We start from the raw sequence: 72,089 nt of genomic DNA, 5'->3' as shown, positions 1-72,089 counted from the left end.
GCACCTTCAGCCCCAATTAAGGCACTCGGAGTCTCAGGACAGGCAGAAGAATTAAGATTTATTGTACGGCGCACTGATCGCCGATGACACTGCTATCGTGGGCTGCATCAGGAATGGGCTGGAGGAGGAGTATAGGGACCTTATCAAGGACTTTGCTAAATGGTGCGACTCAAACCACCTACAACTGAACACCAGCAAAACCAAGGAGCTGTGGTGGATTTTAGGAGGCCCAGACCCCTCATGGACCCCGTGATCATCAGAGGTGACTGTGTGCAGATGGTGCAGACCTATAAATATCTGGGAGTGCAGCTGCATGATAAATTAGACTGGACTGCCAATACTGATGCGCTGTGCAAGAAAGGACAGAGCCGGCTATACTTCCTTAGAAGGCTGGCGTCCTTCAACATCTGCAATAAGATGCTGCAGATGTTCTATCCGACAGTTGTGGCGAGCGCCCTCTTCTACGCGATGGTGTGCTGGGGAGGCAGCATTAAGAAGAAAGACGCCTCATGCCTGGACAAACTGGTGAGGAAGGCAAGCTCTATTGTTGGCATGGAGCTGGACGGTTTGACATCTGTGGCAGAGTGAAGGGCGCTCAGCAGGCTCCTGTCAATTATGGAGAATCCACTGCATCCACTAAATAGTATCATCTCCAGACAGAATAGCAGCTTCAGCGACAGACTGCTGTCACTGTCCTGCTCCACTGACAGATTGAGAAGATCGTTCCTCCCCCAAACTATGCGACTCTTTAATTCCACTCAGGATAAACGTTAACATTTAACATTATACAAAGTTATTGTCTGTTTTTCACCTGCATTATTATTATTACCAATCTTTAATATTATTTATTGTATCAGTATGCTGCTGCTGGATAATGTGAATTTCCCATTGGGATTAATAAAGTATCTATCTGTCTATCTACAGACTCGCTACAGATGCAATGAGTGCCCAGCCATGGGCCTCTCTGACATTTATTACAATTCTTATCATACAAGTGTCACACACATGCGCATGGGAGGCAGCTAAAGGGCTTGAGTAAGGGCAGTTCTGAGTCATACCGGAATGTGGCAGAGGGCACGGACTCTTTTTCTCCCTTTCCTGCAGACCATTCACGGGAGAGTCCACCTGGCCCTCTTGATGTCACTTCCGGGTCCGAGCCTATGGAAGAAGACCTTGTTGGTTCCGGCCCCTGTGATGTCACGTCCGGGCTCGAGCCTATGGCTGAAGACCTTCATATGCCCGACCCCTTTGACCTCACTTCTTGTCTTCCCCTTTTAAAGCCTCCACCTTTCCCTATTCCCTCAGTTCTGTTTTGGACTCACAGCAGTGCTATCAACAATCTCAATTTGCAGCCAGGAAACCAAATATACAGGTGGCTGCCCCAAACCTTGCTATGGCTCTTTGTGGCTTTTGTGACAGTGGTGTAGCCGGCAGGATGTAAAGGTCCTGGAAGAGAAGGGGACAGGACCTGCAATGTACCCAGGTGGGAGCATACCGGGGCCGAGTTTTTAGGAGGGGAGGGTGTCCCGTGGTTCAGAGAGACTCAGTACGGGCTCTGCTCCCGGCACGCTTCACTAGGCAACCTAGGCATGCCAGGGAGTGTTTGGGAGGGGCTCACAGAGTTGGGCTGCTCCGGAGGGGGGAGGCAAAAGGGGCTTATTATGCTCTCTTGGAGGAGAGTCCCTGCCTCCCTGTGAAACCAGAGCCCCGATTTCCACCTAGGGGTGCCCCAGACTGGCAGGTGAGTAGAATAAGAAACTGGAGATTGGACCCAGAGCGGCTGACCCACAAATAAGCCTGGTCCTTTTAGGCAGTGGTAGGGCAGTGGTTACGGCCACATGAGAAAAAGCCCTACCAAATAATAGAGCAGGTAGTGAAAGTGCTTCCCCATGGCTTCACCCAGCCGGTCTGGGGTAAGCAGTTTAAGAACCTGGCAGAGCTTGTAGAGCTTCTGAAGACACAAAGGATGGCCTCACAATCTGAGGGAGCAGAACCTTCCCTTTGTTGAACTCAGCTGGAGTACGTCCCAAAACCTAGCTCCCCCCGTACAACCTGGAGCTTGTGCCAACGTCCCCGGACTCGTGGACACGCAAACCACTTGGAGGCGAGAGGGATGCAGTTAGAGGGGGAGGAGGAGTTGGTGTGCTCTGACTAACCCGTTGGCAGTCCCAAATACAGGAGTGGTGATCATAAACGAATACAAGACCACAGCCTTGTTCGATTCTGGCAGCAACATTACCATTGTTGCCCACCGGTTTGTGCTGCCGTGACAATGGTTAAGGATTAAGACCAGTATAGTCCACAGAGAAATCTGCTGGTACAGGTCCGTCAGTTACAGAGGATCGGTACGGAAACTAACCATGGCCGTCATCCCGAATCCACCACATCTGGTGATACTGGGGCGGGACTGGTCGGCCCGGACCCTCTCTCTCTTTTGCAGTTTCAATTTGGAGAAATGCCGGCTTCTTTTAAAAGGGAGCAGTGGAATGATGATTCCCTTAAGTTTGCCAAAAATGCAGTGGTCGTGGTCAAAGGCCAACACACTAACCAGTCGATGCCACAGGGTCCTCATTTTGTGTTGGAAAACAACCTTCTGTATCGCGTAGCTGAGCATGATGGGCAGGAGAGGAGGCTACTGCTAATCCCGCGGACCTTCTTGCGGCAGGTCTGTGAGTTAGCACACACCCACTTCCTAGGTGGCCATTTAGGCACCAAGAAAACCCGGGAGCGGATCAAGCTCTGCTTTCACTGACCGGGAATCAATGAGGAGGTTTGTCGCTTTTGCACTTCCTGCCTGGAGTGTCAATTGTGACAGATTCCTAGGGAGGACCGTGCTCCTCCTGTTCCTATTCCCCTTATTGATGTCCCCTTTCACAGAATTGGGGTCAATTTAGTTGGACCTCTACAGCCCTTCAGCCCGAGGACACAAGTGCATTTTAGTCCTCGTGGATTATGCCACCAAATACCTTGAAGCTGTTCCTTTGCGCTCAGCTAATTCTAAAGCCATCGGATGGGAATTTGTAGGGGTCTTTGCGCATGTTGGCATTCCAAAGGAGGTCCTGACGGACCAAGGGATGCCCTTTACCTCGGAGACGTTCAAGGAGACTGGCAAGTTACTTAAAATAAAGCATCTAAAGACCGCAGTATATCAGCCTCAAACCGACGGTTTGGTAGAGAGGTTCAATCAGATTCTGAAACAAATGCTTCGTAAGGTGGTCAAAAAGAATGGAAGAAACTGGGACCAGCTCTTCCCCCTCGTCCTTTTTGCCTATCGGGAAGTCCCACAAGCCTCCACGGGGTTCTCCCCTTTTGAATTATTGTATGGGCATCAACCTTGGGGCATATTAGATATCCTAAAAGAAGGATGGGAAGAAGAGGCTCTTCCCTCTACAAATATATTGGAGTAAATCACCCAATTACCCGATAGATTTGGTAAAATTTGGCCCCTCCTTAAAAGTCACATGGAAGAGGCCACAAGCAGCACAGGTCTAATATTATGACCGTGGCATGTCTCTCCGGGAGTTCCGCCCAGGAGATTGCGTCATGGTCCTAGTACCTACCTCCCACTCTAAGTTGCTTGCCCATTGGCAAAGTCCCTACGAAGTTAAGGAGAGGAAAGGACTCGTCAACTATTTGGTGAGTCAACCCAATTGTTGGCCGAGGGAGAGGGTTTATTATGTAAACCTGCTGAAACCGTGGAAGAACAGGGATCCCGATCCCTCCTCCGGTCAGCCCCACTCACTCTTTGCTCACACAGCTAGCCTTAAATTTGGTGTGTATTTAAGTCCCAGACAATGACAGGAGCTGGAAACAGTTATCCTGTCCATCCTGGAGGTTGTGAGTGAAAACCCCAGAAGGACCCATCTGATTGAGCATGACATTGTGACAGAGCCCAGGGTTATAGTCCGAGAAGGTCCGTATCATCTTCCCGAGGCAAAAAGAGCTGAAGTGGAGCTTGAGATCAAGCACATGCTGGAACTAGGAGTAATCAAGGAAGTCATAGTCCCTGGTCCAGTCCCATTGTATTGGTCGCTAAGCCTGACGGGAATTGGAGGTTTTGTATCAACTTCTGTCGACTTAATCAAGTCTCCCAATTTGATGCTTATCCAATGCCACCAGTGGATGACCTGCTTGAGAGGCTTGGACAGGCTCAATATTTGACCACGCTGGACATGACAAAGGAGTACTGGCAGATTCCTTTGACGGACTCTGAGAAGGTTAAGACCGCATTTAGTACCCCTACTGGGCACTGGCAGTATCATGTCCTTCCATTTGGGTTACACGGGGCTCTGGCAACCTTCCAGCATCTGGTGGACAAAGTGTTCAGGCCTCATAACTCATACAGTGCTGCCTACCTGGATGACGTGGTCATCTATTCCAGCACATGGATTGAACACCTACTGCAGGTAAAAGCGGTATTGCGGACACTTGGTGAGGCTGGGCTTCGGATTAATCCCAAGAAATGTTTCTTTGGATTGAGCGAAGCCAAGTATTTAGGCTACCTGGTGGGTCGGGGTACAGTGAAACCACACTGCTCCAAAGTAGATGCCATTTTGAAATGGCCCCGTCCGTGAACCAAGCGGCAGGTCCAAAGCCTTTCTCTAGTTAACAGGGTACTACCACTGGTTTGTGCCCCGGATCTCGGAAAAAGCAGCACCCCTGACTGATTTGACAAAGAAGAGGGCCTCAAACATTGTGGTATGGACTGAAAAGACAGCCACTGCATTTAGTGACTTGAAGCAGGTCCTTATGTCCACACCTATTTTGAAAGCACCTAACTTTTCTTTACCTTTCATCCTCCAGACAGACGCTTTGGACACAGGCCTAGGGGCTGTGCTGAGCCAAAGTGTCGATGGTGTGGAACACCTCATCATGTTCCTGAGCCGGAAACTGTTGGACCGGGAGACCAGGCATGTGGAGGTGGAGAGAGACGCTTTGGCGATTAAATGGGCAATTACCCAGCTGAGGTACTACCTGTTGGGCCGGGAATTCACCCTTGTCACGGACCATACACCTTTACAGTGGATGGCCTTGCACAAGGAGTCGAATCCGCGGGTCACCAGGTGGTTTCTTGACCTCCAGCCATACAAGTTTTCGCTCATTCATCGTCAGGGCACTCTTCACGCCAACGCTGATGCTCTTTCTTGTGTTCACGACCTCTTGGTTAAGGTCGCCTGACCCGATGGGTCTGGGCTGAGGGGGGGACCTTGTCACACACGTGCGCATGGAAGGCAGCTAAAAGGCTTGAGTAAGGGCAGTTCCGAATCAAACCAGGATGTGGCAGAGTGCACTGACTCTTTTTCTCCCTTTCCTGCAGACCATTCACGGAAGATTCCACCTGGCCCTCTAGACGTCACTTCCGGGTCCGAGCCTATAGAAGAAGACCTTGCTGGCTCAGGCTCCTATAATGTCACGTCCAGGCTCAAACCTATGGCTGAAGAACTTCATGAGCCCAACCCCTTTGACCTCACTTCCTGTCTCCCACTTTAAAAGCCTCCACCTTTTCTCTATTCCCTCAGTTCTGTTTTGTGCACAGCAGTGCTATCAATAATCTCGATTTGCAGCCAGGAAACCAAATACACGGATGGCTGCCCCAAACTTTGCTATGGCCTTCTGTTGTTCTTCGACTTTCAGCGTCTACAGTTTCTGGTGGCCCGTACGGGGACAGAGACGGCCAAGCGACTCCTTGAGCAGAATCATCCAGAGGACCGGTGAAAGGACCGATTCCAGCCGGATCAGGAGGACCAGCTCCGGAAAAAATTAGGACTGGCCTGCCTCTGGTGAGTTCTGAGTGGGAAGTCCTTGTCCTCCTCTGATTTTTCCTGAAAGTCGAGTGAACTGGGAACTTCCAGACGGGAGGAAAAATTCTTGGTGAGTAGACCGAGGGAGTCCGACCAGGGAAAACAAACCAGGCAGTGAGTGGACCGGAAGGTATAGATAACCTCTCAGAAATAAAACAGTGTAAAGATTATGAATGTTAACTCTTTTAGGGCGGATGTCGACTTTTGTCGACAGGAGGGGTTGAAGGCTAATGTCGACAAAAGTCGACATCCAGGGATAGGGGGCGACAATCAGCTGTTAATGGCGACAAATCTCACTGTCATGTCACAGGCATTCCCTCTGTGCTTGGAGGAATGCTAGACTCGTTGACTCGGCAAATAAACCTTGCGTGTGCGTGAGTTGCGAAATGTAAACAAAGGCAAGATGGCACCGACATGTGAAAAGGCAGCGAAGCGAGTGCAGAAAAGAAAACACGGCAGACGATGTTTTGCGCATTATCGCGGAGTCGGACTCTTGATTTTTCAGAATCGGATTTTGTTGGCAGTGATCAGGAGATTGAGCAAGAGAGTGAGACGCAGGCATCAGCTGATCAGACACCAGCCGATGCCACGCCAGCGGATCTGCTGCCAGTTGAGTGCCTTCGCGCAGCCGATGCATCTACGGCAAGGTTCGCATGGAATAAATACACAGACATTGATCCGTTGAGAGCCGATCTGGCTACCGGAGTTTACAAGACGGCATGGCTTGCTGTTGGACACGATAGATCACCAGCTGCTGTACTTCAGGCTGCTCTCTCCTGATGCTGCTTTTTCAGCTACTGTCAGACGAGACAAACAGGTAGGCAGAGAGTTTTTTTGAATCGCGGGCTGCGTTTGCATCGCATTCTCGTTTTTCAAAGTGGAAACCCACAACGAAAGACGAGATGAAGCGCGCTGTGGCATTACAAATAGAGATGGGGACAGAACTGGTGATATAACTTCAGGGAGCATTGGTCCAAACGTGTTTTGTCCCCTGGTGGCTTAGGTACGTGCTGCTGCAAAGTTTTATTCACTTCTGTAATAAACGGAAGCAAATCCCATGGGGTGAGCCAGGCTATAACGCCATACATAAAGGTCATAAAGTTTCAGAAGATGAAAAGAGGTGACAATAAGGTTTTCATGCAGGCAGAAAACTTGGTGGCAGTGGCATGGCACGATGGCAAATGGGTGACTTGTCTCTCTACAGTACACACTAACAATATATGTGAGAAAGTGCAGCAACAGACAATAGAAAAGTAGGCACCAAAACAACACATATTGTAAGGAGTGTAATGTGGCAATGACTGAAATTGGCTGCTTTGAGCGAGATCAGACTTTGCTGTGTAAAATGTATGTGACATGTATGTGAAATCATAGAGTATGCAGGCTCATACAACATGCAAGACAGTAACATTTGTCAAAAGTAAATATTTTTTGTTGATTTGATATGTTAAAACAATTGCTTTATGTTCTTTTTTAAAAAATGTTAGTTTTTGGAAAAATATTCAGCCCTGGAAGAAAAGAAACAAAAAAAAAAATTAGCCCTAAAAGAGTTAAGGACATGAGTTAGTACACTTCCTAGGAAACGGAGAAGTCTCCTCTTAGAAAGAAAAAGCAAAATAAAGGAAGGGAGTGAGAAGAATAGATAAATAAATGAACATTTCGTGATTGGGAAAAAGCACTATTATGGGAGGGCGAGACTCTTTGCTCTAACGGTCTGGTTATATACTGAACTCAACGGGTCTCTCAAGGAATCGATCACCTAAACAGCGGTAACCAGCGGCCTTCGGGTGAGACTGTTAGTCCGCTAATCAGGTTGATCGTCCCGGTGGACAGGAGGGTACCGGGAGTGAGGCGACAATTGGGGCTGGTTTAGCAAAAAGATTGCGGAAAACTCACTGGCCATGGGGAAAACTAATAGTAAACTGGATAAAACTCCTTTGAGAAACAAAAGCCCCTGTTGGAAGGATTATTTTCAGGTATCACAAAATCCAAGTAAGGGGGAGGGAGAAAATTGAATATTAAAGCCGATTGAAATTGGAAAACTCTTCTGCTTTGCAAAATATGAATCCACATACTCATCTGTGACTGAATAAAGACTAAATTGATTGAACTATTCCTGTCTTCCTCAGGTGTTACTTCCACAGTTTATTTTCACCCGAAGAGATCCCCTCCTGTCGGAGAACCCGAGTGAAGGTGCAAATTGCAGACAGGAATAAAATCGATGACCAGTGAGCACAACTGCTTTACTGTCTGGGAGAGGTACTGGGAACGTAACGATCCTCTTGGAATGAGACAGTAGTCTCCTAATTAGAAGAGAGAGGTGGAAGTTTAGTAAAAAGGGAAAGTACCTCCCGGTCGGAGATTCGCTAAGGAAAGAAATTGAAAAAACAGGGTGTAAATGAGGAGCCTTTCTTCGGAGGATTGTTTTCGGAAAACGTACCAAGGAAAAAAAGGCGGCTCTCCAAGACGTTACACAGAACAGAAAACAGGGTTACATTTAGAAAATAATGTAAACGGTGGAATAAACAGAATGGGGGCAGGTGGCCAGTAGAAGGCTCTGGTGATAGGAGTGAAATACAGGAAGTTAGGAAGATTGCATATAGAAATGCACGAGGGTGCTGTAGTCGAGAAAATGGAAATGTTTGATAGATGGGAATTGATAATTAAAGATAGAGCCCTGAAGTGCAGAAGTGCAATGAGGGAAGGCAAAGCCAAATGAAACTTATAGCAGAAAAAGAAAAGTTGTTCTTGATAATGCAAGAACCATCCGAAAAGTCCAGATAAAAGAAGGAAGAATAAGTAAATAAAAATAATATAAATAAAAAAGAGGAAGAACAGATTATACCTTGATTTAGTGATAGTATGTGTTTCCCCTCCCTTTGAGGACAGTAGTCCACCGCCACCCCTTGGGGCAGCTGGAGGAATTAATGAGGGAGAGGAAGAAGATGGTCCCGATGATTTCTAAAATGAACAGTTTCAGCCAGAGAGGGGTGAAGAAGAGGGAGAGGGTAGAGATCACCACTGACCTCAGTTATGATCGGTGCAAGCAAGTACTGTGGCACAAAGACATGGCTTGGGGGAAAGGGATGCCTCATAAGCCCCGATTCTGACCCCTCAGGGTCAAACATGAATATGAAAAGAGGAAATTTCAAGCACCATTAATACAAGTGCCCATTCCACAATATAACATACAATAGCCTGACTCAGATTAAAACTGTCCCACCTTGATGGTGCAAAGAAACTGGGACCTGCAAGAATTAAAAGAGATGGTGCAGGAATTGCTGAACCAGTTCATGACAGAGGAGAAACAGTTAGATGACATGTACAAGCACAAATAAATGCAAAATATGTCAGCCCAATGAATTTGTTTGGACAGACTTGATGGCCCGCCTGTGCCTTTGCATCTCAGTTATGAAAAAAAGGGAGTGAAGTTCACATCAGAACAACACACTGCCCTTGCACTGACCACCACCATTACATGCTCTTATGCTGCCTTGATTGCTTATGTTTTTCTCAAAACAGCAAAAATCTCTGCTGTCCTGGGTTCCTCTTGGATTACAGTATTCAAAATCTTTTTAGTGTATTGCATGATATTTGGACCACATTATGGGGAAGTCTACCTCTCTCTGACTTTGCTGTCAGAAAAAGAGACTATTTGCATAAGGAACTGTTATAACCCAGCAGAATTGGGTGCAGCAGTATCTTTCTCTTTTGTCACAACAACTGCTTTTCTTCTGGAGTGGTTCTATCCCACAGATCTCCATTGCTAAATCCACTCGCTTTCAGTGGCATAATGTGAGAAATGGGTATTAGCATGTCAGGAAGGGGAGGATTGGGAGTATGTGGGACCTGATATTTAGTCCACCCCAGATAGATCTGTTAAGAAAATTGCAGTAGGACGAGTTGTACCTGTAACCCAATCGCTCTGTCATTCATCTTCCACCTCTCCACCTACACCCATGCTGTTTACCCTTCAAATCTTTTAGTTAGATTCGCTCCACTCATCTCTCTGGGTACAAGGGAAATAATATTTTGTCTAAATAGCTCATGTTGAACCCTTGGTCATTTTCCCCAAAGTCAGCCTTCCGTTTACCTTGTGCACAGTATCTTTTTTTCGCTTGAGGCTGAGGCCGGTATTACCATTGTTCATGCTGACTTAGTTAAGCGGGGTGCTATTATTCCGATCCAATACTCTCATGTGAACTCTCCTATTCTACCAGTTAGAAAAGCAGATGGCTCATGACGGTTTATTCAGGACCTTCGCGGAGTCAATGCTGCTCTACACCCTAGGACTCCTAAAGTCCCGAATGTGTGGTTTTCTGTTACTGATCTCGCGAATGCTTTCTTTTCAATTCCTGCTCACCCAGACTTCAAGTTCTGGTTTGCATTCACTTTTAAAGTGAAGCGTTGGACCTGAACTGTGATGCCGCAGGGATAAACAGAGGCTCTGTGTATGAACATGCATGCGTGTGAGTGTGTGTGCGCGCGTGTCCGTGTGTGTATGGACAAAGATAAAAATTAAAAGGTTATTGGCCAAAGGGGGTAGTGTCCTGGTGCAATATGTAGCTGAGTTGCTTTTATGCTCTGAGGCTCAGGAATAATGCGAAGAAGACAAAAATGTTTTGTTGGTATTCCTAGCGGAAAACAAGGTGACCTGGGAAAAAGTTGCAACTAATTAAAGCAAAGTGAAATACCTGGGTGATGATTTGACTGCAGGGGAAGTGTATTAATACAGTATGTCGACGACTTATTGGTCTTGTAGCGATACAGAGGAAGCATGCGCGCAAGATACAGAATCATTGTTAAGATATCTTGCAGAAAATGGCCACAAAGTCTCTAAAACAAAGCTGCCGCTGATTCAAACCACTGTCAAGTACTTGGGGCATGACATCACTTGTGGTACCAGAGCTCTGTCAAAAGACCGCATAACCACTATCCAAAATCTTCCAAGGCCCGTCATGAAACAACAGGTTATGTCTATACTAGGCATTCTTGGTTACTGTCGACAATGGATCCTAAATTTTTTCTGAAAGAGCACAGCCCTTATAAAATCTAGCTCACACTGTCGAGCTTCCTCTTTCTGGCCGCATACAGTGGAATGAGCAGGCGGAGAAGGCTCTATGTGATTTAAAGTGCACAACTTTCTGCGCCTGCTTTAGGACTCCCTGACTATTCTCGTCCATTCAATCTCTTTGTGGACGAAAAGGGGGGATCTACAGTGCATCCAGAAAGTATTCACAGCGCATCACTTTTTCCACATTTTGTTATGTTACAGCCTTATTCCACAATGGATTAAATTCATTTTTTTTTCCTCAGAATTCTACACACAACACCCCATGATGACAACGTGAAAAAAGTCTACTTGAGGTTTTTGCAAATTTATTAAAAATAAAAAACTGAGAAATCCCATGTACATAAGTATTCACAGCCTTTGCTCAATACTTTGTGGATGCACCTTTGGCAGCAAATTACAGCCTCAAGTGTTGTTGCATATGATGCCACAAGCTTGGCACACCTATCCTTGGCCAGTTTCGCCCATTCCTCTTTGCAGCACCTCTCAAGCTCCATCAGGTTGGATGGGAAGCGTCGGTGCAAAGCCATTTTAAGATCTCTCCAGAGATGTTCAATCGGATTCAAGTCTGGGCTCTGGCTGGGCCACTCAAGGACATTCACAGAGTTGTCCTGAAGCCACTCCTTTGATATCTTGGCTGTGTGCTTAGGGCTGTTGTCCTGCTGAAAGATGAACCGTTGCCCCAGTCTGAGGTCAAGAGCACTCTGGAGCAGGTTTTCATCCAGGATGTCTCTGTACCTTGCTGCAGTCATCTTTCCCTTTATCTTGACTAGTCTCCCAGTTCCTGCCGCTGAAAAACATCTCCACAGCATGATGCTGCCACCACCACGCTTCACTGTAGGGATGGTGCCAGGTTTCCTCCAAACATGACGCCTGGCATTCACACCAAAGAGTTCAATCTTTGTCTCATCAGACCAGAGAATTTTCTTTCTCATGGTCTGAGAGTCCTTCAGGTGCCTTTTACTAAGGAGTGGCTTCTGTCTGGCCACTCTACCATACAGGTCTGATTGGTGGATTGCTGCAAGAGATGGTTGTCCTTCTGGAAGGTTCTCCTCTCTCCACAGAGGACCTCTGGAGCTCTTGACAGAGTGACCATCGGGTTCTTGGTCACCTCCTTGACTAAGGCCCTTCTCCCCCCGATCGCTCAGTTTAGATGGCGGCCAGCTCTAGGAAGAGTCCTGGTGGTTTCGAACTTCTTCCACTTACTGATGATGGAGGCCACTGTGCTCATTGGGACCATCAAAGCAGCAGAAATTTTTCTGTAACCTTCCCCAGATTTGTGCCTTGAGACAATTCTGTCTCGGAGGTCTACAGACAATTCCTTTGACTTCATGCTTGGTTTGTGCTCCGACATGAACTGTCAAGTGTGGGACCTTAAATAGACAGGTGTGTGCCTTTCCAAATCCTGTCCAGTCAACTGAATTTACCACAGGTGGACTCCAATTAAGCTGCAGAAACATCTCAAGGATGATCAGGGGAAACAGGATGCACCTGAGCTCAATTTCGAGCTTCATGACAAAGGCTGTGAATACTTATGTACATGTGCTTTCTCAATTTTTTTTACTTTTAATAAATTTGCAAAAACCTCAAGTAAACTTTTTTCACGTTGTTATTATGGGGTGTTGTGTGTAGAATTCTGAGGAAATAAATGAATTTAATCCATTTTGGAATAAGGCTGTAACATAACAAAATGTGGAAAAAGTGATGCGCTGTGAATACTTTCCAGATGCACTGTATGAATGCAATACTAACACAGCTCCATGGAGAAAACCATAGGCCAGTAGCTTATTTTTAAAAAAAAACTGGATCCAGTGGCTACGGGACTTCCGACTTGTCTTAGAGCAGTAGCAGCAACAACGGAGGCTGTGCTGGCAAGCACAGATATCATACTCATGAGTCCCCTGACAGTAAAAGTGCCTCATGCTGTTCACTCCATCTTAGTCCAGCCCAAAACCTCACACCTCACTACTGCAAGGGCAATACACTATGAAAATGTACTCTGTACTCTGTCAAATGTCACTATTGAAAGATGCTCGACCCTGAATCCTGCTACCCTACTTCCCACTGAGGGAGAGGGGGAACCACACAACTGCCATGACAAGATAACTAAGGTCCTGAAACCCAGGCCAGACCTCCAGGAAAATCCACTAGAAACAGGAAAAGTACTTTATGTGGACAGCTGTTCCTTGTGATTAGATGACGGGACACTCTCCACCAGTTATGCAGTGGTCAAAGGAGACCACTTACTTGGAGCAAATCGAATCTCTTCTAGTTTAAGCACACAAGCTGCTGAGCTAATAGCTCTCACCTGAGCTTGGCAATTGTCTGAAGGGAAAGTCATAACCATTTACATAGATTCCAGATACGCCTTCGGAGTCTGTCATGATCATGGGGCATTATGGAAATTAAGGGGATTCAAAGCCAGTCCTGGTAAGCCATCGAAACTGGCAATCGTTAAATGCCAAGCCAATACTAGAAAACAAGACTCAGTCAGCCAAGGAAATGAACTGGCTGGCCACTTTGCTAAACAGGCTGCCTATAATAATACACCAGTCTCTTTTTATTCCAACAGAAGGATGACAAGACCCTGATAATCAAATTATTTCTGTACAGAGCGCCGCCACTGACCGAGAAAGGATAAAGTGGTCCCGAGAAGCATCCCTCTCTGATGGGGTCTGGACGCATAAGTAAACTAACAAACCTTTCCTCCAAAGGCTTCTTTTCCAGGGATGGCAAAAATTGCACACGGCCTGGATCACGCAGGAAAAGATGCTATGACTCAGGATGTCGAGCGACACTGGGAAACCACAGGGTTCTCTACATATGCTGAACAATTCTGCCGACGATGCGCACTATGCCAAAGGTTTAATGTAGGTAAAGGTATGCAAGTAAGCCCCGCCATCACTCCTAACCCAATGGGTCCATTCGAACACCTCCAAATGGACTTCACTGAGTTAACACCATCTAAAGGCTACCGTTATTGCTTGGTAATTGTCGATGTGTTCTCCCGATGGGTGGAAGCTTTTCTCTCTAAACATGCAGATGCAAAAACTGTGTCCAAAGCTCTAATAAAAGAAATCATTCCAAGATGTGGAATACCACAGAAACTGCAGACCAATAACGGTACCCACTTTGTGAATTCTGTAATAAATGAGCTGACTACTTGGCTCCAGATAGATGTACATCATTACTGCAAATACCATCCCCAAAGTGGAGGTATTATAGAAAGGTGCAATGGCACCCTAAAATCAAAATTGGCAAAATCTGTGAGCAGACAAACTTAACCTGGCCAGATGCTCTACCCCTGGCCTTGATGGGGTTGAGAGGAAGGAAACATTGGAATCAACGTCGCTGGAGGGGACCATTCCAGGTGCTGCTATCTACACCCCACGCCGTTAAAGTCCAAGGACTTCCTGTCTGGATCCACGTTTCACACTGCAAAAGATGGCACCCATAATTTTTGCAATCTGGGAGTTGTTTCACTATGTAATCCTGATTGATGGTCTTCAAATTCCCATTCTGAATTATGAAGTAGGGAAAACATCCTCAGTACAGGTTGACTTTTGCTTGGTTATTCCCTGCGCACTGGACAGACAAGACAAATGGAGGTGGTCTGAAAAATACAGCTGTGTGACTCGACCCGGGTATAGTCTGCGATATAAGTGGTTGAAGGTTATTGTTACACAATTAAGAACAGATTCCTGTCATGCATGTGCCACTACTAAACCCAATCTCCTAGTTGTATTCCTTCCCAATAACCTTTTTTAATTGTGATATTTTTAAGGATACACATAACTTTCCTGGGTGCCCTTTCAAGTGTATCTTAATGTCAGGAAGTACATGCTAGAAATGCTCCTAACTGAAAAGTGAGGATTGTGTGTGTTGTGTTCAGCAACAGTTGCTGTACTTTTATTCCTAACAACACTGCCACTGATGGTTCCATTACCCATGCTTTAGCTGGCCTCCCCTCCCTATCTATCGAATTAGCAGGAAACTCAGGAATAGCTAACCCACTTGATGAAATTTTCCAAAAATGGTTCGTTTCTTGGGCCGGTTGGATTAAAACTGTTCTCATAACTGTCCTTATTTCTCTGGCAGTTTTCATGCTTTTTGGTTGCGGTCTTATCCCATGCATCTGAGCCCTCTTACAAAGGCTTATCAACGCTTCCATTACTAGGGCTTATCTCCTCAGTGCTGACCCTGACTCCCAGTACACACCTTTTCTCTCATCCCCCGACCCCTTTCCTGAACTCTTTCCCAACTATGATGATGCAGAAGTCTAATCGACAAAGTTCACATTTAATGTGCAAAGGGGGGAATTGAGAAAGAATATTTAGAATTAAGGTGCTTGTCTTTCCAAATAATAAAAGTATGATGCTAATAGAACTATAAGAAGAGTGACACTTATGTATTAAATAAGAATGTGCTAACTGAACAAATGTAATCTAATGCAGATACTAAAGCTATAAGAACATAATTTCTTTATAACTGATGTATTGTACTGAACTAACCTTTATGTAACCCTTGATATTTTATGAGCAATGTGCGTGCAAGAAAGAATGAGGAAATTAATATTGTCTGAATCTGCTTAGGTTGCACACATCCTGAGACAGTTAGCTGGCTACAGTTGATCTTGTGTGTATTGATACTGACAAGGGCTATTGCTTAAGACTGTGAATGTGGTAATCACTCTTTTAACTGTTAGAAACATTGTGCGCTCCTGCATGTTCCAATCCAGGGTGTGACCGCAAGCTATAACGATCTATGTATGAACTCGAAATGAACTGCCGCGTTTCTTTTTTTCTTCTTGTCAACGATCTTGAGTATTAAAGGAAGTCTCTGCTTCCTGCAAGCAGGCTAGCTGCCTGTGGCATCTTGAGCAAGCAGGTGCTGCAAGCCTCTTTGCCACCAAGAATAAAGAAATTTCTTTTTACTTTTAATTGGTGTCTGCCTTCTGTTGTTCTTCAACTTTCAGCGTCCACAGGCTCTTTGTGGCTTTTGTGACACAAGCCATTATTCATTCTCATCGGACTCCTATCATTCCACTACTCTAATCCTGCCTCTAATTCATTCTACCAATATTTCTTAGCTGAGGGGGTGTCAAACCCCTCTCTGTCCATCATATCTGTTTGACAAGGCCTATCCTTACTCCCTGCTAGCTCAGCAGTCACCACCAATATTTATAGTTGGAAAGTTTATATTCCCTCTCTAACAGAGGGGGTCCGTCCTTTCCAGCTCTCTTGCACGTCTGAGGTTTGGCTTATGAAATAGTCGTGGTTTCTAGCTCATACAGAATAATACAAATATGTAGGCATAAGCTTTTTTAACCCTAACATTTAGTCTTAATACCTAGGGAAATATAATCTTTCTCATGGGCTTAAAATACTTTTCTAATACATAGAGATTACCAACTTTAAGAATACATTTTTCTATATCATCTAATTTGGAAATCAAAATTACATTTCTGCACTGCAGTTTTGCACAAGCTGTCACAGGATGCACTTCAGTTGAGAGCTCATGTCCAGCTGTATAAGAACCAGCAGTACTTGGTCTTCTCTTTATCTTCACATGAACACTGGAATCTGTCAGGTTCTCTAATTTTCTTAAGAACACACAAGTGTACCGTGAGTGTCTGACCCATTGTGGTGACGCCACTGTTAATTTCCTTGTGGCGCTGAAGTTTACTCCTTTGTGATAAGCACTTGCCATATTCAGGAAAGCAATATGGTTTCTCTCAAGTATGAATTTTTCGATGGGTTGAAAGATTGCCAGCTTGTGAAAAGCACTTGCCACATTCAGAACAATGATAAGGCTTCTCTCCTGTATGAATTCTTTGGTGAATTTGAAGACTGGTCTTGAGCAAAAAGCACTTGCCACATTCAGAACAACGATACGGCTTCTCTCCTGTATGAATTCTTTGGTGAATTTGAAGACTGGTCTTGAGCAAAAAGCACTTACGACATTCAGAACAACAATAAGGCTTCTCTCCTGTGTGAATTCTTTGGTGGAGCTGAAGAGCCCCTTTTGTTGAAAATTTCTTGCCACATTCAGAACAGCAATAAGGCTTCTCTCCTGTGTGACTTCTTTGGTGGACCTGAAGAGCCGCTTTCTGTGAAAAGTTCTTTCCACATTTAGAACAGCAATAAGGTTTTACTCCTGTGTGAATGCTTTGGTGTGCATAAAGTGAACTCCTTTTTAAAAAACGTTTGCCACATTCAGAACAGCAATAAGGCTTTTCTCCTGTGTGAATTCTTTGGTGGCTCTGAAGATTCTTCTTAAGTGAAAACTGCTTGCCACATTCAGAACAGCAATAAGGTTTCTCTCCCGTATGAACTGTTTGGTGGTTCAGAAGATTGTGCTTTTCTGTAAAGTGATTGCCACATTCAGAACAGCAATAAGGCTTTTCTCCCGTGTGAATTTTTTGATGGATTTGAAGACGGCTCTTCTGCAAAAACTGCTTGCCACATTCAGAACAGCAGTAAGGCTTTTCTCCCGTGTGAATTCTTTGGTGTACCTGAAGACTGCTCTTCTGCAAAAACTGCTTACCGCATCCAGAACAGCAATAAGGCTTTTCTCCAGTGTGAATTCTTTGGTGGATCTGAAGATACCATCTCTGCAAAAACTTCTTGCCACATTCAGAACAGCAATAAGGTTTCTCTCCTGTATGAATTCTTTGGTGTCTATGAAGATTGTTCTTATACAAAAACTTCTTGCCACATTCAGAACAGCAATAAGGCTTCTCTTGTGTGTGAATTCTTTGGTGGTACTTTAGATGGGTCTTTTTCAAAAACTCCTTGCCACATTCAGAACAGCAATAAGGCTTCTCTTTGTGAATTCTTTGGTGGCTCTGAAGATGGATCTTTTTCAAAAACTTGTCGCCACATTTAGAACAGCAATATGGATACTCTCTTGTGTGAATTGTTTGGTGTTTCAGAAGATTGCGCTTTTCTGAAAATCGTTTGCCACATTCAGAACAGCAATAAGGCTTCTCTCCTGTGTGAATTGTTTGGTGTCTTAGAACACTGCTCTTTTGTGAAAACCGCTTGTCACATTCTAAACAGCAATAAGGCTTTTCTCCTGTATGCATTCTTTGATGGCTCTGAAGATGCCATTTTTGTGAAAACTGCTTGCCGCATTCAGAACAGCAATAAGGCTTCTCTTCCATATGAATTCTTCTGTGTATCTTAAGACATCCCTTGGATGAAAATTGTTTGCCACATTCAGAACAGCAATAAGGCTTTTCTCCCGTGTGAATTCTTTGGTGGATCTGAAGATCCCATTTGTGTGAAAACTGCTTGCCACATTCAGAACAGCAATAAGGTTTCTCTCCTGTGTGGATTCTTTGATGTCTATGAAGTAAACACCTTTTTAAAAACTGCTTGCCACATTCAGAACAGCAGTAATGCTTCTCTGCCATGTGAATGCTTTTGTGTATCTGAAGATTTGCCCTGGACTTGAACAGTTTGCCAGATTCAGAACAGCAATGAGGTTTGTCTCCTGTGTGAAGTTTAAAAGAAAAAAAATAAAGCTTTATTCTCAATCCACTTATCTATTATTCACATTAAGTCACAACATTAAATACTGGATGAAATAATCAACAGCGTTTTATAAGCATAAGCAACTGTAAAACTTGGTCTGCAAAAGGAAAGGAATCAACTTCGTAATGTTCCTTTCTGTATTACAATGACACAGTACCTGAGCACGATGGTTGGACATATGAAAATGAAATAAAGAGATCATATCTGTGAGAGACCCAGTTGGCAAAACTACTGGTCACATTTTGTAAACTAAAATGACATAACTGCATCAGAATTTCATCATTATACTATTAATATATTATTAACAATTATACCTTGTTCTTATTTTATTTGATTAATGGTGTGAAAAGTGATCATCTTCAGGTTCATCTATAAAGCAGAGCACCATGCCAAAGATGTGAAATGCACCTTTAATCATTTTCCCCACACATCAAAATGACTTACTTCAATCAGCAAAGTTAACAAACACTGGGAGAAAAAATATGGATATGAGATACACTGGATTAGCACTGTTATTTGTGTCTGCTCTGGATGGGGGTGGAAGTGGAAACAAGGATTGATCAGCTTTGTGACACACTCGTGACATTCATACTCTCTATCACAATGTTAATGGATGTGTAGTGTCACCATTTATTGCTGCTAAACATACTGATTAGCCACAATAGAGGAGGAGCCCATCTGGAGTTGAAGTCATTCTGAAAGAGGTCTGTACTACCTATTTGGGTCATTCACCTGAGTCCGCTCAGCACCAGGTGGTGATCACTTGACACCTTAGCGCCTCCTTTTATCCAATTGTCCAGAACCTTTGGCCTCAGAGTAGACTTCATTTGGATACAGAATAGACAATGCAACCACAGCCAATCACTGACTCTTGACCCAAGGTATGCTAGTACCAGGTATGCTCATGAGAAACCTTGTGATCAAATATAATGTTTGTTATTGATAATCCTTAACCAGAACAGAAGTCAAATAATTCACCACTTCAGCAGAAATCATGCAGATCACTCCTCCTATTCTTGTCCCTCCATGTTCCTTGATTTTTCCCCACAAGCCTGTTGAATTCTCCCATTAGGACTATACAGCCAGTAGACGGTACCCTTTTTCAGCACTGAATCCAATGCCTCTTAAAAAGCCACAGTTGTTTGGTTCATGCACACACACACACAAACAATGATGAAGGTTCTCCTCTATGGAACTTGAAATCTCATTAAGATGGCTTTCAAATCCTCTGGAAGAGGTTCAAACTGTAAGATACTCAGCCAAGGTCTTCTCCGTACCCACACCCCTACTTGAAGTATCTCGCATGAGGCAACTTTAGTGTAAAACAGATCACTTTAGATCAAGAGTTTTGTTTCAAGGGTCACTATTTCTTGCCAGGATCTCCTCCATAAGCTCCAGCTCATACCCCTTATTACAGAAGCAACATTCCATGGGTCAGAGGGCAGTTTTCACCACCAATGTCTAGTAGACATGGCTCCATTTTACTCTTGCTCATGCTCAACAGTCATTTTGCTCAACCCTCCTCCTTCACCTGGTGATCTCACAGAGTGGCTCAATGAGTTTTTGTCAGATTATGCTTGACGTTCTATGTGAGCCACTTGGCCACCATGCACTCATCACTGATCACAAGCCTGGTTGAAGGCATGAGGCCCAGTATTCCTGTTCTTAGTAAGGTTCTCTGTGATTGAGCAGAGAGGACCATGAGGGCCATTCATGGATTCTTCTGTGTTGACACCTCATTTCAGAAGTTTTCTATGGGTAACCCAGTTAAGACTAGGACTACAGCATTACTTCCATTTCTCTTTGACATAATTGTTTTCTTCAAATCTCAAGAGCTGTGATTTTCACTAGCCTATTAATTATAGAGATTTTCAGTACTGCATGCCCATCCGTAAAACTTTCCTCTCAACCCCCACCCTTCCAACTCTAGTTTTTGAAGAGTAAATGCACTGAATTGGTAAATCCAGCCCAATAATGACAAGGACAAAGGGCCTTATGGGTAAGTGCAACAAGGAGTGACCAAAAACATAAAAGCAAATTCTGATACCTGTATAATGCATTTGAACAGACTTTACAGGCTGAAAAATATCATTTAAACAACAAATATATCTCTCTATTCCAGTAATCCCTCCTCCATCGCGGGGGTTGCGTTGCAGAACCCCCCGCGAAAGGTGAAAATCCGTGAAGTAGAAACCATATGTTCATATGGTTATTTTTATATATTTTAAACCCTTATAAACTCTCCCACACTATTATAAAAATTTCACGCACAATTATACAGCATAAACCCTTTGTATTCTCTTAGATATTAGGTAAGATTCGTTGAAATTATGTAAGTAAACGCAGTTAACATACAGTAAAACCTAAATATTATTATAAAGATATCGAGCGTCTCTGATATCACATATGTTACAGCCATTACGACAGACAGGCCACCAGCAATAAATACGTACAATGCAAGAAAAACTGTATACAGTAAAATGTGTGTACAGTGACACTAAACTATGTGCATGTAATAAGTACAGTCCGTAGATAATTAATTATGGTTACTCACCAACAATGACACGACGACTTGTCCGATAACAACGAGTTTAATTTTACTGCACTACAAAGGATAGCGTTACAGCTCTTCTAAAGGAGCCTCTTCAGGCGACTGTGTAGCACCACCGTTGTTCTTCTTCCATCACTCTTCAATCCAAATCCCTAAAGCAGATTCCATCCAGACTACTGCCTTATCACGTCCACTTGCAACTCATTTTGCGCCCTGGTTAAAGGACACTGCGGCCGTAGATCTTATATGCTTTTCCTCCTTTTTAAATAAAAAGAATCGTGGACTCATTGATGCTGTGATGGTGTCCTGCAGCGGTGTAGCTGTTCCCTTCCTTCAACATATCCAAAACTTTTACCTTTTCTGCAATCATTTGCATCTTCTGTTGGCGCTTGGACACGGTCCCTGAAGCAGGAGCATGTTAATGCTAAATGAGTGAGATGAGACTTCCTGGTTAATGCAGCACTCCGTCGCTGAGCCAATCAGCAGCACACAGGAACTTAACTGCGTGCTCCGATTGGGTAGCTTCTCAGCCATCCGCCAATAGCATCTCTTGTATGAAATCAACTGGGCAAACCAACTGAGGAAGCAAGTACCAGAAGTAAAAAGACCCATTGTCCGCAGAAACCCGCGAAGCAGTGAAAAATCCGCGTTATATATTTAGATATGCTTACATATAAAATCCGCGATAAAGTGAAGCCGCGAAAGTTGAAGTGCGATATAGCGAGGGATTACTGTATATAAAAAAAATCCTGTGACGAGTCAAGACTTTTCTCAAGAGATTTTTTCAAGTCCCGCGAGACGAGACTTTGGCCTTGAGATTTTTTTCAAGTCACTCCCTCCTCTCAACCATATTCAAACATGCCCACGGCCCTCTCACCTCTCATTCATGTGAATGCTTTTGTCAGACACAGTTCCTGCGCTCTCAGCTGTTATAAAATGTTTACATTTTCCTCATTTAAAGTCATTTAGGAAAAGTCCTCAGTTTCATCCTTTAAAGAAGCTTTTCTGGACAGTATTTTTAGACATACAATCTATTTGTTTCCTTCGATGTACTCCTTTTATGGACAATAATTTTATACGTTCTAGATGACACGTCAACGACTATGCAATGAAGAAAGGGCAGTGTGTTGAAAAGAGGCCAAAAGGCGGTGGAGAGAAAAGAACTCGATAAAAAACAATAATAATCTAAGTGTAAATTCGGAAAATAAGGGAAAGTAATAATCAGCCTGTACCAAGTGGAATTGAAAACCTAGCAGATCCAAGCAAGGTTGGAAATAAAAGACAAGGAGTAAACATTGTAAAGAGGTTCAAAAACCTTGGCGCGATATACATGCAGAGCAAGGTTAGAGATAATGAAAGTAGTAAAATTCGAAAGTTGCAAAAAAATGATAGTAAAGATCGCTTTAGTGCTAACAAACGGAAATTATTACTCTGTGAAATAACGTAACAGCGAAAAGAGATCAAATGTATGGACATACAGTGGTGTGAAAAACTATTTGCCCCCTTCCTGATTTCTTATTCTTTTGCATGTTTGTCACACAAAATGTTTCTGATCATCAAACACATTTAACCATTAGTCAAATATAACACAAGTAAACACAAAATGCAGTTTTTAAATGATGGTGTTTATTATTTAGGGAGAAAAAAAAATCCAAACCTACATGGCCCTGTGTGAAAAAGTAATTGCCCCCTTGGGAAAAAATAACCTAACTGTGGTGTATCACACCTGAGTTCAATTTCCGTAGCCACCCCCAGGGCCTGATTACTGCCACACCTGTTTCAATCAAGAAATCACTTAAATAGGAGCTGCCTGACACAGAGAAGTAGACCAAAAAGCACCTCAAAAGCTAGACATCATGCCAAGATCCAAAGAAATTCAGGAACAAATGAGAACAGAAGTAATTGAGATCTATCAGTCTGGTAAAGGTTATAAAGCCATTTCTAAAGCTTTGGGACTCCAGCGAACCACAGTGAGAGCCATTATCCACAAATGGCAAAAACATGGAACAGTGGTGAACCTTCCCAGGAGTGGCCGGCCGACCAAAATTACCCCAAGAGCGCAGAGACGACTCATCCGAGAGGTCACAAAAGACCCAGGACAACGTCTAAAGAACTGCAGGCCTCACTTGCCTCAATTAAGGTCAGTGTTCACGACTCCACCATAAGAAAGAGACTGGGCAAAACCGGCCTGCATGGCAGATTTCCAAGATGCAAACCACTGTTAAGCAAAAAGAACATTAGGGCTCGTCTCAATTTTGCTAAGAAACATCTCAATGATTGCCAAGACTTTTGGGGAAATACCTTGTGGACTGATGAGTCAAAGTTGAACTTTTTGGAAGGCAAATGTCCCGTTACATCTGGCGTAAAAGGAACACAGCATTTCAGAAAAAGAACATCATACCAACAGTAAAATATGGTGGTGGTAGTGTGATGGTCTGGGGTTGTTTTGCTGCTTCAGGACCTGGAAGGCTTGCTGTGATAGATGGAACCATGAATTCTACTGTCTACCAAAAAATCCTGAAGGAGAATGTCCGGCCATCTGTTCGTCAACTCAAGCTGAAGCGATCTTGGGTGCTGCAACAGGACAATGACCCAAAACACACCAGCAAATCCACCTCTGAATGGCTGAAGAAAAACAAAATGAAGACTTTGGAGTGGCCTAGTCAAAGTCCTGACCTGAATCCAATTGAGATGCTATGGCATGACCTTAAAAAGGCGGTTCATGCTAGAAAACCCTCAAATAAAGCTGAATTACAACAATTTTGCAAAGATGAGTGGGCCAAAATTCCTCCAGAGCGCTGTAAAAGACTCATTGCAAGTTATCGCAAACGCTTGATTGCAGTTATTGCTGCTAAGGGTGGCCCAACCAGTTATTAGGTTCAGGGGGCAATTACTTTTTCACACAGGGCCATGTAGGTTTGGATTTTTTTTCTCCCTAAATAATAAAAACCACCATTTACAAACTGCATTTTGTGTTTACTTGTGTTATATTTGACTAATGGTTAAATGTGTTTGATGATCAGAAACATTTTGTGTGACAAACATGCAAAAGAATAAGAAATCAGGAAGGGGGCAAATAGTTTTTCACACCACTGTAAGTGATATGACAGAAGTATGTAGATATTGTTCGGCTTTAAAGTTAAAGTCGGAGACTTGTAGATCGTCTAATTCATGTTGCGATCAGGGAGAAGTAGTGTTTCTTCCCAATGAAGAAACTGAGAATTAAAAGATCTGTTATTTGGTGAAAGTGAAATCCACAAACACTACAGGCAAAATATCCAAATGTACAATAATCTGTTCGCATCATTCAATGCTCAAAATGTAGATTTACATGATTCAGGACCATATGCTATGAGAATCTGTGGCCCCGCAAGAATTAAAGTTGCAACAAGTTTAATTTCGAAGAAACCACAATTCAGTCAGGTTGATATTTATGATCACGGAGAAGTGATGCAACAAAGAATCGAAAGAAATTCTACAGCCAATAATGGATACAAATCCATACGTCCAAAAGTATCGCACTTTATACAAAATTTATCTGCAAAACATGGACAAAGAAGTTTTCTTGGATCTCTACAAGAATGGGAAAGATCACGCTCGCATTTATAATACACCAACATGTGACGAATTGTCAGCAATAATAGTTTTGAAAGAAGGAGATATCAAAGAGAAGTTTAAAAAGTATTTGTGTGTTAATTTCTAAACCAAACAGAACAAAAACATATAACTCAACGAATACCTCTAACACAACATGAAACAGGGCGGCACGGTGGCACAGTGGGCAGCGCTGCTGCCTCACAGTTGGGAGACCTGGGGACCTGGGTTTGCTTCCCGGGTCCTCCCTGCGTGGAGTTTGCATGTTCTCCCCGTGTCTGCATGGGTTTCCTCCGGGCGCTCCGGTTTCCTCCCACAGTCCAAAGACATGCAGGTTAGGTGGATTGGCGATTCTACATTGGCCCTAGTGTGTGCTTGGTGTGTTTGTGTGTGTCCTGCGGTGGGTTGGCACCCTGCCCGGGATTGGTTCCTGCCTTGTGCCCTGTGTTGGCTGGGATTGGCTCCAGCAGACCCTCGTGACCCTGTGTTCAGATTCAGCGGGATGGAAAATGGATGGATGGACAACATGAAACATAATTTTCTTTCAATTTATTACATTTTACTATTTTTAACTATGGTTAATTAATCGCTGTAATGTAAAATAGTTCTATTATGCATATGAAATGGTTCCCATGAAAATAACAATCTGTTTAAATTGTACATCTGCTTCCCCATACGCAAGCGGCAGAGACACGAAGTGGCTAGTGCGTAGCGCCCGCCAGGGGGTTGGCGAGCGAAGCCCCCTAGTTAACAGTAAGTTGTGCACATTAACAATAGTCATTATGAAGTCTGCCACCCCCACATACAAAGGACAGATTCAGTCAATTCATAAAGAACTGAGACCACTTCACTTTCTGCACACTTAATTGTGCTGTAGATTTTAACATTTGTAATTGTTTGTAATAAGAATATAAGTTTAAAGTCACTGTGCTCTGTATAATAATTATTGTATGAATCCACTCTCATGTACAGGCCAGGCCAAAGTTAGCACACAGGGTCTCTCAGCATTTAGAACTGCTAGGCAAGCATTTAAAGAGAGAAGGTACAACTACGAAAATGGGCATTGCACTATTTCTGTATGTTAGAGATGAAATGGAATCCTCTCCTGGCTTTGTTTGGAACCTAAGTAAGGGCCTGCACGTGGAGGAACCAGTATACAGTATAACACTTGGACAGCAGTCAAACACTTTGAAGCCGACGGACGGATGGGTGATATTGTCATCCGTCCTGAAAACCCTTCCAGCGCAGCGACGGAAAACGGCAGACTGTATACATCGAGATCCCACCTTGATAAAAGTATTGTCTTGCTATGGCTTCCTCCCTCTGTAATGCTGCGTAAATCATTAGTAAAGAGAGCTAAGTTATTTTCTCTTATGTGATTTTTACCACCGTATCACTATGGGAGAGGTATCGCCTTTTAATATCTGTATACTTTTCGGGTTACTTAAAACGCCACGATTACAAAACAACTTATTCCAACTAGGGAGGTATCGCTTCCTAAAAGGAAGCATTGTTGTCCATCAATCTATACTCAGTACCCCATATCCACGTACACACATATTATCAGAAAAGTTTGCAAATTTATCACAAGTCCTAAACTGAAATCTCTCATTGTTTCGCATGATAGCGTTGCCCTTCACCCCTGCAGGCAAACTTGATAAATGCCTTAGTTAATAGTTCTCATAATGTTTGACAAAAAATGGTAAAGAGTTTAGTAATCTGTAGAAGATCACCAGATCACTTACAGAAGTAAAATGTTTTGTCCTACGTTTACACCCCAGAACTTGAATTTTGGAGAGGAGTTGCGGTTATCCCTCCATCACTTAAAAGTCCTGAATGTTCTACCTTATTAAAGTGGGGAACCCCCTTGCACTTTCAAGGCAGAGAATGCTTTAATTAATGGCAGTTTTGTGTTTTTTACAGAATAAGTGAAGTGAATGGTCAAATTATTATTATTTTTTTTTTTTTTTAAATACAGCACATACAGAGCCACAATAAATGAACAGAAGTTTCTCATTCATCCTCTGGTTGTCATGAATATGGCACACGTTGTCTGTCCAACCATCCATTTTCTAAGCGAGATATCCAGTTCAGGGTCATCGGGAGTCGCTGCCTGTCATGGCTGCAATGGGTGTAACACTGGAGCCAACCTCGGACACTTCATCAATGCATTGCTCCAATATAAAATGTATTTGGTGTGATAGACGGCCAGCAGCTCATCCTTGCAGACACACCCAGGATGCTAGATGGCGTCTCCCCTGCAGCATAGAGGTGCCCCGGATTCCCGTAGGGCACCATGGGAGATGGAGTTCGGCTTCACAGCCCTGCTGGGTGCTGCTGTGTAACGCGGGGACTTTTATTTTCCCTATAGCCCGAAAGTACTCTCAAGTCACAGGGGGCGGAAGAACAGAAGCTCTTTCGGGCTGAAGAAAAATATAAGTCTTCATCTGACCCGGAAGTGCTATTGAATCACATGGACAGAAGGACAGGAGCACTTCTGGGTCAAGGACTATATAAAGGACTATGAGAGACCCAGTTAGCGGAGCCGGAGTTGGGAAGGAGTGTGACGGAGCTGCTGGATGGACAATTAGAGTATTGTGATATTTAGTAACAAAAAATGTGATATGTCTGATGAAATTAATGAAATATTAAAAACAATCCAACTCTATCCCAAACGATTCTGACTGTTACACCACACCTACGTTTTCCGACTTGTTAAAAAAAAAGTGCTTCTTTTACCACAAATTTAAGGAATAGGCAAACATCAAAAAGCAACATTTTCTGCAAATTATTATGTATTAAATGGTATTTTTCTACTTTTTCATAAACTTTTAAAATATTATGTTGCAACTTTATGTTGCAGACAACTTATTACATATGACTGGGGATGTGATTCAAATTTTTAGAAGTACAGTTGCTATTTATTAAGGTCTCTCTGAAGAGGAGTTGAATTCTGCTCATGTGTAAAAGGGGCACAGATTCACTAATGGATTCTTAAAATAGCAGAAGTGGTAAAAAGCACATACAAGAAGTGTAAATAATCCTGTGGATTTTTATTCTTTTCCACAATACAAACACAATTTGTAAATTCATATGTCTTTCAAAACAAAGGCACAATGGTACAATTATAATGCAAGAACAGAAAATTGCTAAACCTTACAATAACGTAGATGAAACACATTAAACACACAGTAAACCACATCCATTTCAAACAAAAAGCTCAAGACCACCCATTATGGTTCATAACCCCCCAAACAATCAGCCCCACGGCCCTAAGGCTTACACACATTTCTATTTTTTTTTTTTAACTTACCTGTTCTGGATTTACCCGAAGTTGATGGCTGATCTTCTGGAGTTCTAACAGATGACACCTCCTCAGTCCTCTTTGCGTCAGACTCTAATGATTCAGACTTCACATTGATAGAAGACTCTGGTGATGGACAGTGTCTGCTTTGAGAAGAGACAAACTCAGTCACTGCTCCATCTTGTTCATCTTCCTTCACACTCTCAATCCTTTTAAATGTGTGTACCTCAATGCTGACAGACGTCTCTTCAGCCTCTTCTTTAATGCCCACAGACCCCAGTTCACATTCCTCGTCTTTAATGCCCAGACTCGCCTGTTTAGGTTGGACACACTCCCATTCACAGTCCTCCTCCTTAACATGTGGGGTCCTTTTGTCCAGAATATTCATGTTGGCCTCATGTTCCTCCTCTTTCAAATCCATCTAGTCCCAACAGTAAATGGCAGCTTTCTCTCTCTCTCTCCCTGTGGAAAAAAAACGGATTTGAGTCCCACAAAACTGCAAGCTTCAGATCTAAAGACATTTACATTGAATTTTACAACATTATCTCAGTTAAGGTTTAAATCAGGTAAGACAGTAAACAGCATGTTGACAGTAAGTCACTACTGTTTAAATAAAATTAACAGGGTGGGCTGAGAGTTCATTAAACTGGAAGAAGATGACCATCTCCCACACTTATGGATCAGCAGCATTCACTACTTGGATTAAACATATGTTGATGTTCAGGTTCTAGAACTGCATTATCAGTTATGAGCAGGAATGTTTACGCAAGTAGAACCTCAGGACTTTTAAAAAAAACCTGACACATCAAAAAGGGGAAAATGAAATGAGAACCTAAACTTGCAGGAAAGTACAGCCTGCGTCGTGAAGAAAACTTCTCCAGCAAAAATACACAGAGTTTCTAGATAGGCAGTCAGAATAAGCTTTATTGAACAGCATATTAAATCATAGCAGAGCACATAAAACTTGTCTCAGTTCAATGAAGTGAGCCCAGTAGTCCGGACATGGTTCATATTTATTTCAGTTCTATTCACTAAACATCCCCACTTTGTACATTTTTCTTGTCATCCACTTTACATGTTATCTTCATGATAATGACCTTGTCCTATACCCTCTTCAATAACAATTGCTTAGTAATCATAAATCCTTTCCAAGCAGTCATTTCAACTCGAAGGTCGTACAGGCCGCCTGGCCCAAAGACAGCCATCACCTAATTATCTTTCACTTTCCTAATCTTGAACTAATAAAAACTGGCACCCTTTTAATTAATCAATCCTCATCATTAAGTTGGGATCAGGATGACCCTGCATATGAGAAACTGAACTGCTCAATTGATAATTACTTGTTGCACCAGCATGTGTTGAAGCAGGCTGACGTGGGCATCCTCAGCCCTAAAGAAGGCACTCTGAGTCTCAGGACAGGCAGCAGAATCAGGCTTTATTGTACGGCGCACATACAGACTCACTTAAGATGGAAAGAGCGAGCAGCTATGGGCAGCTCTTACATTTATTACAGTTCTTATCACACAAGGCATTATTTGCCCTCATCTGACTCCTAATATTCCCCTGCTCTATTTCTGGCCCTAATTAATTCCTCCAGTATTTCTCAGCTGAGGGGGTGTCAAACTCTCCTCTGTCCGACAAGGTCTTTCTGTACTCCCTACTAGCTCAGCACTTGCTACCATTATTTATAGCCAAAGAGTTCACATTCTCTGTATACGCAAGGGCCCATCCTTTTCCAGCTCTCCTGCTCGTCTAACCTTTGGCTTATAAACTATTGGTGGTTTCTAGCTCATACAGAATAATAAAAAATATGTCAGCGTAAGTCTTTTTAATCCTAACTCTTACATCTTAACGCTTAGTGAAATATAGTATTTACTTTTCTCATGTGTTTATAATACTTTTCTAAAACGTAGAGATTACCAATTTGAAGAATACATTTTTCTATACATCCTATAAGGCTAAAATCATAGGCAGCTGTGCAGGGTGCAGCTTCACTGATAAGGGCTGAGCTGTGGTCGGCGTGGAACAGACAAGCGCAGTGCTTCCTGGCTGCTTGAAGACAAGAAAAATGCAAGACTTTAATAGTTAACTCTTCCATAGTTAGGCTAGCTGGTATTATACATTTTGCAAAATGGCAGCACATTAGGACGCAGAGGCTACTCCGCATCCCAAATATGCTGCATTTTTTTAAAAAAAAAATTTGTAGTCAAATCTGTTACGACAACATGTGTGTGAGAGGCGTGCAAAGACTTGCGTACAACTGCTGCAATCTTTTGAAAAATCAACAAAAGATTTAAGGATAATAACTTCACCGACACATGCTGTAACAGAGGAGCTCCACCTGTTCCGCAAGCCCATCCCCAAATCGCCTGTAGCGCTCATCCCAGCGAAGAGACGCCGAAAGCGGTGCGAGCGAACCTAGAAGCGCGGTAAGCGGAGAGGCGTCCGGGCTAAGCTAAAGGCTAATTCTACCAGATCGGTGGTCCCATCCATCATACTGGCGAATGTTCGCTCGCTGGAAAACAAACTCAGCCACATCCGATTACAGAAAGCTGCACATTGTGACAGGAGGGACTGCTGTGTGTTCATTTTCACGGAAAACTGGTTGAATAACAACATTTCCGATGCGGCCATTCAGCTATCCGTGCAGACAGAGACACCAGAAAACCTGGAAAAACATGCGGCGGCGGTCTGTGTATTTATATCAACACAGAATGGTGTAGAAACACAAATATGATCACCACATACCATTCAACACTGGTGGAATTCGTAGCAGTGAAGTGCAGACCTTATTAATTGCCGCTGGAGTTCAGCGTCATTGTTATTGTGGAGGTGTACATTCCCCCCGATGCTTAGGCTAAGGAGCTGCTGTTTGAGTTGTACGAAGCCATCAGCAAACTGCAATCTTGGTACCCCAAGGGCTTTCTCATCTTCGCCAGGGACTTCAGTCAAGCAAATTTAAAGACTGTGCTGCCCACATTCCACCAACATGTCCAGTTCCCAACGAGAGGAGTGAATATATTGGCCTTGGTCTACACAAACACCAGATCTGCATACACAGCAACCCCCCCTAAAAAACCTCAGACTCTCTGAACACACTACGCTAATTCCCACTCCAGCATACAACCCACTGCTGAAGAGAGTAAAACTGACAAAGCAGATCAAAACATGGCCAGAGGGAGCTACTGAAGCCCTGCAGGAGTGTTTCTAGTGCACAGACTGGAACATCTTCAGAGAAGCTGGCCAGCACATTGACATTAATGAGTATGCCGCGACTGTGACGGGATACATCTACACATGCATTGAAGATGTCATTATTATCAAAACTGTCACAACGGGTGCCAACCAGAAGCAATGGTTTACACCAGAAGTTCATGAACTGCTGAAAACATGGGATTGCTGCTTTCAGAGCAAATAACAATGTGGCGCTCAGAGCAGCAAGAACCAACCTGTCCTGGGGCATCAAGTTGGCAAAGCGCAAATATGCAAAGAAAATCAACAATCACTTCACCTGTTCGAGAGATGCATGGCTCATGCAACAGGGTATCCCAGCCATTACTAACTACAGGACCCCGACGTGTGTGTGCGATATTAACACATCTCTTCCGGATGCGCTCAACTCCTTCTATGCCAGGTTTGAGACCCAGAACACAAAGCCAACACAGACCACCCCCACTCCAGACAATGAGGTGCTATCCCTGTCTGCTGCCAATGTGAGAAAGACTCTCACCAGTGTCAACCCACGCAAAGCTGCTGGACCTGATAACATACCCGGACGTGTGCTCAGAGACTGTGCTGACCAGCTGACCGATGTTCTTGTAGACATCTTCAACACCTCCCTGAGTCAAGCTGTCGTCCCTCAGTGCTTCAAGGCCACCACCAGCAGACCTGTTCCAAAGAAGGCCAACAGCTTCAGATCTCAATAATTACCGCCCATTAACAATTACACCAGTCATCATGAAGTGCTTTGAGGGGATAGTCCTGAGCCACATTAAGAACCAGCTCAGTACCGCACAAACCAATCAACAGACAATACAATCGGACCTGCACACCATCTGGCCCTGTCACACATAGAACACCCATGTGTGAATGCCATTCATTCAACACCATCATCCCTCAGCAGCTGATTGGCAAGCTGGACCTGCTTGGACTGAACACCTCCACCTGCAACTGGATCCTGGTCTTCCTCACCCCAGACAGTCCAGATCGGCAACATCAGCTCCAACAGCATCACGCTGAGCACAGGTGCCCCCCAAGGATGTGTGCTGAGTCTGTTGCTCTTCACGCTGCTGACACATGACTGCACCTACAGCTCTAGCACAAATCATATTACCAAGTTTGCGGATGACACCACAGTTGTAGGGCTCATCAAAGATAACGATACAGAGAGGAGGTGCAACGGCTGGGAGCCTCATACAAGGACAATAGTCTGTCTCTTAATGTTGCCAACACAAAATAGCTGATTGTTGACTTCAGAAAGACCAAGGTTGGCCACTCTCCACTCAGCATCGACGGCGTCACAGTGGAGAGAGTGAAGAGCACCAAATTCCATGGTGTTCACCTCACAGGGTTTCCTCTCCTGGACTGGCAACACCGGTTCCCTGACCAAAAGAGCCCAGCAGCACCTTCCCTTTCTGTGTCGACTGAAGAAAGTGCACCTCCCCAAACCCATCCTCACCACCTTCTACAGAGGCACCAGCTGTGTTATAGTCTGGTATGGAAACTGTCACACCTCCGACCGCAGAGCCCTTCAGAGGATTGTGTGGATTGCTGAGCACATCATAGGCAGCCCTCTACCAAGCATCCAAGACATTTACAACTCCCGCTCCCTACAGAAGGCCACTAGCATTGTGGCCGAACCCCACACCCCTCCCACGAACTGTTTACCCCCCATTCCATCTGGAAGAAGAAGACTCTGCAGCAACACAAGCAGACCTGCTAGACTGTGCAATGGCTTCTTCCCCCAAGCTGTTCGGCTCCTGAACACCATGCTGCCCCCTTCCGCACTGGACTGTCTTCTCCACTAATTACTCTCCCCCATTTAATCCCCCTGGCTGTTTCTTATAAAACTTACGATGTTTATGCCTACAATGTTATGTTTACAAGCCAATATATCTGTCCATATGTACATACTTTACTCTCTCAACACAATGCATACTTGCACAATTGTTCATATTTGCACATTGTAATTGAACTAAAGAACTGCACATATAATACAGGTTTATATTACTTACCTGCTGTTTATTTGTTTTTTCTGCATGGATTCTTATAGTTCTAAGTCTACAGTCTGCATTTGTTACAGCCTCTCTGATGTGCCTCCCTCCCCAAAGTCCTTTTTGCTAGATACTAGGGGGGATTGCCCCCTGCTCACTTCGCTCGCCAACCCCCAATCATGCTCTACGCGCCAGCCACTTCACGTATGGGAAAGCGAATGTACAATTTAAACAGATTGTTATTTTCATGGGAATTGTTACATTTGGATAATCAAACCAACTATTTTACATTACAGCGAGTAATTAATCATATTAAAAATAGTAAAATGTAATAAATTGAAAGAAATTTATGTTTCACTAGCCATGTGCGCCCAACTATGTTGCACGTGTTAAAGTTGTCTGTGAAGGGCTCCCTGTTTAAACGTGGCTGCCAGTAGTGAACTGGGCCCTTCGTCGCACAGCATTATGATTTTTTATAAGGGAAACAAAATTACAAAACAAAACCCTTGGACATTGATTCGATAGGAACGGCCTACTCGGAATCACTGTCCGAATAGTAATTATGTGGTGGTGGAGGAGCATTTCTGCTTCACTCCGTTCACAGTCCGTCTCGTTTTCACGATGCTGTCGTTTCCTCTCACGATCTCTTCTCAACCTTTCTCCAATGTCGCAGGTTGCTTTGTGCCAATCCAAAGAGTAAGGAAGAACCAATGCTTCTTTCTTGAACTCCAAACGCCGACTAATGGAAAATCACAGAAGTGTGTCCGACTTATATACTCTGACTGCCGACTCCAAGAAGTGGGTGAACATTCGATTTGGACGAAGTGCTGCCAATGACGGTCGATAGAAACACAAAAAACCACAGTCTCGACAACGTAGCAGGTGTCGACGCCAGATATAAAACACAAAGAGTGGTATCGACAGTGTTTGTAAACAAAAGTAACAACTAAGGCAGAGTGTCAGGGGAACATGAATTCGCAGACAAACAAAGATCAAGATCCAAATGAAGATTATATATAAAGATGTTGCTTTAGAGGTATTCGTTAAGTTGTACGTTTTTGTTCTGTTTGGCTTTGAAATTAACACACAAATACTTTTTAAACTTACTCTTTTAATGTAAAACTTCAGTAAAAAAAATTTTTAATTAACTTTTCGTCAATATCGCATTGAATTTTGATTCTGTATTTGGCCTTACATTGTGACAACGCAACGTATAACTGCCCGTGAGTGAATATCGTTTCTTTTTTCTAATAAATAAACTGACTTTTTCGAATGTTTGTCTCTGTGATTTGTTAATTGTCTTTGCAAAAACTATTCTAATGGGAAACTGTCAACGTTTTAATACGAATGGCATATCAACATCTCCTTTGGTGTCTAATGTTAAATCCTGAAGATGTACTACATTACCTTTCTTTTCGCCTGTTAAAATTTTACATGTCAGAATTGTTCGACCAATTTTGAATACAACTAATCTTGTCCTATTGTATAGCCCATCACTCAGACATAAATTATGCAATAACATTACGATACATCCTTCTTTCAACAGTAATTCGGCTGTTGGAAGACCGGACTTTGTTAACAGTTGTCGATATTCTACAGGATATTGCAAGTTGATGTCTTCATCTTCCACACAATCACCACCAACTGTTTCAGCATAGTCTATGGATACACATTTAACCAATTTGCTGTGTAACCGATCGACAGTTTTCACGTTAATTCGTTTGACTTCATGGTTTCTCGGTGCTAGGATTGCCCGTGTACTCATTTCTTCTGTTGATAACCCTTCAAGATGAAATTCTTCATTAAGATTTGGACATAATAAGTCTTCTTTTATTGGGAACTTAAATTGAAGAAAACGTAAAAATTTATAAGAGCCGAGGGCGCAGGAACTGTCTGGCAAAAGCATTCAAAACAAATGAGAGGTGAGTGGACTGGGGGTGTGGGCCGTTAAACGGAAATGGCTGAGAGGAGGGCAGGATTGAAAAAAATCTTCCAAAAAGTCTCGTCTCCGCCCAGGATTTTTGTATTATATAATGGACAGATGTATTTGTATATTTGGTATATATGTGCAGCTTCAGTGATATGAAAAACTTTGGAACCCCTCTTAATTAATTGGATTTCTGTTTCTCATTGGTAGAGCTTTCAAAGTAGCAACTTCCTTTTAATAAATGACATGCCTTATGGAAACAGTAGTATTTCAGCAGTGACATTAAGTTTATTGGATTAACAGAAAATATGCATCATAACAAAATTAGACAGGTACATACTTTTGGGCACCCCAACAGAGATATGACATCAATACTTAGTTGAGCCTCCTTTTCAAATATAACAGCCTCTAGACGCTGTCCTCCTATAGCCTTTGAGTGTCTGGATTCTGGATGGAGGTATGGTTGACCATTCTTCCATACAAAATCTCTCCAGTCAGTTAAATTTGATGGCTGCTGAGCACGGACAGCCTGCTTCAAATCATCCCATAGATTTTCGATGATATTCAAGTCAGGGGACTGTGATGGCCATTCCAGAACATTGTACTTCTCTCTCTGCATGAATGCTTTTGTAGATTTCGAACTGTGTTTTGGGTCATTGTCTTGCTGGAATATCCAACCCCTGCGTAACTTCAACTTTGTGACTGATGCTTGAACATTATCTTGAAGAATTTGTTGATATTGGGTTGAATTCATCCGACCCTCGACTTTAACAAGGGCCCCAGTCCCTGAACTAGCCACACAGCCCCACAGCATGATGGAACCTCCACCAAATATGACAATAGATAGCAGGTGTTTTCTTGGAATGTGGTGTTCTTCTTCCGCCATGCAAAGCGCTTTGTGTTATGACCAAATAACTCCATTTTTGTCTCATCAGTTCAAAGCACTTTGTTCCACAACGAATCTGGCTTGTCTAAATGAGCATTCACATACAACAAGCGACTCCGTTTGTGGCGTGAGTGCAGAAAGGGCTTCTTTCTCATCACCCTGCCATACAGATGTTCTTTGTGCAAATTGCTCTGAATTGTAGAACAATGTACAGATACACCATCTGCAGCAAGATGTTCTTGCAGGTCTTTGGAGGTGATCTGTGGGTTGTGTGTAACCATTCTCACAATCCTGCTCATATGCGCTCCTGGATATTTCTTGGCCTGCCAGACCTGCTGGGTTTAACAGCAACTGTGCCTGTGGCCTTCCATTTCCTGATTCCATTCCTTACAGTTGAAACTGACAGTTTAAACATCTGAGATAGCTTTTTGTAGCCTTCCCCTAAACCAGGAGACTCAACAATCTTTGTTTTCAGATCTTTTGAGAGTTGCTTTGAGGATCCCATGCTGTCACTCTTCAGAGGAGAGTCAAAGGGAAGGAAGCACAACTTGCAATTGACCACCTTAAATACCTTTCATCATGATTGTCTATGAAGTTCAAGGCTTAATGAGCTCATCCAACCAATTTGGTGTTGCCAGTAATCAGCATTGAGCAGTGACAGGCATTCAAATCAGCAAAATGACAAAGGGACCCACATTTGTGCACAGCCAGTTGTTCACATTTGATTTAATTTCATACAACTAAATACTGCTTCACTAAAAATCTTTGTTCAGAAAACACCGCAGTACTTGGATGTTCCTAGGAAATGAAAGACATACCACTGTTATCGTTATTGTTGAAAGTAAATTATTATGCAGGCTGAGAGGGGTTCCCAAACTTTTTCATATGACTGTATATGTATAGATATTATATTATTTATTGCCTCCTCCCATTCATCTTTTTGTGATCTGTCTGAAGTGCTGTTGTCTCGTTGTGTTGTACATTGAACCTTTAGTCCTGGAGGATGTTATTTCATTTGTGTACTTTAATATAAATGGTTGAGATGACAATAATGCTCCACTTGACATGACTGGCTATAAATTGATGAATTATTATATTGATTCATGAAGTAGTGATGACATATACAGTGGTGTGAAAAACTATTTGCCCCCTTCCTGATTTCTTATTCTTTTGCATGTTTGTCACACAAAATGTTTCTGATCATCAAACACATTTAACCATTAGTCAAATATAACACAAGTAAACACAAAATGCAGTTTGTAAATGGTGGTTTTTATTATTTAGGGAGAAAAAAAAATCCAAACCTACATGGCCCTGTGTGAAAAAGTAATTGCCCCCTGAACCTAATAACTGGTTGGGGCCACCCTTAGCAGCAATAACTGCAATCAAGCATTTGTGATAACTTGCAATGAGTCTTTTACAGCGCTCTGGAGGAATTTTGGCCCACTCATCTTTGCAAAATTGTTGTAATTCAGCTTTATTTGAGGGTTTTCTAGCATGAACCGCCTTTTTAAGGTCATGCCATAGCATCTCATTGGATTCAGGTCAGGACTTTGACTAGGCCACTCCAAAGTCTTCATTTTGTTTTTCTTCAGCCATTCAGAGGTGGATTTGCTGGTGTGTTTTGGGTCATTGTCCTGTTGCAGCACCCAAGATCGCTTCAGCTTGAGTTGACGAACAGATGGCCGGACATTCTCCTTCAGGATTTTTTGGTAGACAGTAGAATTCATGGTTCCATCTATCACAGCAAGCCTTCCAGGTCCTGAAGCAGCAAAACAACCCCAGACCATCACACTACCACCACCATATTTTACTGTTGGTATGATGTTCTTTTTCTGAAATGCTGTGTTCCTTTTACGCCAGATGTAACGGGACATTTTGCCTTCCAAAAAGTTCAACTTTTGTCTCATCAGTCCACAAGGTATTTTCCCCAAAAGTCTTGGCAATCATTGAGATGTTTCTTAGCAAAATTGAGACGAGCCCTAATGTTCTTTTTGCTTAACAGTGGTTTGCATCTTGGAAATCTGCCATGCAGGCCGTTTTTGCCCAGTCTCTTTCTTATGGTGGAGTCGTGAACACTGACCTTAATTGAGGCAAGTGAGGCCTGCAGTTCTTTAGACGTTGTCCTGGGGTCTTTTGTGACCTCTCGGATGAGTCGTCTCTGCGCTCTTGGGGTAATTTTGGTCGGGCCGGCCACTCCTGGGAAGGTTCACCACTGTTCCATGTTTTTGCCATTTGTGGATAATGGCTCTCACTGTGGTTCGCTGGAGTCCCAAAGCTTTAGAAATGGCTTTATAACCTTTACCAGACTGATAGATCTCAATTACTTCTGTTCTCATTTGTTCCTGAATTTCTTTGGATCTTGGCATGATGTCTAGCTTTTGAGGTGCTTTTGGTCTACTTCTCTGTGTCAGGCAGCTCCTATTTAAGTGATTTCTTGATTGAAACAGGTGTGGCAGTAATCAGGCCTGGGGGTGGCTACGGAAATTGAACTCAGGTGTGATACACCACAGTTAGGTTATTTTTTTAACAAGGGGGCAATTCCTTTTTCACACAGGGCCATGTAGGTTTGGATTTTTTTTCTCCCTAAATAATAAAAACCATCATTTAAAAACTGCATTTTGTGTTTACTTGTGTTATATTTGACTAATGGTTAAATGTGTTTGATGATCAGAAACATTTTGTGTGACAAACATGCAAAAGAATAAGAAATCAGGAAGGGGGCAGATAGTTTTTCACACCACTGTAGACTCCAATTGTATCTAAAACATATAAACGTGCTAACTTGAAAGCCTGGAAAAGCAGGCAGCTATGCTACTGTGTGCAGCCTCACACTCTCACCCTGTTTGTCAGCACCGAGGCCAAGTCCCTAGGAATGAAATCAGGAGGCCTTGAGCATCTGTTGAAGAGAGGAGAAGCACACACCTTTAATAATCAACTCTTAAACTCTTCTGTAGCTCAAAGCCAGCTAGTACAGTTGCCTTCATTTATAATCTAAGGCAGGGGTTTTGAACTCTGATCCTGGAGGGCCGCAGTTGGCTACAGGTTTTCATTCTAACCATCTTCTAAATTAGTGTGCAATTTTGGCTGCTAATTCACTTCTTTTGCCTTAGTTTTAATTAACTTGACTCAGGCATCTTAGTTGTTTGTTTTTCCATAATTAGCAGCCAAACAATAATAAGACATGAAACAAGCCATCACATGACCAGCTCACCTGCGCCCATCACACAATATCTGAATATAAAGAAAGGTGGTGGTCTCAGTAAGGTTGATCTCCGAAGTCACCAAAACATTGCGATGGTGTTTTTAGGAAAAACAAAAAATCAAGTTTTGGAAGTGTCTGCTGTAGCTGAATGAGAGCAGCAACAAGCTGCAGAATTTAATAACGGGTTTAATTAACAGCAAGATTTGGCTTCTCATTAAGAAACTGGTAGGAGTTTGAAGCTCCAGTTTAGCTGGTCATCTGTCAGCTCATTTCATTTCTTATTTCTGTTTGGCTAACATTTAACGATGAAAAGGATCAATTCAGAGGACTGAATCCTTAAAAACAGGGCTATTACACTGAAGGGAAAAAGAAGTTTATTAGCAGTGTAACCTGGTCACTGATTAGGAAAAGGGTTAGAATGAAAACCTGCAGTCACTGCGGCCCACCAGGCCTGGAGTTTGACATCCATGATCTAAAGAACTGAAAAGTCTTGACATATAAATTTAAATGACATTAAATGTATATGCACTAAATGTGGAAGCTTGCTTGGTTTTCTTAAGTCAGGACTGTGTGAACTTGTTTAGTCTTTTCTGTCAGCTAAAGGCCACAGCAGCTGTGTTCTCAAAACAAGGTTTGTTTTTCTGTCAGAGAGCACAATGTCCTTGATTCACTGAGGCTTGAAACAGAACAATTGAAAAGACAGACAGGCACTGCAAAAGACACAGGCCTCATGCCAAAATCATTTGTGGCCTTTAAAGCTGCTTCAAGCATAGGCTTAAGAACTAATAGCTCTAAAACTTATAAGGCGGCACATTGATCTTTAATCTAAATTCTCAATACCTGCACCAGGAGAAGAGAAGCGGGTGAAATAAGAGGTGTTCAATCTTACACAGGTGGAAGGCGTACTTGTTTTATTATTCTGGACCTGCTCAATGGACAGCGGCACAGTACCATTTATATCATGGTACTCAGAATAAAAAGGCAGTTGGCATCTGTGGACTTACTCGGAAAACTCAAATCGTGTGTGGCTTACAAGATCATCATAGTGTCAAGTCAGGGAGCACACAATCTTTCTACTTGACAGATGCAGCAATGTTTTAATAAAGGTGCCCGGAATATTAGTACACCTCATAGTTTTAGGCATCAGTTTTCAAACCAACAGTCCCATTCTGTATAATGGAGTCTAATTATGGGATGTGGTGTGTTGTCTGACACTGATGAAGTTTTTTAAAGTGGAGACTTATAAACATTACAATAAAATAAAAACCTGAATTTTTAGTTATGTTACATTTGCTTTAATGAGAAGGTCTTAGCATAAAAATAAAGTCAGGAATCTCAGGTTTCTGGGTGAATTTGAACAGAATCAGATGTAGAACAACTCAGAGGCCCCAGAGAAGCATTTTGAAAATCTGTTCTGAGGGGTGACCCACAATGCCTGGTTGGGCTCATCATGTTAAAGCTACATGTAGCAGCGACCACATAGGACTCCGCTTCCTCCTCACCACCATCGTCCAGTGCAGAACAAACATAAACAGACGCCACTGGGATATGAGAAGAAAACCAGAGTACCTGTAAAGGGCAGGAACCAACTATGAGAACCTGCATAGACCATAAACAGGCCGGGGTTCAAATTCAGTCTGCTGGAATTATGAGACGGTAACACTAACCACAAATCTCTATTCACTTCATCGGATTGGCTGGCCCAGCACTGTTTCAGCCGTGGAATGGGCAAATGGGGGAGGCAGCTTGAAGGATGAGGTCTCCAGGACTCTACACAAATCCAAATCTTATTATGGGATATATCATCTACTGTTAAATTCTGCTCTGTACTTCTAAAATTTATATATCTGTTCTGTGTACTGCATTGTATGTATTGACCCCCTTCTTTTTGACACCACTGCACGCCCAACCTACCTGGAAAGGGGGTCTCTCTTTGAACTGCCTTTCCTCAGGTTTCTTCCATTTTTTCCCTACTAGGTTTTTTTGGGAGTTTTTTCTTGTCTTCTTAGAGAGTCAAGGCTGGGGGGCTGTCAAGAGGCAGGGCCTGTTAAAGCCCATTGTGGCACTTCCTGTGTGATTTTGGGCTATACAAAAATAAACTGTATTGTATTGTACTTCTCTTATACTCATTCACAGGCATTACTGGTTTGGGCTTTAGCAACATACATACATTATATATATATATATATATATATATATATATATAAAAAACACATTCAAATAATCATCCATCCAGGCAATACATATAAACGCATATGTAGTGTTATGTTTCAGAATGTTAGGCCATGTTTTAAAATGCTCACGTCCCGATGTTGGTGGCCAGTTATTATCATTTCACTTATTTTTACAGTCACGTTAACAGAGAAATAAAACAGCAGCTTGGCAACAGCATAATGTTCTCCAGCTATACACGTATATTCGTTCTCAGCTCGTACTCGATCCGACTTTTCTCCACCATCATGGTCTCCTATTTCTTCAGATTGTTTTTCTCTTTTACCAACTACTGTAGAAGTAAAAAGCCCGACTCCGAACTGATAAAGAAGAAAAGGAAGCAATCATTAAAGCACTGTGGTGGTGTGGAATCATCGCCTCATTGAATTTGGCGATCCGAGAAGGACACGAATGAAGAAAAAAAGGGAAAAGAACGAATAGAATGAGGCGGCGATTTAAAGTAGAAATGGGACTCGATAATGTGAACTGAACGGCAAAGACAGGAGGACTACAGGGGGATTCACTCAAGCAAAGGCAGATGATGGCCTCAATGACACGAACACGCTGTTCGCCTCTCATTTACGTCGCGTGCACTAACTCTGAGTGGAGCAAAGGAAAACTCACGCATGCATAATAATAATAATAATAATAATAATAATATGCGTCCTCAACCCCGGAGAACTTATCCTCTACCTCTCGTTTCGAATCCCGCTTCACTTGCAAAGAAATCGAAAGCAGCCTCTCATCTCGTGCACGGCAGAACAGGCGGTAGTGTGGCTCTTGTCACTGTCTGTCGCCCTGGATGACGTCACGCATGTGTTAAACAGATTGGGCAGCGCCCGTAAAGTGTGCGATGACGTAGTCTTTCAATACACACGCAACTGGGTCCAGGTAGTCACACACACACCGCACGCACTTAATGATTAGATTACAACTTGCCTGAAGAAGGGGCCTGAGTTGCCTCGGAAGCTTGCATATTGTAATCTTTTTAGTGAGCCAATAAAAGGTGTCATTCTGCTTGACTTCTCACTAAATTCACAATGGCTAAAATGGCACAACACCCTAGTACTACTTTTTCCAGTCACGTAATGGATTATATTTTGATCTATTGTTGCAGTTTTCCACTATGGACAAATTGTGTTTGTTTAAAAATATCTTTAGATTTCAATTATTATTAATAAAATTGGCTTTTGTCTTAAGACATCAGGTTTACAAAAACCCAACGTAGCCAAGTAAGTTTTATAGAAATAAAAGGTCCTTTTTCAGCAAAAGAAAAGAATGTAACACTGTTCTGCATGGCATTGTGCCGACTGTCCCCCTTAGTGTTAACTGTGACTGTCCACTTGTTCAGATTCTTTAATTCGTTCTCAGTTGTGCAATCAGGTCAGAGGCTGAAGGAATCAAGAGTATAAAGTCACCGGTCCAAATCCTCATTTATTCCAATGGCTATTAATCTTATAAAGAAGTTCAACTTTACATCCACAGACTTAAGTTAAGTGAGTGAGCCGTTATCACTTGAATCAATCAGTCAAATCTAAATGTTAATTTCATTTTTATGTGTGATATGTTTGATCTGTTTATTTTACAGTAAGTGCTTGCTGTTATAGTTCATTTTCATAATATGTTTGTTCTTAGTGATGTGTTTTTAATGTTATTTCAAGATGTCTCTGTAAAACCCGCTGAGAAACCAAACTTACCTATTAAGACAATAAAAGTGAACTTAATTTAACAGCTGTAAAATAAAATATTCTCTAGTAACTGAGCAGTGATACAGAGAGTCGGTTCATTTTTATAAATTTAAAAATCGGGAGTGGTCTCCCCTCGACTTCTCGTATAGTCGGATATGAGGATGGATATTTAAGGAGCAAACCCCAAGAGAATGATTATATGATGTACATTAAAGAACCACCAACAATAAAGCAAATCAAATTAATAATATATTGAACAATTATTATAAAAGTAAAAGTTAAAAAAAAAATCCGAAAAAACGGTAAAGTACCACTTCCGGTTACAGGAAATAGACGAAAAGTTGATAGAAATCTACGTTTTGTACCTAATACTTGTACACACAATTTGGTTGAACTAAGTGAAAGCAAACTCAAGTTATCGTGTTTACACACACACAGACACAATTCCAAAAATAGCATTTTCGGACTCCGGGAGGTCTAAAAGTTTCATTCATCAAAATCTTTTTTTTCAATATTTTATTAAAATCAAAAAAACATTCCATACATGCAAGTCACGTTTAACAAAACTGGTTTAAAACAAATTGACCCCCACCCCCATGAGAAAGAGTGCTAGGTCAGCAGAGTAGCACTTTAATAATAGTAAAAATATGCAAATACATAAAAATAGAGTGCCTTAAAAGCTTATTCTAAAATGTTATTGATTAGATCCTGCCAGGTTTTGAAAAAGTACTGCACAGATCCTCTAAGTGAGAATTTGATTTTTTCCAATTTCAAATAATATTAAACATCAGTTACCCACTGACTTAGAGAAGGAGAGTTAGGATTCTTCCAGTTTGGTAAAATAAGTCTGTGTGCCAATAGTGAGGTAAAGGCAATCACAGTTTGTTTGTCCTTCTCCACTTTAAGCCTCTCTGTGAGCCCACCAAACACAGCTGTTAGTGGATTAGGACACCAAGGATGTCTGAAAGGCACTTAAAGATTTTGGTCCAGAATGATGTTAATGTAGACCTGGGTTTGCATCCCGGGTTCTCCCCGTGTGGAGTTTGCATGTTCTCTCCGTGTCTGCGTGGGTTTCCCCCCGGGTGCTCCGGTTTTCTCCCATAGTCCAAAGACATGCCACTTAGGTGTATTGGCAATCCTAAATTGTCCATAGTGTGTGCGTCCTGCGATGGGCTGGTGACCTGCCTTGAGTTTGTTTCCTGCCTTGTGCCCTGTGTTGGGTAGGATTGGCTCCAGCAGACCCCCCGTGACCCTGTAGTTAGGATATAGCAGGTTGGATAATGGATGGATGGATGGATGATATTAATTTGGTACAGGTCCAAAATATGTGGCCCAGTGAGGTTGGAACTTGATTGCAGTGTCCGCAGGTTGGATCTTGCCCTGGAAACATTTTGGACAGTTTTAAGCGAGACAGATTTGCTCGATTTATAATTTTGAGTTGAATAATTGTGTGCTTAGCACATATGGAGCTCGAGTGAATTCTGTGCATTGTTACCTTCCACTCCTTTCCTGAGATGTTGAGTGAGAAATTCTTTTCCTATTGTCCTCTTGGATCTTTAAAAGGAAGGGACTTTAAAAAGTTTTTATATAGTACAGAAATTAAATTTGGAATGTAATTGTTCATAGGATGCAAAGACGTTGTCTATGTGCAGATCTCTAAGTGATTTAATCCGAATGTTTTCCAGACATTAAAAACTGCATATGTTTGTGAGGGTTGAAAAAGGTGGTTCTCATGCAGGGGTGCCACAGATAAAAGCTTCTCTGTCTTAAAATGCTTCCTACATTGGTTCCATATTCTGAGTGAGTGAAGCACAATTGGGTTGTTAGTATATTAGCGATGACTTGTACTTATTGGGGGTACAAAGCAGGAAATATAAAGATGAACTGCAGGATTTTATTTCTATTGGAGACCAAGCCTGTGTATGTTTATCTATGTGTGTTCAGGTTTTTATAGCTTGTATGTTTGCTGCCCAGTAATAAAATTAAAAGTTGGGTAGATCCATGCCACCTTCTGCCTCAGGTCTTTGTAGAGAAGCTCTTTGGATGTGTGGATGTTTTGAATTCCAAATAAATGTCATTATGATTTAATCTAACTTCTTAAAAAATGATTTACAGTTGTGTATTGGATTGTTTTTAAATATTAAAGAGAAGCGTAAGGAAGCAAATTCATCTTAACAATGTTAATTCTTCCAGCTAAAGTGAGATGAAGGGTTGACCATCTATGCAAGTCTTGCTTTAGTTTTTCTATGCAGACAGCAAAATTTTGTTGATAAAGAGCTTTATGTTTACTTGTGACATTTACCCCATGGTATTTAAACTGATCTGTGATAATAAAATGGAAGGTGTCCAATCTAATATTGTGTGCTTGAGAATTCACTGGAAAGAGGTAAAAGTGGTAGAAATGCAGTTATATTACTAAACGTTTCTGAAATTGCTCACAAAGATGAAACCTCACAAACATCAGGATTTAGCAAAGAGGAAACTAATGTTAGCTTGACCAGGTGTGAGGGGGAGGCTAATGTTATAGTAATAAGGAGCAGGAGAAAAACAAAAACACAGAGGCAAGAGGCCCTGTCCCATCTGATGATTTGCGGCAGAAACCTTTTGTGTAGACTCTGCATTATGGGTAAACTCTTAAAAACCCTGGTTCTTTAATAGCAGTTGATGGTTCCTTGGCTTGACCAAACACCATTTTATTCTGGGAATGGTTCATTGCATAGGAAGTTGGTTCTTTGTGCTTTGAAAAGCTTTACAAAAAAATGCACTCTTTCATGTTTGATAGGCTAACTAGCAGGAAACGAACAGATTAAGTAAACCTGCTTGTTACTGTATGCAGCGAGAGTCCATTTAATAATCATGAGCCACTGGTATTTCACAAATCTGTGATTATCAATTGATGGTCATTTACTTTATGGAGCTGTCATCTGGATGAGTCTTTTGAAGAGAAAAAAAATATATAGCAGAACAAAACAGCACATCCTACATGACTTTGAAAGGAAACTGAAGCACGCTGAGTAAACCACCAGAAAAACATGCAAATGCAAGGCAAAGAACACCTGGGACCCCATTGCTGCGAGGCAGCAGCGCAACCTCAACGCCACTGTGCCCCCACATGTTTAATACCTGCTTTAATCCATTTCATTATGAAAATGATATCAAGTATTTATCTTAGCATTCTAAATGTTCAGGGAGCAGGGATATCATGAAGTGAATGGATTCTGTGTGGCGATCGCTGCCTGCAGCTCCTCTCAGTGCAGGAGGAAACTGAGTTTGAGAAGCACGTAGCGATTAACAACTCAGTTGAGCAACATTTAACACAAAGCATTTAATGTGCTACATTAGTTATGACGGGGATTTGAGAAAATCTAGTGAATTAAACATTCATTTTAAAATTGAAGTTTACAACATGGCAAAGTTAAACTAGAGAGAGTAAAAACAAGGGTTTAAAGAGGAATTGTCGACTCTAATCTCGATATAAATGTCAAGAATAAAGTGGAAATGCCAAGATCAAAGTGGAAATGTCGAGAATAAAAACTTTTTACTTGACATACGCTTTTTTTTCCTTCTTCATTGAGTCCATATTTTTTTTCTCTGTGGCCCTAATACAGTTTCCATAAAGAAGCCATTTTGCCTTTGTGTGTTTTTTTTATTTATTGTTCTGCAGTCTGTTCATATTTATAGGCTACCCTGCTTATATACAGATTGCTAAAATATATTGTTTGCATTTCACTTTGGTGTTTTTTGTTTTTTTTTTTGGTTAAATTGAGTTTCAAGATTTTTTTCCAAAGGAGAAAGGTGATAATTTGAAATGTAATAAAAGAGAGGTTTTCCTGTGTTTTGCCCCACTTTCTAAATATTATGTATGCTGGAAACAACAACAAAACTGCGGTTCACAAATCATTAACAATTAAAGCTTGATTGCAGATTCCAATAGCAACTCACGTCTATGGACCTTCATTTGGAATTCTGAAGAATGCATACATGTCAGTGGTGTCTGCGACACCTTGTTACAGTAGATTTCATTTGATTTGTCTCCGTGTGTGTGTGTGTGTAAGAGCTGCTGATGCCCAGGGTCACCTGTGAATCTTAATCAGGCGTTATGCCGAATCCCACCTCTCCCCTTAAATTGTCTGACTTGGAGTAGCAGTCATGATATTTCAATGGCACAATCTACAGGTCAATAGGTGACCACAGATTAAAAATTTAAAGTGATTCTGATCTTCTGGACTGAAGGGTTGTGGGGCTTTTAGCGGTTATTTTGACAGAGGTGGTATCAGCATCCTAAAATTCAGTTCCGCTACAGTTGAGTAATAATACCTAACGCCAAATGCGGAAGCACGCACACTATAAATAACAGTGATCTTATGATCGGTGTAGGCTCTCTTAATAGGACAGAATCAATCAATATCTCTTGTATATTTATCCTAACAAAGATAAAACAATAAGTTTATTGTAATTTTTTTTTGGCTGGATGACACGCGTAGGACTAGGTCTTGGGGGGATGGTGTGAATTCCCTCCACCCCATATTTTTGTCAATGCTTTGAAATACAACCGAGTCTCGATAACGTGAAGTGAACCGGAGGAAAATACACCAGTGAACAACGGCGGCCACATGGAGATTCACTCGAGCAAAGCACGCAGGTGGGCTGACTAACGTGAACGCGCTGCCCAACTCCGATTCCGGTCGCGTGCAGTAACCGAGTGAAGCGAACAAAATCTAACGTGTTCACAAAATGCAGCCCCCAAAACCCCGAGTACTTACCCTCTCTCTGTCGCTCGGTGATGCGATTCTAAACTCGTTCGACTCCTGCTTGAGAGGGGTCTAGCTGCAGACGACACTCTTGTCTAGCTTCGTACTACTTCCTTCTTCTTAGAACAGCATTGCGGCAGAGGGAAGATTGCCTGCCGTCGCTTTTTATGACGTCACGAAACACGTCATCATATAACTTGCTAGAAGTAGTTGAATCGGAGATTAATAAAAGGTAAAGTACCACTTCCAGTTAATGGAAATAGACCCAAATGTTGATAGAAAGCTACGTTTTGTACCCAATACATGTACGCAAAATTTGGTTGACTTAAGTAAAAGCGCACTCAAGTCATCGTGTTTACATTCACGCGCACGCACACACACACACAGACATAATTCCAAAAATGGTATTTTCGGACACAGGGAGGTCTAAAACGTCCAGATTCAACAAAATCTACACATTTACTCTTCGGACGATTACAATGCTTTCCCTACACGTGGTATACGAGAAAGCAAAGAGGAAATACAATACATTTTTTATTGAAGAAATAAATGCCATGTTTAAAAATAATAAAGTGAAAGATGTGGGGACAATGTTTCTCAAAATTACACACACACACATTTATATATATATATATACTGTATACACATACATACATACACACACACAACGGTGAGAGTCAAATGAGTAGAAAAATCAGTAATCATAAAAATGTATAAAAGGTAACTGCATTTAACTAGAACACAAATACAATGAAAATGGCCATCAATGGGAAGGTGTTAAAAACTATTACGGAAAGGAAACAAAAACATATTTGCAGGTTTTGTATCTTAATATTTAACAAAAAAATGTTGGTCAAGGTTTTGAACACAGTAAAAGTGAATCATTAAATATATCAAAAAAAGGGGATAAAACCTCAAAAAGTTATCATCAAGCAATATTCGATAAAAACTTGTTATATATAAAATGACATTTTTCCTGATTTGTCCCTTAAAAGTTGTTCAGAAATAATATTTTTATATCACCTTTGCTTAGAAGTGTAGCTCAAATTGCGTGACAAAAATATACAGTTACAAAGAAAATTGAAGGTATTATAAAAGTAAATAAGAAGCAAATGGATGGGTCCTTGTCCTTTGTAATAAATACACTGTCTGGTCAAATGACCAGGGACAAAGAGAAACTTGCAACCGTCAAGGATGCTGGAGATAATAAACCTCTGGGGGTCCCAACAAAGCCTGCACAGCCCCCTCTGCACATCCCAGCTTACATAATTGTGGCCGTCTCAGTCCAATCGCAATTCCAATTCAGGACATCTTGTGAATTTTTCTTCTTTCTGGCATCACAGGCAGTTGGAGTTGAGTTAACAGATTGCCCACAGGGGGCACCATTGCAATAAACTGGAAAAAGAAAACAGAGAAAAACTGCAGAAGTTAGTGCCCAGTGCAGATCTGACAAATTGTACACAGTACCATTTTTAATCTACTATAACCAATGTAAGGAATTAAGAAAAAGCCCAATTAGAAAAGTGGGCTTGTTGAAGTTTTGATGATTGACATTTGTAGCCTGGCACTTCTCTGTTGGCAAAGCATTCCAGATTTGTTGCATGAGTACAGAAAGCTGACGTTTTTTATGGTTGATGTTGGAATAAAAAGCAAAGCAATGTTTGAGAAAAGAAATGTTGGGAGCAGACACTCCAAAATACAGGCAGGGTCTAAAATACTCAAACTCTTATTTAATAGAACTTTGAATTCAATTCAATGTGAGACAGGCAGACAGTGTAATGAAACTGAGATAGTTTTCAAAAAAAAAAAACAAAATAGGCCAATACCTCGTGATCACTTGGAAAAGGCACAGCAGATCAGAGCAGAGGTTGAGAATGGAGGATTCTAGAAGTGCCGGGCAGGAGGACCAGCCACTACTTCAACATGGCACACATCTCTCCTTCCTTCTTCTTTAACTGCTGCCCCATAACACGGTCAGACTCTTCCACATCACTGTAACTGTTAAAAACATAAGTCAAAAAAATAAATCATATGTTCGCTCATTGAGTTCAAACATTAATAAATTGTACCATTATTTCTTATTCCACCTCCTTTCTTGGTACACCTGTAGATCAATTATTACCAAAGTAAACCATCACAATAGATAAAAGGTTTGCTTAAAGTAAAGTCTAACTAATAAAATTATTTTTTAAATTACTATGTTTTTTTTTTTTTGGGGGGGGGGGGGTTTGAAGGAACCCCAACTTAGTTATCATTATATGTAGCATCATTTTTTTTCTTTTACATTACGCATACAGTAGATATTGAGTTACAATCTTTGTATATCTGAACTTCAAATGTGAATGCTCAGGTGTTGTTACTTACATGAAAACATCTTCGTTTTTCTCTCTTGCCTTAGTTTTAAGTTAAAATTAAGTCTCGGCTCTTTCAGAATCCAACAACAAAGCACAGTAACTTAAGAAAATAAATGTTATTTTGCAAAACAGAACAATATCCCTGTTTAGTGACTGCTGGGACTGATGCTCCTCCATCTCTGTGTTTGTGAGGATTCACACTCTGAGGCTTTCCTGTTTAGAATTAAAAAGCCATGTTAGTTACTGGACAGAGTGAGCAGACATACAGTACAGTATTCAAGGCAGCAAAATATTACAGATCAAGTAATAAATATGGGGAGGCTTTGCAGAAATTGTGCACAAATTACTTCTGAAACTGAAAGCCTCAGTAGTCTTACCTGTAGAAATAGCAAATCTAACATGAACTGCACATCATCCTGAATTGGGAATCTTAAAAGCCGAAGAAAAGAACATCCAGTTGTGTCTCAGAATTCGGGTACACTGGCATCTGTTCAGGCTGATTACCACCGGGTAGGGTCAAGGAAAAAAAAATACAATAAAGGGGCATGTTTTTCTAACTGCACCAATAAGAAGTAAGTTATTTCTAAGGAGCAAGCCTTCTCCATTATATTCAGTTAAATGTATGTGTGTGTACTCCTGCTAAACCAACAGCTTAAACGATAAGCTAATGACAAGTGACAACAGCCTGTCACTATGCCACATCAGATGCACACCACATGTCTCTGATGGTTTTGGATATAAATTTTAAAATTGCCTGGTCTGTGCCATAGAGGTTTTTTCTACCAAACAATGTTAAAGAAGTCCATTTCAAAATTCTGAATAAATAATACCCAACTAATAAATTAATTCATACGTATGACATTAATATGTCCCTAAAATGTAGTTTTTGTACAAATGAAGACAAATCCCCTCTCACATTTCTTTTACTTCTGCTCCTGTTCTAAAATGTTTTAAAAAGATTTACTGTATTTCTGTCACTGTCTTGAATGACAAAACAATATCTCACTGTTTAATTATTGTTCTTTTTGAAGACTAAGGACTAAGACTAAATTTTGAAGACTAAATGTTGCAAAATGTAGTAACTGTGGTTTCCTTGCTTGGTAAATTTCCTATACATAAGTGTAAAGTTCAGAATATTAGTCTCTCTATTACATCTTTCTGTATGGGCATTAATTTGCTAGAAATAGCTTTAAAAAACAGAAAATAAGTAAAGCAATTAAAACGTGTAAGATTCTGATCTGCTTCATTAACAATTTGTAATGCTATTATCTGCATCTCGCTTTTTTGTAATAACTTAGCTGTTGCTACTCTTGTATGTAATTTAGCCTTCATCATTATATGTTTGTTAACTTTATTATAGATAAACTCTTGTATTGATGTAACCTGATATCATCATAATAAAAAATACTGATGACTTTGGAGAGCACATTTTATACCTGTCGAGTGTCAGACGTGCTCTCCTAATTCTACTCCTAATTCCACTTATCGATTACATTGTTTTGCTTAATTACTAGCATGCCGTTCACTCTTTAAGATAAAAAAAATTTGGACAAATGTTTAAAAAAAACATACCAGCAAATGCTAATTGGGTGTTACGAAAAGAATGACATCCATCCATTAATCCGTTAACCCTAATGCGTAATATACTGTGACTTTTACCTTTAAACCACGAGATTACGAAGGTCGTATTGCAGCTGAAAATGAAAATCCTTATTGCCTTTATCATCAATACGATGCACTTACAAAAATCTGCACGTATCCATTATAAAATTCGCAGACATACGTCGCATTACATTTCGCTCCCTCTTCATTCGACTAGTGTTAAATTTTCCAGGTGACAAATATTCTTTCAAGACGTTATAAAATTCAAAAGTTTCCATCTTTCCCAGTAAGAAGTCCACGTATAGATGGAGATAAACAAAAATGACGCGCAAGTACAATTCAAATCTGACGAGTGACGCGTGTGGTAAAACATTAGACATGCGCAGTACAAATCTGGCAGCGTCGTGAAAGTAATGACGCAAAAGGAAGAAAAAAAAACGCGGATCGGGCACGGTTGTAATAGTAAAGTTCGGGCAGTCACGGCACCACAGATCGGGTAGTGACAAGCTGTAGTGTCTGCGACAGTGTCTTCACTCTCCGTCGCCCTGGATGACGTCACGCGGCTTTTTTGTCTCATTTAATGACGTTACGTGTCACATACATTAGTACGAGTCTACTGTTGACAAGTCAGTCATGAGTGTGGAGTGTTGAAAGACTCGCATCATCAAAAGACAGCGGGTAAGTGCTCGGGGTTTGAGGACGCCAGAGTTACTGCATGCAGCTTGATTCAGAGCCGTGCAACGCGTTTATGTAAATTAATCCAACCTCAGAAACTTGTTCGTGTGAATCTCTCTTTAACCCTTCGCGTGTCTTTGTCGTGCACTGCTCACGGTGACTCCATCTCACTTCAAGTGCCCAGGCACACCGACGAAAGTTCATTCCGTTCTGTTTATTCCTTTACTTGTGTCTTTCTCGGATTGGCGAATTCGATTTAGGCGACAGTTCCACGCACTCAAACGCAGCTTTGATTTTTGCCTTTCTTCATTCAGTCGCGGTCTTCTTTTTAGCAAAAGAGATTACATCTTGCCTGAAGAAGGGGCCTGAGTTGCCTCGAAAGCTTGCATATTGTAATCTTTCTAGTTAGCCAATAAAAGGTGTCATTTTGCTTGGCTTTTCTCTAGCAAAAGAGAGAAACGCGCTGAAAAAACTGGAGTCTGTGGCTGAAAAAACTGGAGTCTGTGGCTGTGGACAAGAATCGATTCGAACGGAAAACATACAAATATGAAGTGCGAGAAAACAGAAGTGCCACACTGTTAATCGTCTGTTAACTTTATAACTAGGGAAAGGTCTTAATTATTTGTATGTATGTATTTAATACGGTTTAATGTCTAAAACGTGCTTACTCAAATTTATACCGCATATTTCTGGATTTTTTTTTTTCATTATCATATTTTTATAGTATTAGAAAAATTAATAGTGATTTGTAATTAGTGTTCCTGCCTCTGAGATCCAGCAAACTGAATTTGGACTTTCAGCTTGTTTATGTTGTGTATTCAGTTTCCATGTGTGTCCTATTGGTTTGTTTTCTCCACTTTTTAAAGATTCACATTTTAGTGGACTGGCAAATCTAACTTGTCTCTGCGAGTGTACCTTTTGATGGCCCACAGTTGGTTCCTGCCATGTGCAGGTATGATAGTTTTCTTCCATACCTGAATGGGTTCCATTTGTATTTATTTTGTACTGAATTATGGTAGCCAGTTGGAGGCTAAGTCCCATATGGTTGATGCTAAATATTGCTTTATTCATGCTGAGCACAACTAAGCTGTGTGGGTCAGTAGGTGCTCTTGGGTGAACACCACTACCAGGCCTGGCATCCCCTCTTTCAGGGAAGATTTTCATTGATTTAATTCGATTAAGCATAATGATCAAGTAGTGCTAGGGTGTTGTACCGTGTTAGCCATTATGAATGTAGTGAGAAGTCAAGCAAAATGACACCTTTTATTGGCAAAGTAAAAAAAGATTAAAATATGCAAGCTTTCGAGGCAACTCAGGCCCCTTCTTCAGGCAAGATGTTTAAGACTATGACTATTGACAATTTTAGAAATTGAAAACCTGCTCTTCTGGAGTGTATTTGCACCCACCGGTGAATCCCTTTAAATTGCACAACAGTCCATGAAGAGGATGCCGTGGTCATGGCTCAGCTGCTTTTTAGGAAGTTTTTCTTTACACGGAGAACCACAGACACATGGAATATGCTAAGTAGTGTGGTAGACAATAGGACTTTAGAGACTTTCAAAACTCGACTTGATTTTTTTTTTTTTTAAGAATTAAGTAGATTGGACTGGCAAGCTTTGTTGGGCTGAGTTTGATGTTTGGTATGCTGTAGTAAATTGTGTTATTGCATGAACTTTGAGGGATCAGAGCACAGGGTCAAATTCCCCTCCAGTGGTGAGTGCAGGCCATACCCCTCTGTCTGTCTCCCACTTCCAGGCTTGACATGTTGATTAAGTTGATGTCTCTAAGGCGCTTGTGCCATGAGTCCAGCCTTACTGCTTTGACTGTTGAGTCCAGGGGGTTTTGGTGTATAAAGTTGTAACGGCCAACCCCTTACCCAGACCGGCCACTACACTACCAAGACTATTTTCTTGGATAACCTGAGGCTCTGGAGATGATAACAAGCCATACTCCTTACAGACTGTTGTATTTTTCCCGACATGACTAAGTAACAAGCAAACAGTAGACAGGTACAGTCAAAGTAAAAAGTATGTGAACCCTAAGTCACAGGTACTGATATACACAATGAGCTTAAGCCAATGACACACAAAAAATTCTACTCTTTCATGTCTTTATTTTACAAACACATTCAACGTTCACAGTGGTAGTGGAAAAAGTAAGTGAACCTTGGGATTTAATAACTGCTTGACCCTCCTTTGGCAGCAATGACCTCAACCAGGCGCTTCCTGTAACTGAAGATCAGACCTGCACATCATGCGGGGGGAATTTGAGCCCACTCTTCCCTGCAGAACTGCCTTAACTCTTCCATATTCTTTGGTTGTCTTCTGTGTATGGCTCTCTTCAAGTCATTCCACAGCATCTCAATAGGATTGAGATCTGGACTCTGACTGGGCCACTCCAAAAGGCCGAATTTGTTCTTCTGAAGCCATTGTGCTGTGGATTTGCTGCGATGTATGGCGTCATTGTCCTGTTGCATCACCCAGCCTCTTCTGAGCTTAAGTTGACGGACAGACACCCTCACATTATCCTGGAGAATTTGTTGATAAACTTGTGAATTCATTTTCCCCTCAATGATGGCAAGCTGTCCAGGCCCTGATGCAGCAAAGCAGGCCCAAATCATGATGTTCCCTCCACCATACTTTACTGTAGGGATGAATTTTTGATGTTAATATGAAGTGCCCTTATTACACCAAATGAAGTTCTGCTTGTTCATCCCAAATAGTTCAATTTTGGTTTCATCACTCCACAAAACATTTTCCCAGTACCATTGTGGAGTGTCCAGGTGCTCTTTTGCAAACTTCAGGTGTTCAGCAATGTTCTTTTTTGATAGCAGTGGCTTCCTTTTGGTGTCCTGCCATGGACTCCTTTCTTGTTTTGCGTATAGTTGACTCATGAACAGAGATGTTAGCCAGTTCTAATGACTTCTTCAAGTCCTTTGCTGTTACTCTAGGGTTCTTTTTTACCTCATTGCTGACTTTGCGTTGTGCTCTTGGTGTCATCTTGGCAGGGCGTTCACTTCTAGGCAGATTAGCCACAATACCAAATTGTCTCCATTTATAGACAACTTGCGTAACAGTAGACTGATGAATGTCTAAAATCTTTGAGATGACTTTGTAACCCTTGACAGCCTTATGTAGATGAGCAATTCTCGATCATAGCTCTTCAGACAGCTCTTTTGTGTGAGGTGTGATTCCCATCTGGATATGCTTCTTGTCAAAAACTCAAACTTTATAGTGTTTGTGATCAATCAAAGTCATTCCAGGCCACCACACCTCTGAACTCGTTTCATTAAATGGACTCCAGGTGTGCTAAATTCGGACTGCAATGAGCTTTTTAAAAAGTCCTTAGCTTAGGGTTCACTTACTATTTCCAACCTTCAGTTTCACAGTTTGAATGATTTATTCAATATGGTCAACAATTCTCTGAAAATCTGTGTATCTTTAGTTATAGGAGGCTGTGTTTGTTCATTATTGTGACTGACATGAAGATATGACCATGTTTTATATGGGAATTAGACATAAATATAGAGAATTCCTAGGGGTTCACATACTTTTTACTTTAACTGTATGTAAAATCAAATACAGATATATTGTAAGTGATAAATGCACAAGAGGACAGACAAATATTCAACAATATATATATGTGCACACAAACCACCACTATCCCAGTGACACCAGTGAATAATTATTAATTATATGAAAACATGAATATACAATATTTACAAAAACCCTCCCTTGCCCCAAATAATGAACAAATAAACATGAAACACAAGCACAGGTGAATGATAAACGGCGGTTGAAATGAAATGATAAATGAGTCCAAAAATGAATAAAGTCCGGCAATAGTTGAATTTTGGCTGTTGTGATATTTTGCTTCCTCCCAACAATACAAAAAACAACCTCCCCCTAAGTGCCCTCAGCAGTGGTTGATAAGAATCCAAACCCCAGGGTTTCTTGATACTGGCTGTCGTGATAATGATACGGATCCCAAAGAAGCAAGTAATGGACTGGTACGATGATCGGAAATGAGTTGAAATATGGATGCTAAATGATTCTTTGTCCTCCTCACTCTCACGCCAGCCTTGTGTTTCCTTACCTCTGCTTAGCGAGCGAATGAGAGAACTACTTAACGGATTAAGTTCGGGGTTTTTTTTTCCTATAATTTGCTTGAACATTCCAACCCAGCCACAGGGGATGCACAAACCAGTGTGTTTCTTCATGTTGGTCCCAAGCCCAGATTAATGGGGAGGGTTACGTCAGGAAGGGTATCCGTTGTAAAATTTTGCCAAATCAATAGGCGGACAACAATTTTGGATGATCTGCTGTGGCAACCCCTAACGGGAGCAGCCGAAAGAAGAAGAAGATTTGCTTGAACATTCCGGTTGATTTTGCAACTTCTGTCATTGTGCTAAGAATCATAGTTCGTGTGCAGGAGCGACATATTCACGCTAATCCAAGATAGAGGCTGCGGGCTGAGGGGAGGAGAGAAGTGTGACGTCAGGGCCCTCCTCACTGTCCTGTTTCACTTCTACGCGGGTGAAGCCGTGGGGGCCGCTTAGTGTATAATACATTAATATTTTGGAGCATACGCAGCATTTTATGAAAAGATCATTTCGGGAGGAAAAAGAAGAAGTTCTTTGGCAGTTCGAGTAAATTTCCCAGCGGCGAGGGGCACTTTTCATGGTGGCAAACAGGATGGGATGGGGCAACAAACTCCAAGCCGCCCACATCTCACTGTGCGATTGCAGATAATGTTACATGGGTGGATCTGAAATCCTAACCCCACCATGTATGCGCACCTCACTCCCTTGAGGTCCATCCACCCCATCCCGCGACCCCCCAGCAGTGACAATCTTCTCCACCTTTGCGCTCGCTTTGCACACGTATAGTAGTTTATCCTGTTAGGTTACATAAGATGGTCAATGTGTGTTTTTGATTGTTTTTGGCAAAGTGATTGCCATACGCGATCATTTCGGCTCGCACATCGTTGAAACAGTAAATACAGTGATTCCCCCGCCTATCGCGGAAGTTACATTCCAGACCCATCAGCAATAGGTGAAAATCTGTGATATAGAAAGACCATATAAATAAACATTTTTTTTATAGTTTAAGCCTTAAAATACCCCTCCCACATGCTTTAAACACATGTAAACTTGTAATGGCGAGCGATGTCCTCATAACAGTTTCCTTCCCGAAGCATATCCAGGAGTTTTACCGTCTCCTGAATGGTCAAGGTCTTCCTCTGGTACTTAGGCTCACTACTACCAGAAGGCTTAGAAGATGCAGGATGCTTGGGCGCCATCATAGGGCTTAAAACAAAATGAAAAGTTCACAAAAAGTTTGCTCACAACAATCGGACCACAAGCAAGGTACGCGATACGCAGAGAACGGAGATGCGTCGGGGACCCACGCTTGCTATTCTTGCGAGATTACACCACATTTGCGGCAGCCAATCAGAGCCCAAGAGAATGAAAATACCACTCTGATTGGTTGAGTCTCCTCTTTCTGCCAGTAACGGGCCTGGTAAGAAATCATCCTGGTACTGTAATGTGAAACTCTGTCTACCGTAGTGACTGCTGAAAACCATACACTTTGTTATGAATTGGCTGCAAAGTTCACTACAGGTAGGATGTACTTATTGAATTTTTCTGCGATATAGCGGGGGCGTGATATAGTGGGGGATCGCTGTAATTTAATTCTGTTTGTACCCAACTCCTTATAGTACTCTGCCTGTTCTCTTAATCTATATCGATTTTAAAATTTGCTGTTTTTTCTGACTCCGCTAAATATACAGGTTATATAGCATTACAGATAGAGACAGGAAGGTCACACACTCAGAAGAGAACACTTCAGTAAAAAACGAGCAGGGTCTTCAGAAAGATGGTCAGAGTTTATTGCACAGCAAGAGTGGCATTTGGGGTTGGCAAGTGGGGTGACTGCCCCAGGCCCCATGCCTAAGGGGGTCCCACTTTTGAGGCCTGCGTGTCCCATTCAAGCAGACTTGTCAAGTTTTATCTTCTGCAGTATAGATATATACTGTATATTTGAGATGCTTCTAAAAGGAAATCTTTTCAAAGCCCTCTTCAAGGTCAAATTCCGTACATGTACATCTTTGAAAACATTCCATAGTCCGAATATTAATGCACAAAAACATGTATTGCTAATGATAACCGGCTGACATGACATCAACATGAGTTATGACTATGACATCCTGCATATTGAGACTCGGAGTATACTTGCAATTTGGGTACTTTCTAGAAGATGCCCTGCTAATTTCTGCACGACACTGCATCGCATTGTTGTGGTATTGTCATGAATTATGAATTGCACTTTTTTAATAGATTATATTGTTATATTTTGATGAAGTCCTTGTGTTATCTTGCAAAAATGTAGCTGAATACTGTAATGAGAAAATCCGGTGTATGTTAATATTATTGTTATTAAATTGGCTCGCAGGTTTATACAGTCCACACATACCGGTACCAGCGTTTGAAGTAACTGGCCCCGCACACCTCTAAGGCCACTTCTGTTGCACAGCATAAGAAACAATTTAAGAGGACATAAAGCCATCTCAGTTCATGAAATGAGCCCTGAGCATTCGGTGAGCCCCCAAATTTCTTACAATTCCTATCGCAAAATATCCCCCCTTCACACCAAATTCCCAACATCTACTGTACAGGGTGTAAAAGGCCAGCCCTGACACAGACAGACGTAGGACACAGGTTCAAAGCACACAGATCTTCCATTTTCTTTTTTCCCCCTTGTGGAAACGTCTTCCCCGTTCCCACAAGCACAACAACACAGTCCCACACACCAAAACACAATTCTTTTTCTCTTCTTTCTTTCTTTCGCCTCCAGCACTCCTCCTTGAAAACTTTCCTCCTCCCGACTCTGGCTCCCGGAGTGGTGATTGCTGGGCCCTTTTAAAGTCCACCCGGAAGTGCTCCAGGTGGTTGACTGGCGAGTTCCGGCTGCACTTCTGGGTGTGGTGAATACACTGCCCATACAAGCTCAGGAGTCCCAGCTGCAGCACTCCCTGGCGGCACCTGCAAGACCCAACAGTGCTGCACCAAACTCCAATTCCCATGGAGCCCTGTGGGAGACCGAGGCACTGCTCCAACCCAGGGGGTTGCCATCTAGCATCCAGGGTGAGATGTTGAATAGTCCATGGCTGCTCCCCCTGAACATACAGTGAAGGGACGTCCTGGCCGGGCATGGGCCACGACCATCTGCCACAGTGTGCTAGTGTAAAAAGGCACTATGTTCACACCTGACTCAATGCAGACTGACACGGAGGCATATGTAAAATCAACAAAAAGATTTATTTTTTCTGGCTGTCAGCCACAGTGCCCCTCCCTTAGCCAAGGCCCGTGGGGCTCAGCAGCACGTCCTGCGAGGGCTGGTCCTCTCCAGGATGGGGAGTTGGCATCCCCCAGTCCACGGCTCTGTCCTGTGGAGACAAAACTAACAGGTCGGGGGTGTTGCCCCGACGTCCATGCACTCCGGACGTCCTCGATGGACAACACTGCCAGCCGTGACCACAATGGCCGCATTTGTAACAAGGCTGCTCCCCTCCAGTTTAATTTCCACAGGAACGGAAGTAGGATGGAAACTCCTGCCCCTTCGTCCACTCAGCTGAGGGCACCTGGCGTCTCCGCCCCTCCGCAGCGCAGCCCTCCACTGCCTCCGAGCAGACAGGCTAACGCTGCGCACTGTTAGGAGTTCCCCGCCTCTTATTCCGGGTCCTCCTCTTGCTCTAGAGAGCACCGACCGTCCGCCACAAGATGATGACCTCACTCAGCACCTTTTCTCATAACAATCACCTGGGGCCTCATGTATAACACCGTGCGTAGAACTCGCACTATAACATGGCGTAAGCACAAAAGCAGGAATGTGCGTACGCACAGAAAAATCCAGATACAGGAATCTGTACGTACGCAAACTTCCACGTACATCCGCTACATAAAAACTTTTCATGCTGAACTGAAACGCACGTGCACGCGCCTTCTGTCCCGCCCCAACTCCTCCCAGAATTACGCCTCTTTGGAATATGCAAATCAATATAAGTAGCCTTTTGTTAAAAGACAATGGGAAAAGCATGGGGGAAAATATAAGAATTTCAGCGATTACCAAGTGGAGACAAAGGAAAAACGTACTATTTGTTGGTTAAAACAGTGGTATAATCAACAAAAGGAAGTTGATCAAGTGACAGAGTGTCGGAGAAACTCGAAAGCTCAAGTTCACAAACTCGCACAGTGCCCGAAATAAAAAAGAAATCACATATCAAAGTCGCCGTGAAAAAGCGAGTCGTAGCCCACCGTCTGAGTGTCATATGAAAGCTTATTAGGGTACAGACAAAAAATAAATAGGCACACAGTGAGGGGAAAAAAGCATGAAATGTCAACTTTAATCTCGAAATTTCCACTTTAATCACGTAGTTTATTTTGCCATTAAAGTAGAACATCATAAACTTCATCTTAAAATCGTTTAATTTACTAGTTTCTCAAATCCCATTGTAACTAAAGTAGCACGTTAAATGCTTTGTTCTATATTTGATCTTCTATGTGCTCTGTGTGTGAATCACTACCTGCTTCTTAAATGGGCTTTCTCTTTCACCGACAGGACGCAGAATCCATTACATTCATGTAATTACAGCTTTCTGAATAATTTAAAATACTGAGATGTATACATGATATCTTTTTCATGATGATAGGAATGAAAGCATGTTATTAAACATGGGAACAGGGTGGCGCAGTGCTTGTTCATGTCTCACGCAAGAGGCTTGCTGCGCCATGTGCGACCTTCGATGAAATAATTTATCACAGCAGTACTGTCTCTTTCAAACGTACTAACCTCCAATTCCTGTCCTTACTTTCTTTCTCCAAATACCCAATCGCCACACAATTGGCTCTGTAATAGACGTAAAGCCATTTGTAAGCTTAGAATTCCGATTCTTCAAAACTTTTAAGGGAACATTGAAATATCTTCGTAGTACATGTTTAATTATTGTATCCGTCTATCTTTCCAGTGTCACGCCAGTCCCAGCAAGAATACAACGCAATGCAGGAACAATCCCTGAACTAGCTAGCGCTGCGGCACCGTGTCCTCACATGTTTAATTATTAACAATACAGATTATTTAAATGAAGTTAAAGTTTTATCTGTATAATATAATCAACATATTTTGCTGCATTTCATCTTAAAAATGATATCGTCATCATATGTAAATTTGCGCTTTATAAAGTGGCGCAGGTTTTAACTTTTTCTAATCCGCGAAGTCCATACAGGGAAGTCTCTGAAGTGTTTTGCCGTGGCTGAGGCAGCGTCTGCTTCATGCTGTATATCGATAATTCTCTTTCCGATCAGCTGCTGCTGTGATTCCCCACTCAGATACAGTGATATAAATACTCCGAGTGGTGCAGTGAGAGTAATATGGAAAAAGATGATCTGCTGTGGCAACCCTTAAACGGGAGCAGCTGAAAGAAGAAGACGACGATGCAGTGAGAGTTACAACGCTAAAGCAGTTATGGTATTTGGAATACTATGGCTATTCCCTGGACCATTATATTGCTGCAGGTTAATTACAATCAGATGCATTACACTAATAAACAATATGCAGTTAGTTTCAGTGTATTTATAAAGCCGCGTCAGGAATGTGGATCTAAGAAAGACCACACAGGAACAGTAGCACTGCTTTGACGCTGGGTGCCGCCAGTCTGCAAAACCGAGCGGAGAAATTGCGTACGCCAGGGTATGAGGTACCGTGGAAATGTGCATGGCTTTACACCAAGTTTAGGTTTTATACATCGCGATTTGAGCATGGAAACGTTCGTATGCAATATTTCTGTGCATACACACCGTTTATACATGAGACCCTGGTGTTGAAGACCTTCTCACAAAAATACCCTTTGCCCCCGCAGGCATCCCTATAGTAATCTTCTTCCCAGTAGACCTTCTCATAACAGATTTCCTTCCCAGTCCATATTCTCATAACAACCATTTTGGCTGGAAGGACAGATTTGCCACCTGGAGGCGAGTATCACCTGATCACCCCTCCCTTCATTCTCACGTCTTAATCCCAAGCTGGTAAAGATCGATGGCCTTTTGGTTAATCAATTCGTATAATTAAGTTGGAATCAGGAGGACCCAGATGAAAACTGGACTGCCTAATTAATTAAATTAATGGTTACTTGTTGCACTAGCATCCCAGTAAGGCTAAAATAATAGGCGACTGTGCCAGTAAGTGGCAGCACGCAGCTTCATTGATAAGGACCAAGCTGTGGACGGCCGTGACACGGTGCTTCATTCTTGAAAGAAGGAAAAAAGACGACCCTTTAACAATTGATTCTTTAAACTAACTGATATGTTCTGCTGTAACAATAGTTTTTATCATTATGATATACAAAGTAGGGCGTCACGGTGGTGCAGTGGGTAGCGCTGCTGCCTCGCAGTTGGGGGACCTGGGTTTGCTTCCCAGGTCCTCCCTGCGTGGAGTTTGCATGTTCTCCCCGTGTCTGCGTGGGTTTCCTCCGGGCGCTCCGGTTTCCTCCCACAGTCCAAAGACATGCAGGTTAGGTGGATTGGCGATTCTAAATTGGCCCTAGTGTGGTGCTTGGTGTGTGGGTTGTGTTTGTGTGTGTGTGTGTCCTGCGGTGGGTTGGCACCCTGCCCGGGATTGGTTCCTGCCTTGTGCCCTGTGTTGGCTGGGATTGGCTCCAGCAGACCCCCCGTGATCTTGTGTTTGGATTCAGCGGGTTGGAAAATGAATGGAGTGTTTTCCAAACAAAGAGTTTTAGTGATGCAGTATTTAGTTGTATGAAATTAAATCAAATGTGAAAAACTGGCTGTGCACAAATGTGGGTCCCCTTGTCATTGTGCTGATTTGAATGCCTGTCACTGCTCAATGCTGATTACTGGCAACACCAAATTGGTTGGATTTGCTCATTAAGCCTTGAACTTCATAGACAATCATGATGAAAGGTATTTAAGGTGGTCAATTGCAAGTTGTGCTTCCTTCCCTTTGACTCTCCTCTGAAGAGTGACAGCATGGGATCCTCAAAGCAACTCTCCAAAGATCTGAAAACAAAGATTGTTCAGTCTCATGGTTTAGGGGAAGGCTACACAAAGCTATTTTTTAGATGTCTATACAATCAGTTTCAACTGTGAGGACTGGAATCAGGAACTGGAAGGCCACAGGCACAGTTGCTGTTAAACCCAGCAGGTCTGGCAGGCCAAGAAAAATACAGGAGTGGCATATGCGTAGGATTGTGAGAATGGTTACAGACAACCCACAGATCACCTCCAAACACCTGCAAGAACATCTTGCTGCAGATGGTGTATCTGTACATCGTTCTACAATTCAGCACAATTTGCACAAAACATCTGTAAGGCAGAGTGATGAGAAAGAAGCCCTTTCTGCACTCACGCCACAAACAGAGTCACTTGTTGTATGTAAATGCTCATTTAGACAAGCCAGATTCATTTTGGAACAAAGTGCTTTGGACTGATGAGACACAAATGGAGTTATTTGGTCATAACACAAAGCGCTTTGCATGGCGGAAGACGAACACCACATTCCAAGAAAAACACCTGCTACCTACTATCACATTTGGTGGAGGTTCCATCATGCTGTGGGGCTGTGTGGCTAGTTCAGGGACTGGGTCCTTTGATAAAGTCTAGGGTCGGATGAATTCAACCCAATATCAACAAATTCTTCAGGATAATGTTCAAGCATCAGTCACAAAGTTGAAGTTACTCAGAGGTTGGATATTCTAACAAGACAATGACCCAAAACACAGTTCGAAATCTACAAAGACATTCGTGTAGAGGGAGAAGTACAATGTTCTGGAATGGCCATCACAGTCCCCTGACTTGAATTTCATCAAAAATTTATGGGATGATTTGAAGCAGGCTGTCCATGTTCGGCAGCCATCAAATTGAACTGAACTTGAGAGATTTTTGTATGAAGAATGGTCAGAAATACCTCCATCCAGAATCCAGACACTCATCAAAGGCTATAGGAGGACAGCGTCTAGAGGCTGTTAGATTTGCAAAAGGAGGCTCAACTAAGTATTGATGTCATATCTCTGTTGGGGTGCCCACATTTATGCACCTGTCTAATTTTGTTATGATACATATTGCATATTTTCTGTTAATCCAATAAACTTAATGTCACTGCTGAAATACTACTGTGTCCATAAGGCATGTCATATATTAAAAGGAAGTTCAGCCAATGAGAAACAAAAATCCAAAGAATTAAGAGGGATTCCCAAACTTTTTCATATGACTCTGTGATTTCCCTAACTGGGACCTAGCACTAGGGTGTTTTACCATGTTACCCATTATGGATGTAGTGAGACATCAAGCAGAATGACACTTTTTATTGGCTAACTAAAATGATTACAATATGTGAGCTTTCGAGGCAACTCGGCCCCCTGTAATAAGAGTATAGGTTTAATATGTTACTGTACTCTTTGCAAATATCTCTGATAAATCTGCCTTTTTCTACTCACATGCACAGGGGTTCACCATATAGAACTGCTAGGCAATTAAAATGACACAAGACAAGACAGATACAGACAACTGGGAAATGGGCAGTCAGACTGAGGACCATTGTATTCTATTTTTTGTGTGTCAAAGTCCGCATGATACTGTATTGCCTTGTTTGGAATGGCATGATTCACCGAAGTGGGGGTCTGCACGTGTAGAAAGAGTATAAAATTTTAGAACATTGCCCCGGCACACATTTGAAGCCAACGGACGTCATCTGATCCTAAAAATCCTTCCACTGCAGTGGCGAAAATGGCCGACTCTACACATCGGGCCCCCACTCCCGGACTGGATTCTTTCCATTGGCTTCCTTCGTCTGTTATGCAGCGTAAGCTGTCATTAAACAAAGCGAAGTTATTTCTCCTATGCGATATCTTTATACCGCCGTATCACTAACGGAGGGATATCGCCTTTTAATATATCTATATAGGTTTGGGTTATGTAACACGCCGCAATTACAAAAGAACTCATTCCAACAAGGGAGGTAATGCTCTCTACTGAATACACCCCCATCTTCAGACAAGGTATAAAGCTTGCACATTGTAATTTTTTTAGTTAGCCAATAAAATGTGCCATTTTGCTTGACTTCTCACTCCAACTGGGATATGACACCAGAGCCATCCCAGCCTGGTTGCACCTCCACTTATGTAGTCCATTCATTATGGCCTCCCGGCCAGGTAAAGAATTACCCTCCGTTGGGATGCCAATCCATTGGTTCAGTTTCATGCGAAGAATTATGAGTTCCTGAGAACCTGCTATGAACTGACCCACTTGACGTAAATCTCAAGTGAGAGGGTGTTGTACAGTGAAATCAAATGTCTTTGGGGTTCAACGCTGCAGTTTTCTTGAAATTAAACCCTCTTTTCTTTCCACAGAGAGACAAAGCTGCCATTTACTAAAGAGATGTGTGAGGCTGACACGACAGTCATGGAGATAATAACTGTAAGTATTAAGAAAGAAGACTGTAAATGGGAGAGCATCCACACTAAACAAGAGTGTCTCTGCATTGATGATGAGGATTGCGAACTGGGGTCAGTGGACATTAAAGAAGAGGCTAAGGAAAAGTCTGTCACCATTGAGTTGTGCAAACGTACAAGTATGGAGAGGGTCAAAGAAGACGACCTTCCTTTTGGATTTCCAGATGGAGTGATGACCGGCAAACACTGTTCATCTCCGGAACCTTCTATCAATGTGAAATCTGAATTGGTTCAATCGGACACAAAGAAGACTGGAGAAGTTTCTTCTTTTAGAACTTTGAAAGATCAGCCACCATCTACAAATAAGTCTGTAAAAAGTAAGTATAAAATAAAAATGTATGTACGTTTGGGTGGTCTTGTGCATTTTATGAGAAATTTAGTGAAATTGATGTGTTTTGTGTAATTTGAGAGTTCATCTATGGTAATGTTGTAAGGTTTAGTAATTTGCTGTTCTTGCTGTATTTGTTTGTGTTAAACTCTCTAAACCTGTCCAGGGTAAACAGTGCTGTACAAAAACAGAATTGCAGGAAAGGGTCTTTGGAACTCCTTGGATTTCTGCATTAATTCCTCACAACAATGTGGTCTGATGTTCAAGTCAAGGTGATGGACAAAACACAGTTGACCTGAACTAATCTCTCTATTAGAAAAGAAAATCTTGAGATGAGACTATTGCCAAGAGATTTTTTCAGTTTGGTAGATGGGGTCCCGCCTTCATCTCAACCATTTCCGGTTAATGGCTTACACCCACGGTCCTCTCGCCTCTCATTCGTGTGAATGCTTTTGTCAGACACACTTCCTGCGCCCTTTGCTCTTATAAATTTTTACGTTTTCACTTTAAGTTCCCAGTAATAGAAGACGTATTATGTCCAAATCTTAATGAAGAAATTTATCACGAAGGGTTATCAAAAGATAAAATGAGTACACGGGTAATCCAATCACTGAGAAACGATGAAGTCAAATGAATTAACTTGAAAAATGTCAATCAGTTACATGGCAGATTGGTTAACTGCATATCCATAGACTATGCTGAAACAGTTAGTGGTGATCATGTGGAAGATGAAAACAACAACCGTTAACACTGTCCGGTCTTCCACCGGCTGAATTTCTGTTGAAAGAAGGATGCATCGTAATGTTATTGTGTAATTTATGTCCGAGTGATGGGCTATGCAATAGGACAAGATTTGTTGTATTCAAAATTGGTCAAACAATTCTAACATGTAAAATTTTAACAGGCAACAGGAAAGGTAATGTAGTACATCTTCCATAGATAACAGACACCAAAGGAGATCTTGATATGCCATTCGTATTAAAATGGTTACAGTTTCCCATTAGAATAGCTTTTGCTATGACAATTAACAAATCATAGTGACAAACATTCGAAAAAAGTCGGTTTATTTAATAGAGAGAAAGAAACGAAATTCACTCACGGGCAGTTACACGTTGCATTGTCAAGATGTAAGTCCAAACAAGGAATCAAAATTCAATTTGATTTTGACGAAAAGTTAATTCCAAATATTGCTTTGACTGAAGTTTTACATAAAAGTGTAAGTTTAAAAAGTATTTGCCTGTTAATTTTTAAAGGCAAACAGAATGATAAACGTATAACACAACTAATATCTCTAACGCAACATGAAACAATTTTCTTTCAAATTATTATGTTTTACTATTTTTTTTACTTTATTTAATTACTCCCTGTAATGTAAACTAGTTAGTTCTATTACGTATATGTAACAATTCCCATGAAAATAACAATCTGTTTAAATTGTACATCCGCTTCCCCATACGTGAGCAGCAGAGCCGTGAAGTGGCTCGTGTGTAGCGCCCACCTGGGGGTTGTCGAGTGAAGAGAGCAGAGGGCAGAGCCCCCTAGTATCGCAAAAAATTGGGCTGCTTCTTGTTAGTCCTGAGCACTTCACTTAAACATTCACGGCCCAATATAAGACCCCTTGTGTCTTTACTAACTGCTTGAACCTCCTTTAGCAGCAATGTCCTCCTCCAAACATTTCCAGTACCTGTGGATCAGCCAGGAATTCTACTCCATTTCTCCTTTACACACCTTTTACATTCATTTATATCTTTTCTTGATCTGCTATCTTCAGGTCAGGCCCCACAGTATTTCCATTTTTGGTGTCTAATTAGCCATTCCAGAACACCAGTTTCCTTCTGTTTAAGCCACTCTTTTGCTGATTTCTTCCTTTGTGTCGACTCATTTTCTTGTTTCAGCACCCACTACCTTGACATTCTCCTGTCAGATTGCTATACTTGACTATATTTTGTGCTCCTTGTCCTTTTGATGATATCAAGCTTGCAGGCCTTGATAAAGCTGCCACAAAACCAATCGATAAGTAAATAAATAAAATTAAATTAATGAGCACAACAGGTGGTAGCATTGAAATGTCTGACAGCAGTAGGCAGAAAAGACCCCCAGAGGCACTTGTTAGCACCATCCCTTTCTCTTCTTCTTGCCACCATCCCTTTTTCTATGACCTCTTCTAGTGTGTCCTAGGGCAGCCTTGTTGATTATTCAGGTTTTCCTGTTAAGTTTATTCAGGCCTTGTGCTTCTATTGAGCTCTGGTTGCTTCCCGAGGAGACCCACGGTAGAACACCACACTGGCTACAATGCACCGGTTGAATATTTCTAGCAGCTTTGCTGCAAGCATGAAAAGCCCTGAGTCTATTTAGCAAGCCCAGTCTGCTCTGGTCTTTCTTGTGTAGTCAGACCATTCCAGTTTGTTGTTCATGTGAACCCCCAGGTACTTGTAGCTCCACACCACTTCCACCTCACTCCCCCCCCCCCCCCCCAAATGGTGACTGCACAGACTTCTTGGCATGCTCTGTTGATACGCTGAGAGAGGGAGCTCTATTGCCTTACTGATGTTGAGGTGCAGGTTGTTGTCCTCCACAACCTTCCTGTACCTGGACTCATCTCCATTACTAATGAGGATTCGGTATTGGAGTGAAGTGCTGTCTCGCCTCCAAACATGACATTGCACATTTATGCCAAAGGTTTTAACTTTTGCCTCCTTCATCCACACAACATTTTGCATTGTGGATCGTTCAGGTGGTCATTTGCAAGTCTGAGATGTTAGTTTAGAGCAGAGAGGATTTCATGGGTGTTGTCCGTCCGTGAATCCTGGTCAGGAGATTTCTAAAGGTCCTTTGCTCTTCCCCATGGTGTTCCTTTTGACCTCTGTGCTCCTGCTGTGATCTTTTCAGGATGCCAACTACCGCCCTGAATTTCCTCCATTTTTCTGCTGGTTGGACTGTTGAACACCCCAGCCTTTTCTTTTCGCACTTTTTCAGATTTTTTTTATTTTTTGTAATCCAGATCTTCTCATTTTCAATGAACAGATCTTTTTTTGAGAAGAGCCAACCCTTCCAGGACAGTGCCTTTTTCAAGGGGTTGGGCACCTACAAGCCACACCTCCCGTCTCATGCCATTGGGTGAACAACTGACTCCCATAAACTTCTGGAGAGGATGTTAACATAACGATGTTTAATGATGTGGTCAGCAACGACAGTCCAGTTGCTTGTGTGTTATGAGTTGAAGTTGATTGTCTTTAATAATTATAATAATTATTTGCATTTATATAGCGTTTTTCTCACTACTCAAAGCGCTCAGCAATTGCAGGTTAAGGGCCTTGCTCAAGGGCCCAACAGAGCAGAGTCTCTTTTGGCATTTACAGGATTTGAACCGGCAACCTTCCGATTGCCAGTGCATGATTGTAACGCAGCTGAAGATCAGACCACATCAGCGGGAGGAATTAATGCAGAAATTTGAGGGATTCCAAAGGGTTCACAAATGTCTTCATGCATCTATAAATCCAATTAAATTAAACTGAAGGCTTTAAACATCACATTAATCCAACAGAGCATCCATCGCTGTTATACACATGCATTTTCAGCTAACAACATTCCAATGTTCTTCATTCTGGCCTATTTTGTAGCGTACACAAATTCGTCTGCCACATTTAGCTGGAAGTTGCTGGCAAAGCAGACAATAAAACAGAAGTTTTACATTTTAGATACCATTTTTCCCCGAAAATAAGACAGGGTCTTGTATTAATTTTTGCTCCAAAAGATGCACTAGGGCTTATTTTCAAGGGATATCTTATATTTACAGTGGTGTGAAAAACTATTTGCCCCCTTCCTGATTTCTTATTCTTTTGCATGTTTGTCACACAAAATGTTTCTGATCATCAAACACATGTAACCATTAGTCATATATAACACAAGTAAACACAAAATGCAGTTTTTAAATGATGGTGTTTATTATTTAGGGAGAAAAAAAATCCAAACCTACATGGCCCTGTGTGAAAAAGGAATTGCCCCCTTGTTAAAAAATAACCTAACTGTGGTGTATCACACCCTGAGTTCAATTTCCGTAGCCACCCCCCAGGCCTGATTACTGCCACACATGTTTCAATCAAGAAATCACTTAAATAGGAGCTGCCTGACACAGAGAAATAGACCAAAAGCACCTCAAAAGCTAGACATCATGCCAAGATCCAAAGAAATTCAGGAACAAATGAGAACAGAAGTAATTGAGATCTATCAGTCTGGTAAAGGTTCTAAAGCCATTTCTAAAGCTTTGGGACTCCAGCGAACCACAGTGAGAGCCATTATCCACAAATGGCAAAAACATGGAACAGTGGTGAACCTTCCCAGGAGTGGCCGGCACGACCAAAATTACCCCAAGAGCGCAGAGACGACTCATCGAGAGGTCACAAAAGACCCCAGGACAACGTCTAAAGAACTGCAGGCCTCACTTGCCTCAATTAAGGTCAGTGTTCACGACTCCACCATAAGAAAGAGACTGGGCAAAAACGGCCTGCATGGCAGATTTCCAAGACGCAAACCACTGTTAAGCAAAAAGAACATTAGGGCTCGTCTCAATTTTGCTAAGAAACATCTCAATGATTGCCAAGACTTTTGGGAAAATACCTTGTGGACTGATGAGTCAAAAGTTGAACTTTTTGGAAGGCAAATGTCCGTTACATCTGGCGTAAAGGAACACAGCATTTCAGAAAAAGAACATCATACCAACAGTAAAATATGGTGGTGGTAGTGTGATGGTCTGGGGTTGCTTTGCTGCTTCAGGACCTGGAAGGCTTGCTGTGATAGATGGAACCATGAATTCTACTGTCTACCAAAAAATCCTGAAGGAGAATGTCCGGCCATCTGTTCGTCAACTCAAGCTGAAGCGATCTTGGGTGCTGCCAACAGGACAATGACCCAAAACACACCAGCAAATCCACCTCTGAATGGCTGAAGAAAAACAAAATGAAGACTTTGGAGTGGCCTAGTCAAAGTCCTGACCTGAATCCAATTGAGATGCTATGGCATGACCTTTAAAAAGGCGGTTCATGCTAGAAAAACCTCAAATAAAGCTGAATTACAACAATTTTGCAAAGATGAGTGGGCCAAAATTCCTCCAGAGCGCTGTAAAAGACTCATTGCAAGTTATCGCAAACGCTTGATTGCAGTTATTGCTGCTAAGGGTGGCCCAACCAGTTATTAGGTTCAGGGGGCAATTACTTTTTCACACAGGGCCATGTAGGTTTGGATTTTTTTTTCTCCCTAAATAATAAAAACCACCATTTACAAACTGCATTTTGTGTTTACTTGTGTTATATTTGACTAATGGTTAAATGTGTTTGATGATCAGAAACATTTTGTGTGACAAACATGCAAAAGAATAAGAAATCAGGAAGGGGGCAAATAGTTTTTCACACCACTGTATTTATGTACAACAATATTCATTTATCCAAATGCAGTCATGTCATCTTCTTCTGGAATATCGTCATAACTCTCCACATTCAAACCCTGAATTTCTTGCTACGTTTTTAGGATCCTCCAGGGTCGATGTGTGCGCTTCGATGTTTGATGAACGGTTCGATCTGGTGAAGCAAAATGCCGACACACAAATGCGTTTGTGGTTCTTTGATATTCAATCGTCGCATATTCCCGATTGTAATGACAAGATACATTTTAAAAGTCTCACATACCATCTTCTGTGCCGTCTTTTTGTACCTTTACAATACCATCAGAATGTACAGCGGAGTATTTGAGCCACAGAGAAAAAAAAATATGGACATAATGAAAATGTCTATTTTGTGATTAAAGTGGAAATTCCAGCTTTAACCTCGAAATGTCCTCATTAATCCCATAGTTTACTTTATCATTAAAGTCG

At 41.9% G+C, this 72,089-nt stretch overlaps 2 protein-coding genes across 2 annotated transcripts in view; one reads left to right on the top strand and one right to left on the bottom strand.

The window, feature by feature from the left end:
* Positions 1-15,876: 15,876 nt before the first annotated feature.
* LOC114644922 (zinc finger protein 260-like) lies at positions 15,877-47,918 on the bottom strand. Its single transcript, XM_028792894.2, has 3 exons — positions 47,753-47,918; positions 27,869-28,321; positions 15,877-18,369 (listed from the first exon to the last, which is right to left on the bottom strand). The coding sequence occupies exons 2-3, from the start codon at positions 28,278-28,280 to the stop codon at positions 16,607-16,609; spliced, it is 2,175 nt and encodes a 724-aa protein (XP_028648727.1). The 5' UTR covers positions 28,281-28,321; positions 47,753-47,918; the 3' UTR covers positions 15,877-16,606.
* A 17,878-nt stretch (positions 47,919-65,796) lies between these two features.
* Positions 65,797-72,089, top strand: part of LOC114669013 (gastrula zinc finger protein XlCGF57.1-like) — a 23,575-nt gene continuing 17,282 nt past the window's right edge. Inside the window, exon 1 of the mRNA XM_051926271.1 lies at positions 65,797-66,212. Coding sequence (XP_051782231.1) covers positions 65,822-66,212 — 391 coding nt within the window. The 5' untranslated portion in view covers positions 65,797-65,821. The remainder of the gene's footprint in view (positions 66,213-72,089) is intronic.

This window comes from Erpetoichthys calabaricus, chromosome 1, assembly GCF_900747795.2.
Source record: "Erpetoichthys calabaricus chromosome 1, fErpCal1.3, whole genome shotgun sequence".
In the NCBI taxonomy this organism is placed as follows: domain Eukaryota; kingdom Metazoa; phylum Chordata; class Cladistia; order Polypteriformes; family Polypteridae; genus Erpetoichthys; species Erpetoichthys calabaricus.
Note: the sequence above shows the minus strand (reverse complement) of the source record. Positions and strands in the feature narration are given on the sequence as shown.

Coding starts and splice junctions, on each gene's coding strand:
- LOC114644922 (XM_028792894.2), bottom strand. CDS start 28,280: ATGGATTTGAAAGAGGAGGAACATGAGGCCAACATGAATATTCTGGAC. Junction 18,370..27,868: donor TTCGGGTAAATCCAGAACAG/GTAAGTTAAAAA, acceptor AACTTCACACAG/GAGACAAACCTCATTGCTGT.